This window comes from Mytilus edulis, chromosome 12, assembly GCF_963676685.1.
Source record: "Mytilus edulis chromosome 12, xbMytEdul2.2, whole genome shotgun sequence".
Classification (NCBI taxonomy): domain Eukaryota; kingdom Metazoa; phylum Mollusca; class Bivalvia; order Mytilida; family Mytilidae; genus Mytilus; species Mytilus edulis.
Window position 1 is genome coordinate 32,406,386 of NC_092355.1, and position 72,089 is coordinate 32,478,474.

Here is a 72,089-nt window from a genome sequence, read left to right on the forward strand (position 1 = left end):
TTTCTCAAGTTTTCAGCCAAATTTAAAAAAAGACATGATGATTTCAATTCCCATTTCGTGAGAAAGTAAAACTGTAAGCAATTCCCTTAAAATTTCAAAGCATTTTTGCAAATATCCGCCAAGATAAGTTTTCAAAACACATTAGTTTCAGGTTCCTGACGAAACAGGGCTGGATTATCTGTATTTTTTATATAATCTATATGTTCAATCTTAAACTAAGGGGAGTAAATAAATGAAAAAAATTCAACGTCATGATTAAATTTTGATCAATCGTTTGCTAAGAACAGATATTTAACCTTTGAGAAACCTTTTTTTGCGTTCAAGAAATGTTTTAAGATCCGACTAAATACCTATTTCTCGATATGGTCAGGTAAATTTACTACATCATGCATTAAAATAATGATAATGTTTCTTTCAATCTTAGTCACCAAGTGTAATTCTTGCTATTCTTTTGCGAACATACAGAATGTTAAGGATATCCGCATTATGTCAATTGAAACATTTTTGTAATAATTTAATCTCCCCCAGACGACTTATGGATTTTTCGTCTTCTGTTTTCAGTTATATATTATTTAAAACATTAAAGAACGAGTATTCAGTAGTTAATCATTTACTAATGATAACTTTTTTCAATATTAGTTAAACTAATAGTTTTTGCTCAGTCAGCTGTAAGTCACTATGCAGTTTTATACCTTAACATTTCTAGTAAAGTTTGTTAATTCGTAAGTTAGCTCGGGTGTCTTCATCCGTCTTGGATTTTGAAAAATCAACACGTGGTCTTCAATAATCAACATGTATACGTATTTTTTTCAAAACGTACCAAGTGTATTGATCTTAATAGATTTTTTGATGATACTGAATTTATATTAAGCAAAGATAAAACTATCATCTTTTCGTAACAGAAAATTTTCAAACAGGCGATATACATTTGAAATTATGGAAGAATTCGACCATTTTAACCTGCAAAGGTCTTGTTTATGTTTTAGAGAATCTGTTCTATAGCACTTTGAATACACAAAATGTTAAAAAGTTAAAATAAAGATATCGACTTCAAAATGACATAACCAAACTATTACTTTCGAATGATGTGATCAAATTAGCCTGAAAACGCATGTGCAATGCATATGACGTTTTTTAAAATTAATACAGATAGGCCTTTTCATAAAAATGCTGTAGTGGACCATGAATTCATATTAAAATACTTACTTTCGGTTGCAAATATTTTACGGCTTACCGAATTTGGGACCTACATTTATATCATATGTTCTACTCAAAATGATTTGAAAATGATAAAATTATTTTTAGTTTTTACAATTTAGTAAGGAAAATTACACAGTTTTCAGTTTAGCATTGTCGCTAATAAAGTCATAAGAAGAAACCTCAAATTAAAAAAAAAATGTATATGTCTTTGTATAATTCAATGGATAGTTTTCATTATAAGACTTATGTACACATACTTATTTTCTAAAAAAAAAATATTTATTTTGTTCATGTTTAGAAGACGTTTACTTTATTTTAATTGCTCCAAGGAAACAATTTCCCGACATATTTTCCGTATGCAAAGTGACCTCAGTGTGATCCATCTTTGTAAAAATCTGGTGATTGCAATGCGCAAGGATGTCCTTAAAAAACTTTTATCTCATTGTACATATTAAGCACGTCGTGCTCAATATTCATGCTTTTTGTTGATTGTTGACAAACAGCTGACAATCAGTAAACTTCGGCTTCAAAACATGAACTTTAATTACCTGTCATATTATTGGTTCAAGAATTGGAATAACATTATTTTTCACCGCTCACTCGTTTAGTATGACTTTAAATACCTCATTGAAAAAAACAGATCCTAGAAATATTTGCAACACATCTGCAGCGAACTTGCAGCACATATCAAATGTGAATTTGCAGCAAGCTTGCAGAAAGACCAACGAGTAGATTTTAAAGGGGTGATAGCTGTCAAACTCATGTTCACCGATTCTAATAAAATTCTCATATCTGATTTATAACAATATAAATCATTTATCCAAACTATTAATAGTCTAAATAAAACAATAAACAAGGCACATGCATGAAAATACGTAGCTTCGTTTCGTGTGTATTTGAGTCTAGACGCCATCTAATTATTTATTGAGTTGACCTCGAAAGTCATCAGATGACCATATAAGCGATGTAAGCATAAATATAGATATAAATAGATTACGCAAACACGTGCTGTTGAATTATTCTAGGTCTATTGAAATTCATATAACAAATGTAAAATAAATGTTTATTATCGTTCTTACCTGTATTAGAATGTTTATTTGTGGATCGAATCAGTCAATAAAATTATTTACATTTGTTTCACTTTCAATGTTGACATTCTCTTTCTTCAAATAAATTTATACATACAATTCATGTGTAATCTAACTAGAGCTAAGGGGTTAAATTAAAGTTCACACGAATACCGTTACGGATTCAATGAGGTCGAATTATTCAATTGCAAGTGAATAATTCATAATCAATTTTTGTTTGCCTATTTTGACAAAATTGAACCTTATTGACAACTAAACAGGAAGTATTATTTCACTATTTGTATTTCATTACTGATTGAGCCAAAAAAAAAAAGAAGAATAAATAACATATTAGGTTTTTTCATACATCTCGTAGATAGTGCCCCTTTAATCATACATATTGCCGATAAGTAGAATACGGTTTTTAAGTTAATAAACTACACGTGTTATTCAGTATGTGCCACATTTTTTATGTCATGCCTTCATACACAGAAAATAATATTATAGTCATTCCTTAAATAAACCCACCTTGAATATATTATAATAATTGGGATTGTTAACCTCAGCTGCTACATCTTAAAACGACATATATTTACAGCTGCGTTCTAGAATGTTTCCCTCCTTGATAACGATTTAATACAATAACCGTTGGTGGTAGGTAATATGTAATACTTGAATAATTAAATTTTTACTGGAGACAAAACGTCGTCTAGGAGGTATTATTACATGAAATTGATACATTTCATTCAAAAACATAAAGACATGAAACTATCACAAACAGATCATTTATTTTAAATAATAGACAAGAGCTAACACAAAACATAACACACTAAAACGGCTTTCCTACACGCGCTATCGACGAAGATGTCACGTTATTTTCTAAACGATGTGTCTTTGGAAAATAATTTGAACGCATACCTGCAAAAATAGTCACAATAACTCTGACACATTTTGATAGATCACTTGTCTAAATTTCACATGTTAAGATAGTCGGTAAGATAAATTCTTTGCATAGTGTGTTAGTGACCTAATACGGTATATATGGGGTCAGTAAATTCTTCGCTCCAACCCCATAGGGAATTTACTGACCCCGTATATACCGTATTAGTTCACTAACACTATGTAACTAATAGTATCGTAGAACCATAATCTTAATTAAACTGCACCGTCCTAAAATTCCGGAGAGATAACAAAGATCTAACAAGGCTGGTTCAAGATGATTACCATTTACGCTAGATATCATCAAATTGAATCTTGTTTCTTAATCATTTTAACACATCTGCGTGAAATTGTCAAAAAGATGTTAAAAGTGACGTGGACGATACCAGAGAGATAGAAAAAGAAAAAAACACACTGAAAATACACTTGCAAAAAAGAAAACGACCAACGAACAAACAAGTTTACAAAAAATCAAGAACTTTCGACTTTTTATCTCTGTTAATGATGTTCGTTCTTCTTATTTCTTACTTTTTAAAAGATATTCGGAATCCTTTAGTTTGATCCTTGTAATACCATTAAACAAAATTTCCTGGTACCCTTATTTTCTATTCATAATTTGATTACATATAGTTTAAAAGGCCATATTTGAAAATGCTAAATAAATCCTTGCTATATTTTCATAATTTTTTGGAAATAAAAAGGTTGTCAATGTTAAATGTATAAAAATTCTAGAGATAATTATTTCCTTCCACATTTGCATTAACTTATATCTTGGAAACAAGCACAGGGACACTTTTTTCTCTGCTTTTTTGGTTCCATTTTTTTTTACAAAGCTTATTTTGAAACAGAGCAGCGAACATCCTGAATCTAAGTCGTTGTAGTTTTGTGTTTAATTCTTTTGTAATGTTAAAAACGCTGCCCTGATACCAAATGTAAAGATATCACTACACTTGTGTAGTGAACTATGTGAAAATTGTGAAAAAACACAACAATTTAAATAAATAGACATTATAACTTAAAGATAAATGCTATGATGTAGGTACAATTTTTCCTTAAACGGCAGGCTTATAGAATAAAAAGTGTGTCAGTAACATAATGAAGAAATCACTATAATTACTGACATTCAAATTAAGACTTATATATATATATTGGTTGTCTTTCATTGCAAAAGTGTTCTCCAATAGATCATGATTAAACAAGGCAGAACAATTTCAGTATGATTCCTCCTTTTCAATGGAATATGTCTTTTTCTGCTTTCGGTTCTGTCGATCATAATTATAAGTATTAAACCTTATTTATCTACAATAATGCTGATGATTTTAAAATCTCTAGTAAGTATTAAATGTCGAATAAATGCACATAAACATAACAAATACTTACATGTACAAAATTTGAAGTCAGCTACAAGCATAAAACAAACCAATATGTAAGTTTTCATTTTGAAATTGGATTCTAGTTTAAGCAACGAAAACCACTTGTATTTTCTCTCAGAATGAAACATGTCTCGTGCAGGCTGTGAAATTGACATATTTTAGTATGCTTCGATAGCTAAATGTGCCGCAGATGTGTATGTTGTATTGATTACTAAATAATTATACAATAGTTTATTGAAGTAGTGAAATAATTTGAAAAGTAAAAGTGAGAATGGGAATGGGGACCATGTCAAAGAGCAGACAACAATTAAAGGTCATGAATGGGTCTTCCACTCAGCGAGGAAATCCTGCACCCGAAGTTGATCTTCAGCTGGTACCTAAATAAAAATATGTACTAGTTCAGTGAAAACGGACACCACACTCAACTTTTGTGCAAAAGTGTAAAGTTTGTTATCAAACTGCTACCTTATTTAGTTTACTTAACATTAGTCATGATGGAAATTCCATTTAAATTGGCATAATCACAAACTTAAGTAACATTCGGAGCAGAGCCTGTTTATCCTTACGAAGCTCCAGAGAATACCGAAGGTCATGTTGCTTAGTTAGCAGTTTTCTATGTTTATTGGTCTGTAGACTGTTTTGTGTCATTTCAGTTTTGTGTATGGTATTGCCATTTTTCTTAACTAAGGACATCTGGTGCAAGTCTGTAATTTCAATCCTGGTATCTATGATAAGTTTATTTGCAACCACTTGGTCGATGCCACTGCTGTCGGAGTTTTGATTCCCCGATGGTACATGTATCACCAGCCTAGTAGTCGGCACTTCTGTGTTGACATTAATTATCATCGATTATAAAATAACTGTTAACAAAACCCTAATATTTGGAAATACAAATGATTTTTTTTCTGTCCACAATGGTCTTCAACCTCGTACTTAATTTGGATTAAACATTTTGTCTCATTCGAGCGTCACTCGTGAGTCTTTTGTAGACAAAACGCGTGTCCGGTAAAAATACATGATTTGAATCATGTTATCTTTGATGAGTTTATGTGATACCCTTTTGGGGTCTTTAAAATGTCTTCTCATCTGGTACTTTTTATGGTAAAAGAACATTAATTGAGATATAATTGATTTCGTATCTGAACGGGAAATCAGAAATCAAATTAACGGTAAGTTTATTGATTCACATGAACAAATATAATCCGTTGATAACATTGTTTTGATGCAGCTCTTCTGTGTTTGTCTTTTTTTTATATTGTCGGTCTATGTGGTATGCTACTTCCGCTATTATTTTATTAATTTCAGCATGGTTTATCAACCGTGCCTTCGGAGTTATTTTATTGTGATCACATGTCAGTATGGGTGAAAATTCAATGATAAAGTTAATAAAGACAATAAATGACCTTCAAACAAAACTCGCTGTTCCAACAATAAAAGCAGAGAAAAAGCACTTGACGTATAGCCGTAGTATTATCGAATGGATGAGTAGTTTTAACATATATGATTGATACACAGTAATAAGACTGACATATACAATTGGAAAATTGGCAGTTACACATTTGCATCGAAAACGGACCGCTTAAATGACATTGAAATTATTTGATTTATCAAATACACATATATTTTTAAGTTTTAGATGAACTTATAAAGGTGGTTCAACAAAACCACAAGACACATTTAGGTTTATTTGTTTTATTTGTTTTATTTGTTGTTAATTTTCAAACAGTCTTAATGAATTGTTGACCTCTTCAAATATTTCAATTCTTTATGAATAGATTTAGAATACAAAAATAAGTAAGCAATGAACGTGGTTGTTAAATTCGATGTATACCTTTTTGTGCTTCTTCGTTAAATAATTGTTTGTTTTTGTTCTGATTGAGATTGTGACACGGTGATGACTGATGTACCCCTATTTTGACAATTTTACCTATTAAGTCTGCTTTGTTCACGCATCGTTGTAAATATAATGCTATTTGGCGTGACTGTCATGCAAGTGAGCGGTTTAGCGCTAAAAAACAGGTCAGGTTCAACTTTCTACATATTAAGTAAATACCTGTACCAAGTCAGGAATATGACAGTTGTTATCCATTCGTTTGGTGTGTTTGAACTTTTGATTTTGCCATTTGATTGGGACTTATATATCTTAAAACTGACTATGAGGTCGGTTGAAAACAACTTAACGACAAAAGAGATGGTCTCAGCTTCCCAAAGATGACTTTTTCATTTTTAAACCAAGAGTTTCAAATAGTGAGCTTGAGGTTAAAGTCATCAATTTGTAAATTTTACGGACTCCATCACGAGTAGGCTGACTGTTATGGAATATCCGTTATACAGATTATATCGGATACTTTCCTTATGTCATAACTACATTCCCGTTCTCTTTTCAAGAATGTGACCTACCAAATTAGACTATTTTACCGGCCATGTAGTAACATGAGCAACACGAAGGGTGCCACAGGTAAACAGTAAATGATTACCCTTGAGCTTCCGTAGCACCTGAAATCACTCCCCGTTTTGGGTGGGGTTTGTGTTATTGTTGTACCCCTAATTGTGACATTTAGTTCACGCTTAGTTGTCAATATAATGGAATTTAATGCTATTGTCGTACAAGTGAGAGGTTAAGCGCCATAAAACAAGGTTCAATCCACCATTTTCTACATTAGTAAATGTTTGTACCAAGTCTGGAATATGACAGTTGTTGTCCATCACGCCTCTGCTTTTGCATATTTACTTATGCCTTTCTACTTTCCTGTTCTGTTTTTTCCTTATGCAACTTTTTAAAGTTGAGATTTATGTTCGCAAGATATGGAGACAAAAAAATTATTCACAAAGGTTACAAATTCAATAAATGTCAATACTGTAATTAGATCTTTGAATTTTGTTTTTATTTGTAATACTATTGATCATGTTGATTTTATTATCATTAAATTCAAATCAAACTGAACATTATAGGTATATATTTTTGCATTCGTTCTCATTTGTTTTGGGGATGTATAGCAACCTGCAACAATTGGTTTGTGTTTTTGTTAGTCAGATGTATTTCTGTTTTGTATCGATGTTATGAGTCCCATTCAACTTATTTCTAAAGTTTGTTCTTGTGTTGTAATGTTACACCACTGTCCCAAAGGGGGTGGGGGGGGGGGGGCGGAGGTTGTGGCTATTTATTTAAACTCGGCCATTTCTTTATGTGCCTGTACCAAGTCAGGAGCCTGTAATTCATTGGTTGTTCATAAATCAGGCTGTTAGTTTTCTCGTTTGTATTGTTTACATTAATTTTATGATTTCGGAGCATTTTATAACTGACTAGGCAGTTTGGACTATGCTCATTGTTGGAGGCCGTATACATTTGAATTTCTGTGTTGTTTCGTCTCATGCGAAAATGTGCGAAGAGTTGTCTCTTTGGCTGTAGGATGAGATGTAGTCAGTGTCAATTTGTCTCTATGGGTACGTTGTCCTGTAGTCATCATACATTGTACAACATCTCTCGCAAAATTACTTTGAACACGGGTTATAGAATATTAAGAATAAAACTAAAAATAGTTGTTAATAACTGTATTTGTTCATATTTCTGTCATCCATTTGATTACATTGAATCTGTTTAAATTAAAGTTGCAATTAACGTGATCCATTAATCATTTATCCGGGCAGCAGATACCTTCATCTTTAGATTCAGAGAACGTGCAACTGTCACATGGTATTTGATGTTCTGGGTCCGTCACTGGACACACTTGGGGAATGTTGCAATCTAAGTCTTAAAAAAAAACCTAATGTGAATGTATATACAGTTGTTTTCAAGTTTGAATGGTTTTACACATGTCATATTTTTACCCTTTATAGCTTGTTGTTCTGTGGGAGCCAATGCACCGTGTTGGAGACCGTACTTTGACCTATAATGGTTTACTTTTACAAATTGTGACTTGAATGAGAGAGTTGTCTCATAGGCACTTATACCACATATTTGTGTATCTTATTATTGAAAGAAAGTTATTATTTGCGCACATTCTAGATTTTAAAATGAGAGTGAGAAACACATATACAGTTTTGGTTTTACATTTGTTGTTTTTATAGTGATATTAAGTTGATAACACAAAATTGACTGCTGTACCCCTATTTTTGACATTTTTTACTCTTTGAGTATGTTTGTTTTGTTCATGCATCGTTGACAATGTAATGAAATTTGATACGACTGTCATACAAGTGAGAGGTTTAGTTAGCTATAAAACCAGGTTCAATCCACCATTTTCTACATTAGAGAATGCCTGTACCAAATGAGGAATATAACAGTTGTTATCCATTCGTTTGATGTGTTTGGACTTTTGATTTTGCCTTTTGATTTTGGATTTTCCTTTTTGAAATTTCCTCGGAGTTCAGTATTTTTGTGTTTTTACTTTTTACTTTAAAAGAGGGGCGAAAGATATCAAAGGGACAGTCTACTTGGTTGTGCTCTGTTGGAAAGTCATAGGAAAGGTGTATTGTGTACGTTCTAATCATCATCTTTTTCTACCTTTCCAAACACAAAGGGTGACTGTGGAAGATAAAATTAGATACTTGTTATACGGATCTTTTTATGATAGGCATCAAAATCCTTGCCATAGTGACACGTCTGTTTGGCGGGCTGGATGTACATGCACGCAGTCATGTTTGGTTAGAATGGGGACGTTATAGTCGAAGCCTCATGAAGAGCGTTTGTCAAGTACTCTGCACTTTAAATAACCTTACACCCTTTGTTGAGTATGAAGGTGGACTGTAGTAAGACACAATTACTGTCCCTATCTAATTTACCCCTATTTTCCAGTGAAATTCTAAATTTCTCCGACCTCTATCCTGAACGACCTGTGTTACATGATATACCTATTGTGTTCATTGCTAATCTATTCTCGACCAACCATGCATATATTTTTTTGCAATTAGACATGCAGCAATCTATCCATGAACGAATAACGCTAGTCATGTACGTAACAATCAAATTAAAGTTATAGTCATGTTTGAAGTCGATGTGTACTATTTTGAAAAATAAAACATAAGCTCAGAAGAGCCGTCCAATAGACTACATCACACCAATACAGAACATTTATAATTCAGACAGCAGGCAGCAGCGGATCCACAAAAAAACTTATAAGAGGGGGCACACTGACTGCTTTAGTCATACTTTACTAATTTTCTATAAAATCATCCAAATTTGACCAGCAAAATTGGCACTCAGAGAGACCCCCTGCTTCCACCTCTGAATCTAAATACACTAAGCAAATAATCAGAGCAACCAACTTGCTAATGCATACACAAAGTTAGTTAGGTATCAATAGGATATCACAAGTCCACATAACTTTCTTTTAATATAAAGTAAAAAGCAAACAAATGAAATAAATAAAGATCGTAATTAAACTTGAAATACTTACCTGGAATTTTAACTGTAATAAACAATTGATTATTAACCTCGATTGATTTATAAATTCATTATGTTGGTATAAGTTCAAACAGAAACCCCAAACAGATGTAGGAGGACCAGATTTGAGACACACATTTTCTGTATTCTCTAATTTTTCTGACCATTTTTTCTTTCTTTATTTTGGTTTGCCGGAATTATTTTTTCGGTGGTTTTCTTTGCGTCTTATCTTTCGATTACTCTGTAGTGTATCTTGATAGATCACTACATATTTAAACCTTCTCATTGGTATTGTTTTTTTTTCTCTGCATTTAGTGTTGCACACACCCTCAAATGAATGTTACGGAGCAAATTTATTTCGTTTTTCAAAGCTATCGACCAAATTATTTTTTTTTATATATAACAGTATAAGGTAAAGGAAAAATCCAGATTCTGAATATAAACTTTCTTGATCAAATTGTTTTGTCATCAAATTGGGGATCAAAATATTATTTAAAAAAAAACAACATTCCCCCCCCCCTATCCACCACACAAAACAATTCAATGAGGTGAAATGGTCGTTCCCAAACATAAAAAAAAACAAACAATTGAATCATTTAGCTTTACAATTTCAATGCAGAATAAATGTTTCTTAAAATACAAGAACAAACTAACTATAAATAAGATTACGAGATACATATCTAATTGTTTGCATATATAAATTGTAAAATTTTTTGTCATCTTATTAAATTTTGTTTTCAAGTAGAAATCATGCACAATCTTGAAATCTGATACATGTATTGAACGTGTATATTTGGCACAAGAGAGATAACTATCAGACTTAAATTGTGTAGGAAACACCAGCAACTGACTTGCATAAGTATATACATATGTTAAACAATGTTTCTCAATTTGACATGTTTCGAAAGCCAAACTGTCAAATTTTTCAGTAACATTGATGAAATAGCAAAATATAAAATAAATTATTATACAGTCTGACAAACAGTTTCACATTAAACACCATGCGAGCCATGATGATCTAATAAGTTTTGAATACATTATACATTAGTTTGAACATTGGAGATGGGTTTTCTCATTGGCAATCATGTCACATCTTCTTTTTTTTTTTAAATATATGTTGTATGTATACACATTCAAATATTATTAAGATTTGTAAAACATTATATGCTTACCGATTCCACATTCTGCAAAATTAAAAATAAAGAGTAGACATGAAGTATAGACGTATCATGAAAAGTATTCAGACATACAATATATTTGATCTTCTAATTTTATACAAATATTAAAAAATATTTACACAACATATATTTAACAGTTTGGAGTTTTATTAATTTCTTTATATGTTTGGAGTGCATTTTTGTCTTGTTGATTCGAATTGACAAAAGGATGAAACGATATATGTTCTTTTACTATATGTGTTACCAGAGAGCCTGAATTTTCTAACAAAATTGCTTTTCTTCACCGTGACTCGAATCCGGGACCCGAGTGTTAGAAGGTACCAACTGAACTATAACATAACTACTTCCTCAAATCAACCGCTTACGCCAGTCTAAGCATCGACCACATTATTTAAGTGAATCCTTCCAGTCACATATGATTTGTGTGGAGTTCTTTAATAAGAAAGGGAACTGTTTTCAAAATACCGTTTGAATGAACTGCTTGCATGTCGAAGTTCAGACTTTTAGACGAATAATTATTGTCTGGTTTGATTTACAAGCATTTGTTTTGCTAAAGTAATTTAACTTAAAATGCTATTTTATATCGAAACACTTAAATAAGTTAGTAAGTGTACACAATAATTGGTATTTTAATTCAAATTAAAGCATTGACGCTTTTTGTTTAAGGGCATACGATACAGTTTTGATCCCATATTGAAATTTTGCTGACAATTTGCATATAGGCTATTTTTGGTCTAATTAAAATCAAATATGTAATAAAATATTTACCTTCATGTCCTACTTTTTGAGGAAAAGGAGGTCAAAATTTTATATATTTGATCAACATTCGGATTTGTGGACGTATTTTTCCTTTCGAAAGAAATACATAACTTTTTTGATTAAAAAGATTAACACAAGCTTGTAGAAAAAAAATCATTTTTTGCTGTATGTTTTTTTAAATAAAAAAAATGCACTATTTACGTTTTCATGAAAATTGGCACGCATAATCTTCTTACGTAATCAAACCAAGTGACATTTAAAAGAATAGGGGTCCATATTTTTTTGTTTTCAAGTTACATTTTGAATAAGTTTGAATGATAAAAACCAGTCGAAAATTGAATCGTTTCCCGATAAGTCATAGTTTGACGTCGCGAAAATAACAATTCACGTTAGCAACGTCATGACCTCCCCTGTTACTGTATCTTATGCCCATCTTTATTCAAATAAAATAAATAAATTAAATATTGTCAAGTTGCATACAATATGGGAATATATTGATAGAATTTTTGCATATTTACCAGCTGAGAGGTCTGAAAAAAAAATAATTTATAAATGTTTTATCAAATTAACACGTGTAATGTCATCTAGTACTTTGCATGCTTTTTCGTTCACTTTAGTACACAATTATTTCCTGCATGTTGAAATGGATGAAATTCATTTTCATCCTTGTTCGGGTAAAAATATTTTGCGCTTATCTGAATTTACCAACAACATACAAACTGAATACAAAAAACTTTTTTTTTTTAAATAAACGAAAGCTCCAGAAATACTCGAATGCTGAAGGCACACTTTCATCATCTTGGACATATAGATAACCATATAAGCTATAGAATATATAATTAAAAATATATTTACGTTTTGTTAATATTTCTGCCATTGACGGTCAAATTTTCGAAAATAATTTGAAATCTTTTTTTTTTTAATATTGTCTTATTTTAAAATCGAAATATTTTAAAATATTTGTTGAGGAGAGAGATTGGAAGTGATGGGGTCCCTCTATTAAATCTTGTGTATTTTGTTGGCATTGCTTTTTCTAGATCTATATTCATAGCATTGTAGCACATAATTATTGTGTTTTCGTAATCTCTGCGGGTTGATCTCGGGAACTCCGGAAAGGTAAGCAAATCCTGTTCCACATGGGGATATTTTATCGTATTCCAAATTGCGAATCTTTCAGTTAGTTCTTGATAATTTATAAAAAAAAGTATGTATCAACGAGTGTGCGGCAGAAATATTAACAAAACTCGAGTATTTTTAATTATATATTTTACAGTCTATATGGTTAAAAAATGTAATTAAAACCTCACCTTTCAACACTAATGCTGGCCAGAACCCTTCCCCATGGCATATATCACATATTGTAGGATTTCCAGGAAAATGAACTAGAAAAATAAGTTTCATCAGAATTAATCGGTAAAAATTGTTGCGACTTTGTGTTTATTGATTTCAATATTCGCAGATCGATTGTGATTTAGTCTTTACTCAATGTGAAAAATGATAAGATAATAATAAACACAATCATGACTGCTTTTTGAGCTTGACAATTTGTGTTTGCTTCAATTCAATTGTTGGCAACACAAAATATCATTTAGCATTTTGTTAATGTGTTCACACAAAACACACATGCGCAATGATCGACAAATAGCATTAAAAATCATCCATGAGCTCTGAAAAAAATTTGTCATTGTATTAACTAAACTGTTTTGGTATCTTTAACGAAAGTCTTCCAAATATTATAATTCTACATAAAATATCACAAAAGATTACAATCCAACTATAAAGTAAATAGTAGATGTATAATATGCACATGGCGTATCAGTAGTTAAAAAAAGAACTAACAAAATTCACAGAACAATGTTTCAAAAAAGATTTCAATCTAAAATACATATCTCTGATTTTACAAAATATCACAGGCTATGAATGCAACGTTAGATTAGGCATCGAGCTTCACTAGCCTGATAACACAGAGGTTGTTAGTTCCAGCACCGCACGTTATACTCTAACCAGAATTAACTAGTATTATCAGTTTTCCTGCCGAGGATTTGTGGAAATATCCGACTTTCTCCGGCTTCCACTACTTATCACCCCCCTTTTTGCCGTGCAATCTAAAAACTAATAGTTCTAAAAGTGGCGTTAAGCCACGTGACACACAATGAATATATCTCCAATGCCCACGATGAGAAACAAGCAAAATTCGTGAGATTATATCTTTCATACTGAATTACATCAAATGATTATTTAACATCTTACATCCGAATGGTGTTCCCTCAAATCAATGTTTAAAATTTTAAGTGTTGAGTTTTTACTTTGGAATATCTTACATTTTGTACTTACCCCATGCCATTCTATAATACACCACAAAATTGTGCTCTTTGTTGACCATGGAATCTTTTATGCACAGGTAAGTAGTTGTTCCATTTATTTGTCGACTGATGATCAGAAAGAACTTATAACATTAGTTCAATTGCTTGAGAAATTAAATAAAAAGCATAATCACGAAAATACTGAACCTCGAGGAAAATTTCTAAACGGAATTTACCTAATGGTAAGCAGATTGGCGAGAATTGCTTCTATGTGCAAATGGCGAGAAGGCGAGATCTTCTCTCTGACCCGTCAAGAGGGTAAATTGTCGTTTTGGTTAAAAGTATGTATAGATGTGTAATTAAACTGAAACAGTTTCATTGTTTTACGATCATGGTCATTGACAAATACTCAGAGGGGACACCATCAGACATAACACCGTTATACTCCAATTATAGGTCATGTGTAGGGATCCCATTGCTCCATTTATACTCCATTAATGATCTGATCCATTCGCTTCTACGGAATCCAATGTCTCGTCTATTGTGGCTGTTAGTCGCAGGATCAACAAAAATGGGAAAAATATTTTAAAACATTTCCTCTAGATACTATATTTTTATTGTAGGAAGCTTCTGTCCAAGTTGGGAAAAAAATCGTTAATTTTTTATTAATATGATAAACATTTTGAAAAAAATTATTTGCAGACTGTATGTTATCATAACTGGAAGAAAATCTTAGTCCAGGCATTTATAAGTAATTTACTGAAAAACTAGAAATATTTTTTTACAATTTCCTTCTAAATACTAGCTTTTGATCGTTTACAAGTTTTTGTCCAACTTTGGTACACATTCAGGATAGTTCAAGAAAGTAATTAAGAATTAAAAACGTTAAACAACAGAGTGAATATTAATGGCCGTCGCCGACGCTGCCAACGACGACGACGATGCCGAGTACGAATGAAAGATCCGTTTGTCTCGCATTTTCGACAAAAATCATTAAATAATTAAATTACTCTCCAAAATTTAAACATTGCGATTATAATATGAAGGAATAATGGGTGTCAACTATTTTTCCCCATCATGCATTAAATTCATGCATTAAATTTATGAAAATGAGCCCTTTCCAGTGACACATCTGTATATACCATGTTAAAGTGACACATCCCCTCCCAGGTGTGGTGACCAGTAAAGTAGACATACATTTTTATTCGAAATATTCTTTGTATTAATGCTATATAAAACAAACAATACATTTATCTAAGTGTTTCCTTTCTATATGTGCTGTACATAATTGATTCAAATTACTATATACGCTATATGGAGGTGCTTTAAAAGATGATACACACCGAAGATGAAATTGAGCGCCATCAGTCTTCAAAATGATCATTTAACGAATCGACATGTTTCAAGTTACAGAGCATCAATTTACAAATTTAAAATTAACGATTAAAGAATTTTGAAATAACACAGTAGCAAGTTAAAAATTAACAATTTGCAAATAAGAAAATTTGAAATTACACATGCATATACAAGTAAGCAGTTGACGATTTACTTATTGACAATTTACAAATTGACAACAATTATTTACAATTACGAATTTTGAAACTACAAAAATACAAGTTACCAATTGACAATTTACGAAACAAGAATTTTGAATTTCACAGTTACAAGTTACAAATTGACAATCAACGAATTAAGAATTTTGACCCCGTTTATTTTGTATTAAGCTATTTGTTTGTATTCCTATGCATTGTTGTTTTGTTGCATAGACACCACCTTCAGTCTTGGAAGATGAATGTTATCGGGAAAAGTCTCGTAATTGTAAGTTTTTTAATGCCGTGCGAACTGTGTGTAACACACATATGATTTATCTATACTACACACATCAGAATAACATACCGCAATGCAAAAAATGGCCCTGATCTGGCATAACAATACCCTGTGTATGTTTCTCCGAAAACATTTGCGGAATATGATGTCGGATCGTAACCTGAGTAATCTAATATATCGTCATCATTGTTCAAAGCAGGGAACTTGAAGACTCTTCCTTGGATTGAACACGGAAATGCACACAATCCATGTCCTTGGGCTGAAAAACAACATTGTTCTTCAAACACTTATTGAATCAGACACAACACATATGTTTTTAATTGATTTGGAACCAAGATCAAATGAAACAATAATACTACCAGAAAGATATGCCCAAAGGAAAGCGTGGTTTTAACTTAAATTATGTCAACATTGGGGTACTTTGCTCATTTGCAATTCGGCCCTTTTGCCTTATTATAACGGCAGATATGGTAAAAGGGTAACATATGCCCCTTATATTAAAATGCAAATTTACTAAGTCATTTGTAGAATCAACAATTTGTCCACATTTCGGTGCATTGTACATCTTTTTACGGTTCCGTCTGTGTACAAATTAACATTAACTATTGTGAAAACTTTTGGTCTTTTTAGTTTGAAAACTGGAATCGTAACTGTAGAATAAATGCTATTTAAAATAATGAAATATCTTAAATAAGCATGATTTAAAACAAAAATAAAGATACAAAAAGACATTGTTTGTCAACTTATAAGTTATAGTTAAACACCTTGTAGGTTGCATTTTAAAGTTAAATAACTTTAAACTTACCTGCTTTCTCAAGTTTTTAGCCAAATTCTTTAAAAACATGATGATTTCAACCCTCCCATTTCTTAAAAAAGTAAAATTGTAAGCATTTCCATTAGAATTTAACAAAATTTTTGTAAATATTCGCGAAAGAAGTTTTCAAAACACCTTAGTTTAAGGTTCCTGACCGAACAGGCTTGGAATATCTGCAACTTTAATATAATTTATATTTCAATCTTAAACTAAGGGGGGGGGGGGGTAATTTAATCAAATGAGCCAAAGTCCCGTGGTACACATCAAATAAATAAAAAAAAACTTTGATTTTGCCATATGAATAATCAACAAGTGTCTATACATGTATCTTGTAAAGCGTGTTAAATGTATTAATTTCAATCGATACTTTGATGTTAATAAACATGTATAAAACTGTCAAGGTAACTATCAACTTTTCATTAAAGATGACTGAAAAAAAGGCGATAAAATTTATAAGTTAGGAATTCAATCATTTATTAGTTGCTTTGTATGAGAAACATATTTTATATATATTGTAATACACAATAGTTATCAAGTTATATATATTGGCATCATAACAAATTCTAATTGTTAGATCGAGTCTTCCGTCAAAAAACAGATGACACAGACGAACCTAGGAAAACATATTGTCGGGAGTCTAAATTTATATATTTTGAAAAAAATAGTTAAACTTAAAAACTACAGGGAATATTTTAACATAATAATATCTTTTTCAAAACATGATGAGAAAAATAGAAGAAAGGGACAACACGGGGGCTTATCGTACATTGTCCTTACACAAAACATGCTTGCAAAGTTAAATTACAAATATATATTGTACCATCACGCAAATACATATCATTTCCAAAAACTGTCTTAATAGATGCAAATAAATTTTAAGATATAAATATAGTATGTTTGTAATTATTGAAATGCTCAATTAAAACTTGGGGCATCGAACGTCAATTTTATTGGAAAATGTAATTTTTTACCTTCTGTTTAGCAGTTTATTATTATTTACGGTGGTACACAACGCTACATTGAGATAACTCTGTAGAGGCAGCTGAACGTTTTAATCACATTCTTTTGCTAAGGAAATATTCAGCTTCTCAATATTCAAAATTGGTGTTTGCCAAATTGCTATATATCAAATGATTTTTTTTCTGATAAAGTGGGTTGTTCAAGATTCTTGATTTTCTTATATTTTTGTCAACAGGTCAAAGTATTTATTTTGTAAACAAATTATGAAAATTAAACGAGCCAAGTTATTTTTTGTCAAGGTGTTTGGTACCACCTTAAATCAGTAATCCTTATGTAACTTTAAAATGGTCGTTCATTCAAATTACGCTAGTACAGATTATAAATCGAATAAAAGCACCTAACTACTTACAATATTTGAAGAAAGCCACAATCATAAGGCAAGACAATATGCATGTTTTTATGTTGAAATTTTAGTTTAAGCAATCAATACCACTTCTAGTTTATCTTAAATCAAAACTTTTATCGTTCAGCCTGTCATTTGTATGCATAGGTACTGTAAAAGTACTTTTATTCGTCGGTATCAATTTTCGTGGTTTGAGCAACATTTACTAGTTCGTGGGTTTTTAAATTCGTGGATTAAAGTTTCCTATGAAATTTATTTTTAAAAAATTGAAGCCATTAGAAACGAAGGTTACATGTTGTCCGGATTGAAGGAAATACAAAGTAAACACTGACCTGTCTTAATCGTTGTGACCACACTAATTAACCCGAGATAGAGTGATCAACAGATTAAAGATCATGAAAGGTGTTGATTATGTCATAAACATGTCAGCTAAAAAAAAAAACAATTACATTAACAAATGCTATAAACGTATCTTGAATTGTAAAATATTTTTTGTCAAAAGCCAGCCCAGCATGAAATTATTATTTCCTGTATGTACAAGAGTTATGAGTATATAAAATGAACACTTTATCATAACATATCAATACTGGAAATATGTCTTTCATCGATCAAAATATTGTTTTATTTGATTTAAAAGATCAAAAATTGTACAGTCAAGGTTTTAAAGATTAAATGGGTCTAATCCTACCTGCAGTTGTAGTTCATAGTGCATTTGCCCTGTGACAACTATAATAGTATTCTCATATTTGGCGATGTTTAATATGTTCTCTAGATCATATCAGAAGTCAAACCTACATGGGGATATTTCCATGTCTTGATTTTGACAATGTTTTTTTTTTCGTTGGACACTTAAATTCGTGGATAAACTCATCCACGAAAACCACGATAATTGGTTCCCGCGAACAAAAGTACTTTCACAGTAGATACATTACAGCAGCTGAATGACAGATGGCACATCGATAAAGAAGGTGTACATATTAGTTTATCATCACATTATGATAACTTTTTTAAATAATTATTCAACTAATAAGTATTGCTGAGTCAGCAGTTAATCATAATGCAGTTTTATAACTTAACTGTTGTAGTAAGTTTCATCAAATTGACAACGTAGATGTACTTGAGAAACAAAAACTGCAAACCATAACGAGGCTCATGAGATTATTTAATATATGTTTTAAGGTGGTGTTTTTGTTGCTTAGCAAGCACTTTTTTATATTTATTGTTTTGTAGACTCTTGGTTTTCCTTCCGTTGTTTTACTGTTTTGACACTGTATTGGCAATAGTTCTTTGACTGATAATTTATGACTGCCTATTTGTTAATTTTTATGTTAATTTTACGACATTGGCGATATAGCCTAACACACACTTTCGCGACCTCGTCGACACCTTTGCGACCTTGTTGAGACGACACACTTGATTGCATGCGCTAATTCAAACTTACACAGACATCATTTATTACTAAACATAAGTAAATAGACATACAAATGCGAGTTAACAAAGATTCATAAGGGAATAAAAGGAATAAAAACAGGATATTACATATTATATGATAGTTTCGTCGTTACATTCCAGAACAAAAAAGCAAGAAAAATGCGACGTCATAATTAAATTTTGATAAGTCATTTGTTGAGAACAGATGATAATATTGGTAATGAGAAACCTTTTCATCACACCGTTCAAGAAGGGTGAAAAAAAGCACAAAACTTTTGAATAAACAAGTGAGGACGACTTATTGATATTTTTCAAAAGATTTGCCATAAGTTGTGTTCTTTATGTGTAACTTCATCAAACATGTTCTTCTTTTTGAAAACGTCACAATAGAAAATAAAAAAAAATAAAATAATAATAACGTTATGATTAGATTTTGATCAATCATTTGCTGAGAACAGATATTTCACTTTCAGGAGATACATTTTTCTTACACCGTTCACGAAATGTGAAAATAGCACAAACAATTGAAGACAAAAATTTGCTCTATTCGATACGCTTAAAAACTAACACTTATTCGTGTGAAGTGATTATATTAATATCGTTGTTTTTGCGTCTTGATGTATTTGTGGAGGAGAAAATTGACGGCGATTTTATAATAGATGTACTTAAAATTTACAATTCGAATATTCAACTGCGGTATTCTGTTGTTGCCCTTATTTATATTACTACTCAACCACCACCAATATAATAGACATGTTCCCATCTTGTGTTATTATTGCTATTTTTTTTTAAACATACAGAACGGTTGAAGATTTCCATATCAATTTAATTGAAACATTTCTTGAATAATTTCAACTCCTCCAAACGAAAAGTATATTGAATAGTTTAGTTTTTTTCGGTTAATAGGCGTTATGGTTAAATTCATTTTAATGTGTAGCTTCCCAACTATTGATCTATTTCCTGTGTATTAAGCTGGTTGTATAAAGGTTTTCGTATGAATTATAGTGTAGAAAGCTTGGGGTGCTCCAAATGTATGAAGTATTCATTTAAGCAATAACAGTACTGTAGTTGAATTGTAGATTTGACGGTCGCAAATGCAGTATTGGTTACGCGTAGCGGAGACAGTAAAACGGAAATTTGCGACCGTCAAATCAAAATTGACGGTGGCAACTATTCAACTACAGTACTGTTATTCCGATTCTAATGCATTACAAAAATAAAAAATACGATAAAACTTGAAAAAATGTCTAAATTTGTCAAATAAATAAAAAATCCGCCAAACTTTATGAATGATTTTGGCACAAAGAAGTCATGGCTTAACGTGACGTCATACAAACGAAAAATTACAAACTGGAGGTTATTACGTTACCTGTACGCTTCAAATTCGGATAAAATTACATTAAAACGGTGAATTCGAGGGAGGTGTTGTTTTATTTTCGATTATATAGTAGTAATCGAACATTTGTTGATTCATCAATTCAAAATGGCGGGTCCCTCCTTAGTTACGCCTGGTCAATTGTGGATTTGACGGCAACTTATAGCCAATGAAAAACATTGTTACATCCAAATTGCATTAGAATTTGTGTTCAAGGGTTGTTTGTTTGTTTAGTTTCTCTATCAACTGTACTTGAGATTAAAATTGACATTTATGACAGTATTCAGAACATTGAGTTATATAATTTTAATCTCTATTAAAACAAACTTATATGCAAAAAGTAACAAAACGCAACAACAAACTGTCTTTAATTTCAATTCAGTTTTTGTCAGATATTTTTTTTCTTTCCTTGACTTTTTTCAAACAGCATTAAAACACAAGAACTATGCCTTACTTATAAAAATAAACAAATGGACAGTTAACCTTATTTTGAAAGAAAAATTTAATTTGTACAATTTAAAATTGAGGTATTGTATGTTCGTTTTAGTGAAAAATATCATTTTTCATCTTTTGTTTGCAGTTCATTATTAATTAAATATTAAACCTTCTGTGACTTTAAAATGGCCGTTTTTTTAAATGCCACCAGTACGGATTAGATATCAAATACAGGTACTTACAATATTTGAAGAAAGCCACAATAATAAGGCAAGACAATATGCAAATTTTCATTTTTTAAGTTCCAGATTGAACAATTATTATCACTACTAGTTTATCTTAAACAAAAACTTATATTTTGCAGGCTTTTATTTTTATAAATAAATAAAACAAACTACAACAGCTGAATGACAGATGTCATATCGATCACGAAGGCGTATTTAGTAGTTAGTCATATTAAAGTTATATAACTCAACAATTTTAGTTGAGTACATTAAGTATGATGTGTACTATGTACTATTATTTGAGTTTATACTTTTAGGGATTTTGGTCCTCAATGCTCTTCAACTTCGTACTTTATTTGGCCTTTTCAACTTTTTTTGGATTCGAGCGTCACTGATGAGTCTGTTGTAGACAAAACGCGCGTCTGGCGTATATACTAAATTTAGTCCTGGTATCTATGATGAGTTTATTGAAGCAGAAACTGCAAACCATTATGAGACTCATGAGATTATCCAATGTTTAAGGTGGTGGTAGTGTTGCTTAGTCAGCAGTTGTCTATATTTATTGTTTTGTAAACTCTTGTTTGTCTTTTCGTTCTTTGACGATTTTGAAACGGTATGGCCAATGTTTCTTTGACTTCTAATTTGTGAATGCATATTTGTTAATATTCATCTTTTTTTACGCCATCGCTGATAGAGCCCAACATTACACGCCTAACAAACACATTTGCAAACTTGTTGAGACGGTACACTTGTTTTCGTAAGCTAATAAAAATAATACAGACATTAATTAAACTGAACTGTTTTGAATCTGTTGTCAAAGATATAGACTTTATTGAGGCAAATAGTCAGTTGACTCCAATTGCGAGTCGACACAAAATCATAAAAAAGATAGAGAGAATAAAAATAGTTATGACAAATTACAGAATAGTTTCGTCTTGACATCCGAGAACAGAAAAATCAAGAAAATATATAACGTCATGATTAAATTTTGATCAATCATTTACTGAGAACAGATATTTCATTGGTGAGAAGAAACATTTTCCTCACTTTAATGAAGAAAATCTGAAAAGAGCACCAACAGTTTAAAAAAAAACAAGTTAGCATGACTTATTGAAAAAAAAAAATCAAAGATTTACAGAAAGGTGTGTTCTTTATATGTGACATCATCAGGTATGGTCGTCTTGTGTTTGGACGTCACAATTTTTTTTCAGAAATAATCAGGAAATATTAACGTCATGATTACAATTTGATCAATCATTTGCTTTGAACAGATTTTTATCAGGTGTGGAAAACCTTTTTTTTTTTACACCGTTCAAGAAATGTGAAAATAGCACAAACAATTAAGCATGATTCGATACGTTTTAAAAAACCCACTAATTCGTGTGCACTGATTATTTTAATATCGTTGTTGTTAAGCCTTGATGTATTTGGAGGTGTAATTGACAGCGTTTTTATAAAGATTTGAACTTAAAATTTACACTTTGAATAATTCCGTACCAATCTAAAAAAATGCCTACTATAACTCTAAATCGATTTATGAGTTGTATACTACTGTTACCCTAAGGTTATTTATATAACAAAAAATATGTTCTACTCAACCACTATCAATATAATAATTATGTGTTCCCATCTTAGTCTCAAGTGTTATATATAATGGTTAAAGATTTCCACATTAAGTTAATTGAAACATTTCTAAAATAATTTCATCTCCCCGTGACTACTTGTGGATATTTTAGTCTTCTTTTTTCGGTTTATTGTTATTTAAAACATTACACCTTATGCAACTTAACAATTGCCTTTTATTCAAATACCACTAATACGGATTATATATATAGAATAAAGGTACTTACAATATTTGAAGAAAGCCACCATCATTAGGCAAAACAATATGCAATTTTTCATTTTTAAATTAAAGTTTGAGCGCTTAATACCACTCCTAGTGTTTTATCAATCATTAACAAAAATGTATGCTTCTTTGGGAGGCCGATTGTGAGCTAAATGAACAGTAACCCAATTTTCTTATTTCATTTTTCTATAAGATATAAGATAAAGTTCATTTATACAAAAATATAGCGAAATCCTATATTACCAAAAAAAAAAATTGATTTATACCCGCGAGCCCCCTTAACTGATAACACATAAGACTATTAAATGCATTTGGATTATCTTTCTTAGCGCAATAACCGTTTGTTTGTTATCGTTACACGTTTCGATGGAACTTGTGCGTAGCATCAACACATTGTATTGTTGTTGGTGTTAATTCTCTTAATCAAACATGTCTACCGGTGAGTTAAATAATGAAAAATCTAAAAAAAATCGTATTTGGTTTTCGGTAACTAACAGGTGAAGTACAATGACTCATTTTGGCTGTAACTCACTTTTAAAAATTTCACCTGAATTTCTGGAAATCGGAGATTTTTTTAATGAAACATATTGAAACAATTCTATGTGAGCTTGGTAGCTAACGGATACATTTGCTTATTTTTTTTTAGAAAGAACAGATTAATTTGCAATAAGGCTTATGTTTTGAACATTTAATAATGTCTGTTATTGGCTTTTGATCACGGAAATGAATTGCATCGTACGTTTTTTTTTATCGATCGGGCAATGCAGAAAGTACAGATTAAAAGCTTTCGATTGATGAATATTATAGCCATGTGCAAAGATTGCGTTATCCACTAAAATGTATGTTAATGTAACGCTACGAAAATAAAGCATTCGTACGCGTGTGTAAAAAAGGTAAAAAAAATATAAGATACGCTTATCGGACTGTGTTGATGTGACTTACTCATATGTATCTTAATAAAACATGTTCATCAATATACATGAATGTCTTGATAATATACACGAACATGAATAAATGGAGTAATATTTTAAATGAGATGACTATCAAACAGAGAATCAAACAAATGAATGCTATGAATAAATAAAAATGGGGTTACTGTACACATGGCGTTCAATAATGTGCAAAATTAAAGTCGATTGAAATCTATTTGACATAAATATGACACTATTTTAATAAACAAACGACACAAGCTATATGTATCATGTTTGTTAATACTGACAATGTTATTTCCTATAGGAACTCCTTTTACACATGGAAAAAAGTATTGCAACACCAAATTGAAATTCGAATTTAAAAAACACTCCTTATTTGTTTGTGATATAATTTGTTGAAATAGAACTTGTTAAACATTATTTAAATCTCACCTTAGTTTAATCAATAAATATCGACTCGATAAGTTCTTATCTGCACATGCAGCTCCTGTACTCGTAAACAATAAAACTGATGTTTTTATCCTCATTGTTTTCGACACTTTAAATAACTAAGTTTATAAAGATATGTGATTGATACCTTGTAATTGGACATCCACAACTGCAGCAAGATGGCAGAAAATCAGCATGTGAGGAGCAGATATGTCGCTGTGACAGTTGCACGTATTGTTTGTCATCACAATTCAACAATAAGTCGTTTTGAGAATAAAAATCAGGCAACAAACGATGTTAAAGAACTTCCGAGAGCAAGAAGACCACCAAATCATCTGCTAGGGAAAATCAAGCATAATTAAGGTTGGTCCGAAGGAAACCCATTACAAACAATACAATCCTAAAAAGAGAGTAATGACTATACAGAACTGTTCGGGATCGGCTCATCGCTACTGGTTATCGTGCGATAAGACCATTTTGGAAACATTTGCCTACGAACAGACACACAGTTGCCCGAATCCAATATAGCGCAGAGCTCACCAAAGTTGGAAATTATCATCATGGATGAAGATCTATTGTTCCAATGGAATTCGGTTTATCTTCCTTGGCCCAATCGTAGCCCCAATTTGAACCATATAGAGCTTATATGGGACAAAAATTGGGCGTAAAGTTCACGAAAGGACACCCGAGTTCAAACACGTCATTAAATAAACAATACCCTTTGTTAGGAATGGTCGCTGCTACCTTAGCAACAAATTAGTCGACTTATGGCAGGAATCAGAAGACGTTAAGATGCGGTTATCCGTTTGAATAAAGGCTGCGCACAAAGCACCAATTCTTTGGCGTATAACGATCAACCATGATGTGAACAATCATCTAAAGATTAATGTCTGACATTGGAAAGTTCGACTACAGTAAAAGTTGTAAAATGCATTTTTTGGTACTAAAACACTTCATTTTGTTATAAAAATTTTGGTTAGATAAAACATTTTTTTCCATACATTTTGTTTTGTTTAATGGCAATATTATCGTTAACTACGTTTCAATATTATTTTACAGATATTTAATCATATTCGATCAAAAATAAGAGGCTGATTTTTCAAGTTTAAAAAATCAAGGTGTTGCAATACTTTTTTCCATGTGTATATATGTTATCGTACGGCCTTAATCAATGAGCAAAACTTATTCCGTATAGGTAGCTATAAAAGGCCCGACATGAAAATGTAAAAAAAATCAAACGAGAAAACTAACGGCCTGAAGTTTTGATTTTTTTTTTATCTTAGAATTGAAAGTTCATATGCACCACTATTGTTTTCAAAGGTCAATATATATGACTATGGGGTATATTTTCAACGTCAATATGCCCCGAAATTACTATACGCTTCCCACATATTTCAATTTGACCGAAATCAATATGCATATTTAATGGTAACATTCAAAATGTATGTCTCTACGAGATGAAACAAAGAAATCATTTTTGAGAACCAGCAGTACTTAAACAAAATTATTATATATGAGTATTATATATCTTCCAAAATGGCTGTATTTACAAAGTGCAATCTATAACAAAAAAATAAACAACATAATCAATAGTAAAGACAACAGTTCAAATCAAACATATTAAGTAAAACATCGGCATCAATATTTTGGGTTAAGCATTTCCCTCTGCATACACTCTCATGATAATTTAATCTACCGATTTTATCCGTTAACGTTATGTATCTTTCTCATGTTTCTACCTTAATTGAATACGTAGCAAATCAGCTTTGTTGTTTTTTTTTGTCTGTATGCATACCATAAAGAATAATTAGTACGGTGTATATTCAGAAGGAACATAACTGACAAGAATGTAAGCTGGTATTGGTGTCTTTCGCCATCTTGAATTGTTAAGAACAGAGAACCTTTAACTAATCTGATTTTTCATTTAAATGAATAAATGAATTAGATTTAACTTATAATTATAAAATGTTTATAAATATACTACAGTTACGATATTGTTGTCAGGTCATTAAAGATTGCATATTTTGGCGTTAATATTGATTCACTTATAGGGTCTTTGCATCGGAACTAAACACATTTATTCAAAAAACAGTTGTTGGCATGACACGGGTTATGTTCTTCTCATATATGTTATGATGGTATGATACTAAACCCCTAACGGGAAGGATTTTGCCTGATATTCATATGATGAAATCATAATCTTTCAATCACTTTAATTGAAGTCGTGAGCTGGCATGTCAGTTAACTGCTAGTAGTCTGTTGTTATTTATGTATAATTGTCATTTTGTTTATTTTCTTTGGTTACATCTTCTGACATCAGATTCGGATTTCTCTTGAATTGAATTTTAAATGTACGTATTGTTATGCGTTTACTTTTCTACATTGACTAGAGGTATAGGGGAGGGTTGAGATTTCATAAACATGTTTAACCACGCCGCAATTTGGAAATTAGTATGACGTTCATTATCACTGAACTAGTATATATTTGTTTAGGGGCCAGCTGAAGGACGCCTCCGCCTGCGGGAATTTCTCGTTACATTGAAGACCTTTTGGTGACCGTATTCTGTTGTTTTTTCTATGGTCGGGTTGTTGTCTCTTTGATACATTCCCCATTTCCATTCTCAATTTTCTCATCATAGATACCAGGATAAAAAAAATATATTTACGTCGTCTACAAAAGATTCATCGGTCTTCATCATCTCATAAACATGTTAAACCCCGCCGCATTTTTGCGCCTGCCCCAAGTAGGGAGCCTCTGGCCTTTGTTAATCTTGTTTTATTTTAATATTAGTTTTTTGTGTACAATTTGGAAATTAGTATGGCGTTCATTATCACTGAACTAGTATATATTTGTTTAGGGGCCAGCTGAAGGACGCCTTCGGGTGCGGGAATTTTTCGCTACATTGAAGACCTGTTTGTGACCTTCTGCTGTTGTTTTTTCTATGGTCGGGTTGTTGTCACTTTGACACATTCACCATTTCCATACTCAATTTTATCAGTGACGCTCGAATTATAAAATGTTTGAAAGGCCAAATAAAGTACGAAGTTGTAGAACACTGAGGACCAAAAACTCCAAAAAGTTTTGCCAAATACAGCTAAGGTAATCTATTCCTGAGGTAGAAAAGCCTAAGTTTTTTTCAAAAATAAAAGCGTAATTTGTTTTTTGCTTGATTTTCAATGTCTTTTAAATTAGCATTTTCAGGGGAGATAACTTTTAAATAGTGCATTTCTGAAGAAATCTACATGAAATGTTGCTGTTTTATAGTTTTGCCGAGAAAAAACCCAGGGTAACACTTTCTTTTCCTTTGATATTCTCAAAGAATCTAATACAAAGCTATGTTCGCGATTTTTTTTTACAATCTATTATTTAGTTAAACTTCTAATCACATAATGATTTCTCTCAGTATAATCCATACAACATGTGTCATTTTGTCACAACCTGTACATGTAGCTTTAGAAAATGCCAGGTGACCTATAATTTTATAATAATTTTCACCATATCACAATACATATTAGTATCTTTTGGCAAAGAATGAACATACTTTTTTATTTAGACTTCCATACCACATTAAATGTCATCGTGCGCATTGTACAAAAAAAACTATTTGACTTAAATTTTATTCACATTTTCAGATGTTTTAATTTAGATAACTCATCAATGACAATGGATTAAACTTGTACACACTCACTTGTGACGCTAGAATTTAACTTCTAGATATACATGTATACAAAGAATAAATTTCGATTTTCACATTAAAAAAACATTCACCCGATCAACACTTTTTTTATTTTATCTTAATCCAATCCTTTGTCTATAGTTTTTTTTGTAGTTGGATAATTTCATTCATCTTCCAAACTGATGAACAAATATGGTACAACATACATTTTATATAACATTTAAGGATTCGACAATGAAATAAAATTCAGTCATCTACCAAATTGGTGGATAAATATGGTACATTATTATACCTTACATATATTTCAAACCATTTTATTGGGTGAAACGTTATCACGTGACATGGAATAATTCAGTTTATTTTCATTCAATTGCAAGGAAGGACGAATAACCCTTGAAATTTACACCAGTGCCAGCAGCCGATAATATCTCTTATAAACGGTCCTTTTCAGGGCCATCAATATTTTACAAAAAGATTCTACTTTTGTTGTAAATTCGAGAAATTCGAACACAAATGTATTTTCAAACGTCAGTGTGTGTGTTATGTTAAAAATAGTATAGTAAACACTAAAATAAGTGTTTTAAATGCCCTTCCACTGTTAGTTTGGTATAATAAAACAATTGTGGCCCCTTAGAATCGATGAATATCCAAAATTGTCAACCCTTAAAAGTTATTTCACTTCGGGCTGCGCCCTCTTCTCGTGTTGACAATTTTGGATATTCACCTTTTCAACGGGCCATAATTGTATAATATACATGATATATAACATTTAAGGATTAGAAAAAATGAAATGAAATGTACTGAGTAACTCGTCTGAACAAAGCACTTGACAATTCAAAAAACAAAAGTACAATACAGTACACTTCAGTTCAATGATCTCATTGCTAGAAATCGATTAAAATGTTTCTGCATACATAATTGTCTACATAATAATTTGTTAATACAACTGCCGTATATTTTATTGTCGTCATTAGCTCTGCATGATCGACCGAACATTGACTGTTGAGCAACACATGGCTTACTGAGGGCGTAATGCGCAATTATAGTACAAACAGTATCGAACAATCAGCTATTTTATACATGTACATTTATATATTTGTTTCTAAAGTACAACTACAGTACAAACAGTATTCAGCAATCAGTCTTTTTATAACATTTATACATGTATATTTACATATTTTGTTTTCTAAAGTACAAATAAAGTTCAAACATTATAAAATAATCAGCTGTTTTAAAACATTTATATATGTATTTTTTTCCTAGAGACATTTCGAACAACTGTATACTTCAATTTTCTATATTAACTTACATATTTCGTATGGAGAAATTAAATGAAGATATTTCAATTGTGCATTTAAAATATATTTTATATATTGTAAAAAAACAAAATAACCAGTTTAAATATGATAATCGCAATCGAGAAAAATAACCATATTAAAACACGTCCATGTACTACGATGGAATACCAGCCAAAACATGAGGAAAACATGAACCCCGACGTGAAAGATTTTATATTACATGGGTTTATAATTGAGGGGGTTGGTGAATAATTTCTAAACTCCATACAGATGACAAGGATGTCCTATAAAATATTTAAGTCATATGAAACGAGCTTCTTAAAATTAGAAACGTTATCGCAATTATTGAACCAATGTATGCATATACGAATGTACTTGTATACTAAACTTAGGCTTGCAAGCTCATTTTTATTATTAATTATTAAACATCTGAAACGTATTATTTACAGGTAATATCTCATTCAGTGCTAGTTGACTACAAACTAGTAAACTATCGAGTTGTTGCCAAAAACTAACGGAATGTGACGCGGATACACAATACAAACAGAGCACGTGTGAAGAGGGACGTAAAGGGGGTATCTTCACGGAATCGTGAAAGAATTAAAAGACCTACAATATGTGTCTTCAATACAGTTGTTAAATGATTTGTTGTATCATATATGATCTTTAAGAATCTGTTATTTCTTTTATCCGTCAGGGACAGGGGGTTTACATATTTTTGTCCAGTTTTTCTGCTTGGCCGAAGATTTAACGAGAGGTTTCGTAGTTAAGGTCACTGTATACGAGACAATATCGACGAATTTGTTTCTAAGAAGTAAATAAATCAATATCTGCATATTTGTGAAATTTTGATAATATAAATGATTTTCTTTTTCACAACAATAAACGTTCACCCCTTTCACGTTGAAATTCATCAATGCAATTATTATATAAAATATGTTAATTTTTTTTATATAAATCCAAAGCTCCATATGACTTTAATCATGTGGAATAGCAAATGTGAGGGATTTGCATTGCTTTGTCATCGCTATATTTAAACATTTATCTTCAATATTTGTGTAGGATAATTTCACCGCTTAGTAGAATAAAATTGCGACAAAATCCTTAGCCTGACGTCAATAACTTTGCCAGGAAAATAGAGATTAACAAATCATTGATTTTCTTTGGAATCTTGTAAATATCCCTTGCTGAGATTGAACCCAAAAAAATCCCTGTCGTCTGACACATATATAACCGGGACTTTAAACTAAAACACATTGTTTGATTAGTTGTTTTTTCACGATATTTACTCAAATATCAAAGACTTTCTTCAGTGAAGTCGAAACATTTCAAATTTCAGATTATTTTCAAATTTATTCGAATCTTGTTACAAATAAAACAATACAACTCAAGTTAACATGCTGAACATGTTGTATGCATATCATTATCATTATCGAACAAGGAATTTCATAATCAATTATTATGTTTTAAAAATGTTTATTAATCATTTTCTTATGTTACAAAAGGACATTTTATATAATAGGGATCAGTATATATTCCTTGTGCAATCATTAATCTATACACTTTCTAACTGACTGTACGTATAAACACTTGCACAATGACGAGCTATATACTTGCCTTTTTACTGCTTTTATCGTATGGTAAGTTAAATTAAATATACAACAAATAATTTTGAAATCACAATAGTTGGGTTTCTAAAAGAGCTTTGGAAAGAAGATACAAAAAACACCATTGCCAATCTGTTCTAAGAAATGTCATGTGCTATTACAGTTGTATTATTGTTTCGACATTTTCAAGTGTCGATACTCAAATATAGAGAGAACAAGTACAAATATATATTTAAAATTTAGGTTTTAAACAGAATGACATTGATAATCAAGTAAACACTTTGGTTACATCTTCTGACATCAGACTCAGACTTCTCTTGAACTGAATTTTAATGTGCGTATTGTTATGCGTTTACTTTACTACATTGGTTAGAGGTATAGGGGGAGGGTTGAGATCTCACAAACATGTTTAACCCCGCCGCATTTTTGCGCCTGTCCCAAGTCAGGAGCCTCTGGCCTTTGTTAGTCTTGTATTATTTTAATTTTAGTTTCTTGTGTACAATTTGGAAATTAGTATGGCGTTCATTATCACTGGACTAGTATATATTTGTTTAGGGGCCAGCTGAAGGACGCCTCCGGGTGCGGGAATTTCTCGCTACATTGAAGACCTGTTGGTGACCCTCTGCTGTTGTTTTTTATTTGGGCGGGTTGTTGTCTCTTTGACACATTCCCCATTTCCATTCTCAATTTTACTTTATCAAAATTATACATTTGTTGTAGATTATGCTACAGGTCAATGCAATTTCCCGTGCAAAGCGCAAAAAAGGCTCTTTGATCGGCTTGCAGATAATGGTGACGCTACTGGTTCTCAGGTAAAAATCGACGCGTCAACTTACACACTTTCTATAAACGGTACAGAGTATAAAACGGACTGTGTTCACCGATCTGGACCTTTCTATGTACTAAGGTAAGCAATTCCTTTTTTTTACTTTTTATTTTTCTTGAATTTTATTTTCTGAAATATTTGTAAGACGATTATTTTAATCCATTGTTGTTACTTATGGCTGTGACTATAATGATATTTTTGTCTGAAATTTGTTATCACTAATACTTATAGTATGAATTATATGTTTTGATTATAGTTCTTGAAATGTACTGGAAATGGGAAAAACACAAGAAAAATTAGCCTTTTTGAGAAAGGAGTAGGTTCAGTAAGACCCCTTTTTAGCACCAAAACTAAAAGTTTACAAAATTGTTATAATGTAAACTTTTAGTTATTTATTTTAAAGAACAATTTTTCTGCTACATAACTATGGGCTGTTTTAGACAATATAATGCATATATATCGGTGCCAACATCATTTAGTCATGCTAAATTATTGAAATCTTCACAATTTAGTATTTTAGATAAATTTTAGACGGTTTCTGTCTTAAATGAAAGCGGCCGCATTTGTGTTCATCCTAATATTGAAATGTAAGTTGTATTTGATAATAATACATAACATATATAAAAATTGAGGATGAACACGGATGCGGCCACTTATATTTCTGACAAAAAAAACCCTGAAAAGTTACCTATTTTGGCATATTTGATAGACATTCATATTTAAGCTTGAATCGGAGCGTTTTTAATGACTAAATCAGTTTAAATATTTCACATAAACTAATTGAAACAACTGAAATAGACACTAAAGTGTTTAAAAAGTGTCCGCAATCTTTCGACAGATGAACCTGAAATTTGAGGCAAAACCGGACCTGCCCCTTTGTTTAGTTCTAGCCCATACATGTGATAACACCAAAACATTCATGTATTACACATACCAATGAGACATGACTTTTTTATGGGCATATGTTGACAAAAGAGCCAGTACCTCTTGATATCATCTATGTTGCATTGTGATTTCTAATCCTTTTTTTATTTTACAGACGTAAAATTGAAGGAGTAATGTCTTATATTTGCCTGAAGAACGTAATGTTAAAAAATGAGGAATCCTTAAAATAATCATTAAATGACATTTCTTATTCTGTTTTTTTTTTTGTTCAGACGTAAAATTTAAGGAGTAGTGTCTTATGTTTGCCTGAAGAACACAATGTTAAAAAATGCAATATCCTTTAAATAACCATTTCATGAAATTTCTTATTCTGTTTTTATTTTTCAGACGTACTATTGATGGAGTAGTGTCTTATATTTGCCTGAAGAACTCGAGGTTTATAATATCTGCTGACTTCTTGGTCTTATTTAGAACAGAATGGAGTAAGTCACGTTTGTAGATATAACGCAATAAGATTTCTACTCATACATAGTTAATGTTTTCAAGACTAATACAATACATGTTTTTCAATTATTTAGGGATGTAGTTTAGTGAAATTAAAATATAACGAAAAATACAATCACAGTTATAACATGAGCATGAATGAAGTAACCATATTTGTTTTACCACCTCATCATACTTTATAAAGAATGTTACATTGTTAATTTGATACAAGTATATATCGGTACTTATAAAGGTAACGTTAAACATACAATTTTGATATCAATATTATAAATTTTTTTTTAATCGCAAGAAAAAAACAAGCTAGACATTTACCTTCCAAAGGAGTCTATGAGAAGATCTATAAGAGTAGGTGTAATTGCTCAAAATAGTATACCAATTATCGTAAAAAAACCTACAAGAAGGACGCGAAAGCTCGACCAAATTTCAGAAACCTGGTACACGAACATCATTTACAACTTTAATAATATCAAATGTATATTTATGTAATGCTTTGGGATTTCATAGTTGTATATTTATTTTCAGAGCCATTTCCTGGAAATCCAACTGTGTGTGACGTGTGCACCGGAAAGGATTATGTTGATCCGGAACTTTTAAACGGTAGGTATTAATTGCATCTATTTCTAATCAGTCAAATAACTATTATTGAATAGACAAAGATATCCAAAGTTTGCAGTTGCTACACAAACGTATTCAAATTTTAAGTGTCTTCTACATGCATTATACAAGATGGATTGAATTATAGATTTTAGATGCACACACACACACACACACACACACACACATAATGTCCCTAATTGCTTTGGTAACGATGATTATCAAATTATCAAGGGGAATATCAATCTAGATATATATTTCTTAAATTCATACATTTAGTCGTATCCTGACCTGATTTCAGTTCTTCATTAGTAAACATTCGATTATTGAATGTATGCCTTTTTGTGCTACTTTGTTACATTTGTTGTTTATGTAGTGATATTAAGATGATAACACAATATTGACTGTTGTACCCCTATTGTTGACATTTTTACTCTTTGAGTATGTTTGTTTTGTTCATGCATCGTTGACAATGTAATGGAATTTGATGCGACTGTCATACAAGTGAGAGGTTTAGCTAGCTATAAAACCAGGTTCAATCCACCATTTTCTACATTAGAAAATGCCTGTACCAAGTCAGGAATATGACAGTTGTTATCCATTCGTTTGATGTGCTTGGACTTTTGATTTTGCCTTTTGATTTTTGATTTTCCTTTTTGAATTTTCCTCGGAGTTCAGTATTTTTGTGTTTTTACTTTTTATTACTATTTTATCTATCACTATTTTCTATTCGGGTTAGGAGGTTTACGACATTTTCATTCAACTTCTTTGAATCTGTATTATTCTGTTTGTCTATTTGGTATTGGTTGTCGTTTAACTTTTTTCTGCTGTTTGGTCGGGTTGCTATCCCTTAATATATGCCTTAGTTAGTTATTGTTTTATTGTATCGAAATGTATATAAGTTTTATTTTTTTTTTATTAACTTTGTAGATGTGAATACCACTGGTAAGTAATTACATTCGTAATATACCTCTGTCATAGTTGAAGCCGTGAATCAAAATCAAATATTTTTAACTTGAATCTGATCATGTTTTAAAGCTCAATTACTTTGGTCACTATTTTCACTAACTTTTTGTTCAAATTGGATAAATTTGAAAAACATCAAATTCAAAGTGTAAAACAATGTTTCATCATAATGCGAACACAATCTGCTTATGAATTAAGTGATGTTTTAAGAACAGTTCATTTTATATAAATGTCTTAATAAAAATAGCAGCACATTAGTAGAAGATAAAATTTATCTTGTCCGTTACTTCACCTTCAAATTCCTATTTAACTGTTAATAATTTAATTTTGGATGTAACGCGTCTTCTGATTGGCTGACGTTATTTTGTTATGAGCCCATAGACAGAAAGTAGTCATGTGACCGTGACGTCATCAATGTTTTTTAATGGTTTTCTACGGTTTAAAATGGAATTAAGAATTAAATTATACGAAATGACTGTAATATTTTTTCTGGCTATTCGAAATAACATAAAAAATGTGGTGCACACTGTTAAATAACCGGCTACGCGCGTTATTCAGTGTGCACCAAGTTTTTAATGTTATTTTTTCATAGACAGAAAAAATATTACAGTCATTCCTTAAATACACACTAGTACTTATTTGGATACATTTTTTGATACAGATATCCATCATTTATAAGTATTTGAATAGAGAAAATACAATAAGGCCACTCGAAAACGATCACGAGTAGAAAGCGTTAGCCAAAGCAGAATGTTTATTTAGATGTTTCTTTTTTTTACCCATATTCCATGCTCATTTCGAATGTCTCCGACTTGATATTAAGAATATATTTACTTGAATATAATTAGCACTTAATGATAAAATTAATGTATGTATATGTTTGTAGACTGCAAAGTGGGTATGTATGCTTTTTATGTTTACATTTAACGTATTGTTTTGCCTGTTAAAAACATTTGTTTTTTTATATAATGCATGTTTTTTTCTTAAAAATTTACTTTTAGATATCTATATTCTTATACTCTTAAACGTCATTGAATCTAAAAATCATGTAACTCCTACAAGACTGATTAATGCAATCGAGCAGGAGTTCAACTCTACTTAATTTGTTAAAGTAAACAAGTCTTATGTTAAACGATTCAATATTTAAAATGAAATTTAAAATAAAGAAGGGTAGTAAATATTTTTTCTATGTAGTTTTCTCATATGGGAGATGCCAAACTATCAGTATTCTTGCTTTTTATTTTCATATACACAAATGACAAATAAAATTCATGTTAAAAACCATCGTTAGACTTATTTGCACTCTTCTTGTATCCAAAATTTCCCCCTTTTCACTGTGTGAAATACAGACATGATGCCTGTATTTGTTTATATTACGATAATACAATTGAGAATGGATGTTTGTTTTTTAGATGTTAAGCAAGTTGTTTGATGTTAATCACTTAATCTGAAAAAAAATTATTGTATGAGCCAAAAGTATTAGGCTGTTCGTTTTCTCGTTTGAACTGCTTTACATTGTCGTTTCGGGGCCTTTTATAGCTGACTATGCGGTATGGGCATTGCTCATTGTTGAAGACCGTATAGTGACCTATAGTTGTTAATATCTGTGTTATTTTGGTCTCTTGTGGAGAGTTGTCGCATTGGCAATCATACTGCATCTTCTTTTTCTTTATATTATTATGACAGTTTCACACATTTCAATTGTAATTGTTTACTTTTATTAATTGTTACTTGGATGGAGAGTTGTCTCATTGACACTCATACCACATCTTCCTATATAAATATAAGCAAAATCAGTTAAAAAGTGTGCAAATAATAAATAATCAAATGAACTTTTGAGAAGTATAGACAGATAATACGTAGACTGTATATTTATAATATCATAAACTGATTTCATTATAATAAGTGTTTTTGTTCTGTTATATAGTTCATGTACCTGGTGAGTAATTTTCATTTATGTTTCAAATGTAATTTAACAAGAAATTAAAATTTTAAGAAGTTCAAATCAAAACAACAACACCACATGCAGACGAAAATGATGACATAGGCTTTTCATTCAACAAACAGTTTCAACATCAGTTTTCATTATATGTGATGAAGTTATTGATATAAGTATGTAAAATGAGCACATAGCCAACATAAGCACCACAAAGTCAAATTGAGAAATACAATGTCAATAAAATAAGCCAAACATGTTGTCGTGTTACATGCATTGTCAATTTATTATATCCTTGCAATTTCGAATCGGGTTTCTCTATAAGGACGATGTCTTTGGTGAAGTTAACTTAATTACAATTTATTGTATTTTTCAGGATTGGGTTGTAATCTTCCTTTTGTGTGTCCTATAACTGATCCGAAGGTAGATAAACGATGTACTCCATGCGAACCGTCTGAGGCTAGCGATGACGGTCTATGCTGTGCATAGTAGTGTGATTTCAATTGACACATACTTTAATAAAGGAAATATGTGCAATCATTCGCATTAAAAAAAAAAATTATTGGCCTTTTTTTTTATGTATGCCTAATTTATTACAAATTTTTAATGGAGCATTGGGACAATAACCAATATTTTGAAAGATGAGATACTCATATAATTACTCTGATATGCACTAAATCTACATTGCAGTGCAGACATTTAGTTATGTTAAAATATTCAGAAAAGGGGTGGGCATACATATACTATGGTATGTTTCTTTAATATAGTTGTAAAATGATTTGTTGTATCAAAATTGTTCTTTAAAAATCTGTTATTAATATTACCCGTAAGAAACAGGTGTGTTGACATTTTTTGTCATGTTTTTCAGCTTGGCCGAAGATTTACCGATGGGTCTCGTAGTTAAGGTAAACGCCTCCGAGAAAATATCGACACATCTGTGTCTAAGAAGTCTATAATTAAATATGAGCGTAATGGAGATTCGATGATATGAATAACTTTTATTTATACAACAGTTTGCGTTCACCTCTTTTACATTAAAACTCAGCCATGCAAGGATATAAATTATGTTCACTTATTTAATTAATCCGAAGCTTCATATGGCTTTAAATTTGTTAAATAGCAAATGGTATTTTTTCCTTTGATTGATTTTCAGTGATGTCAATGCTGTATTTAAATATTCATCTTTGATATTTGTGTGGTATAAATTCCCGGATTAGTAGATTGAACATGAGACACTCTTAGCCCGACGTCAATAACGTTGCTAGGATTTACAACTTATTGATGGTTTTTGTAAATGTGTAAGATAGTTGAATCTTGTAGTAATATATCGCTGAGATTTAACTCTTAAACTCCATTTCGTCTGCAGACACAAACATAACTCTGACTCTAAACCAAATAAAATCGAAGTTGTTTTTTCACGACTTTGATGACAATTATGAATAACTAGAATGTGAAGACTTTTTCAGGTGCAGGCCAAATATTTCCATATTATTTTCAAATTCAGTCGAATCTGTCGACAAATATAACCAAACAATCTGAAGTTAACATGTTGTACATGTATTTAATCATCAAACGAAATATTGCATAATCTATATGTTTTGATTTCATTTTCTTTTGTCACATAGGGACATTTATATAATATTTATCAATTATGGACTTTTGACGAGGCCAATACATGTACGTTATATATGGACCTGTTCAGATTATATTGACCGACAATGAAGTCCGAGAGTCAATATAATCTGACAAGTCCATATATAACGTATTTACTAAATGTGAGTCCTTTATAGTAATCAAAGGTACAAGAGATTTCAGAGATTTCAACCCTCCCCCTATACCTCTAGCCAATGTAGAAAAGTAAACGCACAACAATACGTTATGATGACTGTTTATAAAACTATTAACTCTGGTATCATATGGTATTTTGAACCCCCATGACAAGTGAATTCGAAAAATTGCCTCGGTATCATTTTACAGTAAGTTATTTTACCTCTGGGGTAATTTTGAACCCCACAATGGAAACTTAAAGCCACCTGTTTTAGATAAATAGTATTGCAAATTATCTGAGTAGAAATTTAAGGTCTAAAGTATTATAGGGGTCATAGCTAAGTAAAACTGTAAAAGCATCTTTCCCAGTATGTTAAATACCAACCAACTACTTATTGAAGTATATTTACTACGTAATGCAGCTTAAAAGGCTAGGATTTTTGAAACTATAGGACTATAGTAAAGAGTTCAAATTACCATCATGGCTAAATAAAATATTCAAACATTTTTTCAAGCAAGTAAAGTACTTACAAACTATTGATTGGTGTATTATTTATCAATTATGGACTTGTGACGGGTTTAATACGTTGTATATGGACCCTTTCTGATTATATTGACCAATGACGAAGTACAAGAGTCAATATAATCTAACAAGTCTATATATAACGTTTTGACTGAGTGAACATTCTTAATTCATTTATTACTAAACCCCTTACGATAGGGATTGTACTTGATAGGCATTTAATGAAGACATAATCTTTCAATCAGTTATCTTAAGGTCTGGAGATGGCATGTCAGTAAATTAAATAGAAATCATTCAACGATACATTTAATGTTTGATATATTTAAAAACAAAAGGTATTAAAAATTAAAAGGTCAATTGTTCATGAACAATTGAAAGGTCTTTCCTTTTTTTCTATTATTGAGAGCCTTCTTAGTTTATAAATATATGGTTGCTATTTTTTTTTTTTATCTCAAACCATTTTTGAGTTATAGGCGAAAAATAATCATTTCGGACCCGAAAAACAGTTTTCGTGCCCTAGGTCAATAATGGTTGGTCCAATAATTTTGAACCCAAATAACAAATGTAGATCTGGAAAAGACACACATTTCTCCGTTATATTTTATCAGCCATCTTTTTCGGTTATAGAGTAAATCCGATAACAAGCTAAGGTCAAAATCTAGGTCATGACCTTAGGCCAGTTTTCTTAATCACATAAATTGATGATCATTGGTGAAGATTCTAGGTGGCTACAACTTCCGATTTCTGAGTTTAAGTGGCCTACCGAAATCGGTTAATTTTCGAAGGGGCATAACCCTACCAATGAGTCGTTGAATCTTTTCAATCCATATGTAACGAAGAACCAGGGTCTGTTCCTGAACAAATTCCTTCTTTTGTTTTTTTTTTCTACCTATTATGATTACGGAGTTAGAATGATAACAAGTTTTTTTGTGTTAGGGGAGATAACCCATATAAAGCTAATGTTAATGGGTCGTGCCTTCGCCACAAGATATCTTTTGGTCAACCGATACTAGATACCTAATGTCATTTTAACATGTCGAGTACTTTTTTGGGGAAATGTCGTTAAAGTTTGCCGGAAATAATGATAATAATCAGAACAAATACAGTAACGTCTTTCCTTATAGAAAAAGGAAAGACCTTAATTATGTACAATAATCGCAATCGAAAAAAAAACTCATCAAAAGAAGGACAAAAGAAACCAGAGTAATAGTCAAACTCATAGATTGAAAATAAATTGACAACGTCACGGCAACAAAAGAGTAAACCAAAACAGACGATTGATAAACCAGTTGTTAATATGTTCTTCTCATATATTTTATGATGGTATGATACTTAACCCCTAACGGTATGGATTACAATTGATATTCATATGATAAAGACATAATATTTCAATCAGTTCAAGGTTTTGGAGCTGGCATGTCAGTAACTGCTCGTAGTACTTTGTTAATGTATTTGTCATTGTCATTTTGTTTAGTTTCTTTTACATCGGACTCGGGACTTCTTTTAAACTAAGTTTTACTCTACGTATTGTTGTGTGGTTTTTTTTTTCTACATTGGCTAGAGGTATAAGGGGAGGGTTGAGTTCTAAAAAAACTTATTTAACCCCGCTACATTTTTGCACCTTTCCTAATTCAGGAACCTCTGGCCTTTGTAAGTCCTGTGTGATTTTAATTTTTGTGTATATTTCGGAGTATAGTATGACGTTCATCATCACTGAGCTAGTATACATTTTCATTTTGAAATCAACTGAAGCACGCCTCTTGGTGCGGGATTTTGCCGCTGCATTGAAGACCCATTGGCGGCCTTAAGCTGTTGTCTATTCTTTGGTCATGCTGTTGTCTCTTTGACATACTCCCCATTTCCATTCTACATTCTATTTAATAAAAAAATGATACACAATTACAAGAAACAACATACATAATTAAAGACATAACAACACGAACTCCACCAAAAAATTGGGCTGATCTCAAGTGCTCCAGAAGGGTAAGCAGATCCGGCTCAACATGTGGCACCCGTCGTGTTGGTCATGTTATAACAAATTCGGTAAAAGTCTAATTCAGTAGGCCACATTCGTGCAAATGAGAGGGTTTTGTAGTTACGACATAAGGATAATATATCCAACATATCTGTAAAGCGGTTATTCCATAACGGTCAACCAACTCGTGATGTTGTCCATAAAATTTACAAAGGGATGATTTCAACTTCACAATTTAGAACTCTTGGTTTAATAGCTTCATTGTGAGCGGCAATCCTCTATCAAATAAATCATGATCGAAAATACAAGCCCTGGAAAATCATATCAATTGGGAGATTAAAACACATGCATGTACTACGATGGGATACCAGCCAAACATGAACACAGACGGTACAGAATTCAGAATACTTCGGTATTTCAAATGAGAGGATTGGTGAAAAATTACTAAGATCCATACAGATGACATCGATGTTCTTAAGTAATAGTAAACGAGCTTTCTTCAATTTTAAATGTTATCGCAATTATTAAACCAATGTTCGTGGATATATAATTTCGTGGTTTTGCCGACATCTGCATACGCGCTTATAGAAAATTTGATATTCGGTGAACTTTTAATTTCGTGGTTCATCTATACCCACGAAATCCACACAGATATGTATCCAACGAATAATAATGAATCCACAGAACACTAAACAAAATTCTTGCAAGCACGTTTTTATAATTATTAATATACATCTCACACGTATTATATACAAATAAATTTCAATCAGTGGTTATTGATCACAAACTTATTAACTTTCGAGTTGTTGCCGAAGTTTAAAGGACCGTGATGTGGATACACAATAAAAACAGAGCACTTGTGAAGCGTGAAAGATAAGTGAATTGAAAGATCTATGATATTTGTCTTTAATGTTTTCCTTATGTAATCATTTGTTAAACAAACTATTTTTTAAAAGTTGTTGAATGAATTGTTCTATCAAGAATCTGTTATTTCTATTACCCGTCATGAACAGGTGTGTTACATTCTTTCGTCAAAATGTAGCGCTTGCGCTGTACGTTGGTCGAAGTTTTAACGATAGGTCTCGTAGTTAAGGTCACTGCATGCAAAAAATTATCGACGAATTTGTTTCTAGGAAGTCAATAAATCATAAATTCGCACATTTATAAAGGTTTTTGATAAATATGAATGACTTTCGTTTCCACAACATTTAACATTCACATATTTCACACTATAATTCAGCGTTGCAAGTTTTATATAAAATATGTTCAATTTTTTTTAATAATACAAAGCTACATAATACTTTAATCATGTGAAATACATTGTAGTAAATGGAGTTTTTTTTTCTCTTTGAGGGGTTTTACATGCTTTGTCCACGCTATATTTACTTATTTATCTTTTATATTTGTGTAGGATAATTTCTCCGCATATTAGAATACAATTCCGACAAAATCCTTAGCCTGACTTCAATAACTTTGCAAGAAATAAAAAAAGAGATTAACAAATCATTGATTTTCTTTGGAATCTTGTAAATATCCCTTGCTGCGATTGAACCCAAAAAAAATCCTTGTCGTCGGACACATATATAACCGGGACTTTAAACCAAAACACATTGTTTGATTAGTTGTTTTTTCACGATATTTACTCAAATATCGAAGACTTTCTTCAGTGTAGTCGAAACATGTCAAATTTCAGATTATTTTCAAATTTATTCGAATCTTGTGACAAATAAAACAATACAACTCAAGTTAACATGCTGTACATGTTGTATGCATATCATTATCGAACAAGAAATTTCATAATCAATAATTATGTTTTAAAAATGTTTTTTTTAATAATTTCCTTATGTTACAAAAGGACATTTTATATAATAGTGATCAGTATAATTATATTCCCTGTGCAATCATTTAACTATACACTTTCTAACTGATTGCACGTATAAGCACTAACACAATGACGAGCTATATATTTGCCTTTGTATTGCTTTTATCGTATGGTAAGTTTAATTAAATATACAACAAATAATTTTGAAATCACAATAGTTTGGTTTCTAAAAGATCTTTGGAAAGAAGATACAAAAAACACCATTGCCAAACTGTTCTAAGAAATGTCATGTGCTATTACAGTTGTATTATTGTTTCTATTGTTTCGACATTTTCAAGGGTCGATACTCAAATATAGAGAGAACAAGTACAAATATATATTTAAAATTTAGGTTTTAATTAGCTTCAATATTATGATTTCAGATAAGAAAAAGAAAAAATGGGGTTACCGGACTCGTTTTCTTGCTACATGTAAAAATGGGTAAATTCCTATCACATTCTATTGTAAAAGTAACACTATCTGGATTATCTGCCCTTGCATTTGATTTGCCTCCCCTTATTTGACAAAGTTGGAACAGAATGACATTGACAATCATGTAAACACTTTATCAAAATTATACATTTGTTGTAGATTATGCTACAGGTCAATGCAATTTCCCGTGCAAAGCGCAAAAAAGGCTCTATGATGTGCTTGCAGATAATGGTGATGCTAATGGTTATCAGGTAAAATTCGACGCGTCAACTTACACACTTTCTGTGAACGGTACAGAGTATAAAATTGACTGTGTTCACCGATCTGGACCTTTCTATGTATTAAGGTAAGCATTTCCTTTTTTTATTTTATTTTTTTCTTTAATTTATTTTTCTGAAATATTTGTAAAACGATTATTTCAAACCATTGTTGTTACTTATCGTTGTGACTATAATGATATTTTTGTCTGAAATTTGTTATCACTAATACTTATTGTATGAATTCTATGTTTTGAGTATCGTTCTTGAAAAATACTGAAATTTGGAAAAACACAAGAAAAATTAGTCATTTTGAGAAAGGAGTAGGTTCAGTAAGACCCCTTTTTGGCCCCAAAATATAGCGGTTTTCAAAATGGTTAAAATGTCTACTTTTAGTCATTTATTTGAAAGAAGAATGCTTCTGCTACATAACTATGGGCTCTTTTTGACAATACAATGCATGCATATCGGTGCTAGCATCATTCAGTCATGCTAAATTACTGAAATCTTTACAATTTAGCATTTTAGTTAAATTCTAGACGGTTTCCGTCTGAAATGAAAGTGGCCGCATTTGTGTTCATTTCTTATATTGAAATGTAAGTTGTATTTGATGATAATACATAACATATATAAAAATTGAGGATGAACACGGATGCGGCCACTTATATCTTTGTAAAAAAAAAAAATCTGAAAAAATACATTTTTGGGCATATTTGATATATTTTCATATTTAAAATCAGTTCAAATCTTTCACATAAACTAATTGAATGAACTGAAATAGACACTTAAGTCTTTAAAAAGTGTCCGAAATCTTTCTTCAGATAAACCTGAAATTTGAGGCAAAATCTGCCCTTAACGGACCTACCCCTTGGTTCAAGTATAGATGTGATCACACCAAACAATTCATGTATTATGCAAAACAATAAGACATGACTTTTGTATAGACATATGTTGGCTATAGAGCCAGTACCTCTAGATATCATCCAATTTGCATTGTGGTTCTGTGTTTTTTTCTTACTGTCGAACAGTTCAAACCCTATGATTCTTGCATTAATGATGTTATAGCGATGGCATTTTAACATCAGCTATCCATATCCAAGAAGAACGCAATGTTAAAAAATGTAAAATTCTTTAAATAATCATTTAATTAAATTTCTTATTCTGTTTTTCTTTTTCAGACGTACAATTGCTGGAGTAGTGTCTTATAGTTGCCTGAAGAACGCAAGGTTTATAATATCTGCTGACTTCTTGGTCTTATTTCAAACTGAATGGAGTAAGTCACGTTTGTAGATATAACGCAATAAGATTTCTACTCATACATAGTTAATGTTTTAAAGACTAATACAATACATGTGTTCAATAATTTAGGGATGTAGTCTAGTGAAATTAAAAAATAACCAAACATAAAATTACAGTTATAACATGAGCATTAATGAAGTAACCATATTTGTTTTACCACTTCATCTTACTTTATAAAGAATGTTGCATTGTTAATTTGATAATGTATGCATCGGTACCTATAAAGGTACCGTTAAACATACAAATTTGATATCAATAATATATGTTTTTTTTAAGTCGCAAGAAAAATCAAACTAGACATTTAGCTTCCGAAGTATTCCATGAGAAGATTTAGAAGAGTAGGTGATATTGCTCAAAATAGTATACCAATTATCGTATAAAAACCTACTAGAAGGACGAAAGCCCGACCGAATTTCAGAAACCTGGTACACGAACATCATTTACAACTTTAGTAATATCAAATGTATATTTATGTAATGCTTTATGATTTCATAGTTGTATATTTATTTTCAGAGCCATTTCCTGGATATCCAACTTTGTGTGACGTGTGCAACGGAAAGAATTTTATTGCTCCGGAACTTTTAAACGGTAGGTTTTAATTGCATCTATTTCTAATCAGTCAAATAACTATTATTGAATAGACAAAAATATCCAAAAGTTTGCAGTTGCTACACAAACGTATACACATTTTAAGTGTCTTCTACATACATTACACAAGATGGTATTGAATTATAGATTTTAGATGCACACACACACACATAATGTCCCTAATTGCTTTAATAATGATGATTATCAAATTATCAAGGGGAATATCAATCTAGATATATATTTCTTAAATTCATACATTTATTCGTATCCTGATCTGATTTCAGTTCTTCATTGGTAAACATTCGATTATTACTATTTTATCTATCACTATTTTCTATTCGGGGTAGGAGGTTTACGACATTTTCATTCAACTTCTTTGAATCTGTATTATTCTGTTTGTCTATTTGGTATTGGTTGTCGTTCAACTATTTTCTGCTGTTTGGTCGGTTTGCTATCCCTTAATATATGCCCTAGTTAGTTATTGTTTTATTGTATCGAAAAGTTTAATTTTTTTTATTAACTTTGTAGATGTGAATACCACTGGTAAGTTATTACATTCGTAACATACCTCTGTCATAGTTTAAGCCGTGAATCAACATCAAATATTTTTAACTTGAATCTGATCATGTTTTAAAGCTCAATTACTTTGGTCACTATTTTCACTAACTTTTTGTTCAAATTGGATAAATTTGAAAACATCAAATTCAAAGTGTAAAACAATGTTTCATCATAATGCGAACACAATCTGCTTATGAATTAAGTGATGTTTTAAGAACAGTTCATTTTATATAGATGTCTTAATAAAAATAGCAGCACATTAGTAGAGAATAAAATTTATCTTGTCAGTTACTTCACCTTCAAATTCCTATTTAACTGTTAATAATTTAATTTTGGATGTAACGCGTCTTCTGATTGGCTGACGTTATTTTGTTATGAGCCCATAGACAGAAAGTAGTCATGTGACCGTGACGTCATCAATGTTTTTTAATGGTTTTCTACGGTTTAAAATGGAATTAAGAATTAAATTATACGAAATGACTGTAATATTTTTTCTGGCTATTCGAAATAACATAAAAAATGTGGTGCACACTGTTAAATAACCCGCTACGCGCGTTATTCAGTGTGCACCAAATTTTTAATGTTATTTTAATAGACAGAAAAAATATTACAGTCATTCCTTAAATACACACTAGTACTTTTTTGGATACATTTTTTGATACAGATATCCATCATTTATAAGTATTTGAATAGAGAAAATACAATAAGGCCACTCGAAAACGATCACGAGTAGAAAGCGTTAGCCAAAGCAGAATGTTTATTTAGATGTTTCTTTTTTTTTACCCATATTCCAGGCTCATTTCAAATGTCTCCGACTTAATATTAAGAATATATTTACTTGAATATAATTAGCACTTAATGATAAAATTAATGTATGTATATGTTTGTAGACTGCAAAGTGGGTATGTATGCTTTTTATGTTTACATTTAACGTATTGTTTTGCCTGTTAAAAACATTTGTTTTTTTATATAATGCATGTTTTTTCTTAAAAATTTACTTTTAGATATCTATATTCTTATACTCGTAAACGTCATTGAATCTAAAAATCATGTAACTCCTACAAGACTGATTAATGCAATCGAGCAGGAGTTCAACTCTACTTAATTTGTTAAAGTAAACAAGTCTTATGTTAAACGATTCAATATTTAAAATGAAATTTAAAATAAAGAAGGGTAGTAAATATTGTTTCTATGTCATTTTCTCATATGGGAGATGCCAAACTATCAGTATTCTTGCTTTTTATTTTCATATACACAAATGACAAATAAAATTCATGTTAAAAACCATCGTTAGACTTATTTGCACTCTTCTTGTATCTTAAATTTCCCACTTCTCACTGTGTAAAATACAGACATGATGCCTGTATTTGTTTATATTACGATAATACAATTGAGAATGGATGTTTGTTTTTTAGATGTTTAGCAAGTTGTTTGATGTTAATCACTTAATCTGAAAAAAAATTATTGTATGAGCCAAAAGTATTAGGCTGTTCGTTTTCTCGTTTGAACTGCTTTACATTGTCGTTTCGGGTTCTTTTATAGCTGACTATGCGGTATGGGCATTGCTCATTGTTGAAGGCCGTATAGTGACCTATAGTTGTTAATTTTTGTGTAATTTTGGTCTCTTGTGGAGAGTTGTCGCAGTGACAATCATACTACATCTTCTTTTTTCTTTATATTATTATGATAGTTTCACACATTTCAATTGTAATTGTTTACTTTTATTAATTGTTACTTGGATGGAGAGTTGTCTCATTGGCACTCATACCACATCTTCCTATATAAATATAAGCAATATCAGTTAAAAAGTGTGCAAATAATAAATAATCAAATGAACTTTTGAGAAGTCAAGACAGATAATACGTAAACTGTATATTTATAATATCACAAACTGATTTCATTATAATAAGTGTTTTTGTTCTGTTTTATAGTTCATGTACCTGGTGAGTAATTTTCATTTATGTTTCAAATGTAATTTAACAAGAAATTAAAATTTTTAAAAGTTCAAATCAAAACAACAACACCACATGCAGACGAAAATGATGACATAGGCTTTTCATTCAACAAACTGTTTCAACATCAGTTTTCATTATATGTGATGAAGTTATTGATATAAGTATGTAAAATGAGCACATAGCCAACATAAGCACCACAAGGTCAAATTGAGAAATACAATGTCAAAAAAATAAGCCAAACATGTTGCCGTGTTACATGCATTGTCAATTTATTATATCCTTGCAATTTCGAACCGGGTTTCTCTATAAAGACGATGTCTTTGGTGAAGTTAACTTAATCACAATTTATTGTATTTTTCAGGATTGAGTTGTAATCTTCCTTTTGTGTGTCCTATAACTGACCCGAAGGTACAGGAACGATGTACTGCATGCGAACCGTCTGAGGCTAGCGATGACGGTCTATGCTGTGCATAGTAGTGTGATTTCAATTGACACATACTTCAATAAAGGAAATATGTGCAATCATTCGCATTAAAAAACAAAATTATTGACTTTTTTTTATGTGTGCCTAATTTATTACAAATTTATAATGGAGAATGGGGACAATAACCAATATTTGGAAAGATTAGATATTCATATTATTACTACGATATGCACTAAATCTACATTTCAAACACCCAGGTGTGTAAACAGGTTGATAATAGTAGACATAATAAAATAATAAAGAAAAAGTTTGAGCAATAAAAAAAACCAAGTGCAAATTCATGTGCTTAATTAAAAAAAATAAAAATTGATATCAATACACATAGTTCACAAATTAAAACGGAAAACCCATTGGACGAATGTCCGTTTGCATGGTCCGTTTTTTAAATTGGCGGATTTCATTTTGGCTATTTTGTTGTTAATGCGAAATTTGGCACCCCGCGAAAAAAACCGTTATACTGTATATCGCACCAATGAGGAATGTTGCTAAAATATTGTTTTAATGGATGACATTAATCAAGTAAAGTTTAATATAGTCAGCTTAGCACAAGCCTGAAATGGTATATGTTTAAATCAGAGTGAATTGACAGAAGGAAATAAGTCAATTATCTTTTTAAATGTGGTGTGTATGGTCAAGAGAAGTCAATTTTCTTTTTAAATTTGGTGTGTGTGGTCAAGAGAAGTCAACTTTCTTTTTAAATTTGGTGTGTGTGGTCGAGAGAAGTCAACTTTCTTTTCAAATGTGGTGTGTGTTGTCAAGAAAAGTCAATTTTTTTTTCAACTGTGGTGTGTGTGGTCGAGGGACGTCAATTGTCTTTTCAAATGTGGTGTGTGTGGTCAAGAAAAGTCAATTTTCTTTTTAAATGTGGTTTGTGTGGTCAAGAGAAGTCAATTTTCTTTTAACTGTGGTATGTGTGGTCGCGAGAAGTCAATTTTCTTTTCAAATGTGGTGTGTGTGGTCAAGAGAAGTCAATTTACTTTTCAAATGTGGTGTGTATGATCGAGAGATGTCAATTTTCTTTTCAATTGTGGTGTGTGTGGCCGAGAGAAGTCAATTTTCTTTTCAACTGTGGTGTACGGGTCTAGATAAAACAATTTTGTTTTCAAATGTGGTGTGAAAGGTCGAGAGAAGTGAATTTTCTTTTCAAACGGGGGTTGTGTGGTCGAGAAAAGTGAATTTTCTTTTCAAACGGGGGTTGTGTGGTCGAAAGAAGTCAATTTTCTTTTCAAATGTGGTGTACGGGTCGAGATAAGTCAATTATCTTTTTAAATGTGGTGTCTGTGGTCGAAATAAGTCAATTAACTGTTCAACTGTGGTATTTGTGGTCAAGAGAAGTCAATTCTCTTTTCAAATGTGGTGTGTATGGTCGGGAGAAGTCAATTTTCTTTTCAAATGTGGTGTGTGTGGTCGAGAGAAGTCAATTTTCTTTTCAAATGTGGTGTGTGTGGTCTAGAGAAGTCAATTCTCTTTTCAAATGTGGTTTGTATGGTCGAGAGACGTCTTTTCAAATGTGGTGTTTGTGGTCAAGATAAGTCAATTTTCTTTTCAAATGTTGTGTGTGTGGTCGGGAGAAGTCAATTCTTTTTTTCAAGGTGGTGTGTATGGTCGAGAGAAGTAAATTTTCTTCCAACTCTGGTGTTTGCGGTCGTGAGAAGTCAATATTCTTTTCAAATGTGGTGTGTGTGGTCAAGAAAAGTAAATTTTCTTTTCAACTGTGGTGTGTGTGGTCGGGAGAAGTCAATGCTCTTTTCAAATGTAATGTGTGTGGTCAAGAGAAGTAATTTTTCTATTCAACTGTGGTGTGTGTGGTCGAGGGAAGTCAATTGTCTTTTCAAATGTGGTGTCTGTGGTCAAGAAAAGTCAATTTTCTTTTTAAATGTGGTGTGTGTGGTCAAGAGAAGTCAATTCTCTTTCTAACTGTGGTATGTGTGGTCGCAAGAAGTCAGTTTTCTTTTCAAATGTGGTGTGTGTGGTCAAGAGAAGTCAATTTACTTTTCAAATGTGGTGTGTATGGTCGAGAGATGTAAATTTTCTTTTCAAATGTGTGGTGAAAGGTCGAGAGAAATAAATTTTCTTTTCATTTGTGGTGTGTGTGGCCGAGAGAAGTCAACTTTCTTTTCAAATGTGGTGTGAGTGGTCGGGAGAAGTCAATTCTCTTTTCAATTGTGGTGTGTGTGGTCGGGAGAAGTCAATTTACTTTTAAAATGTGGTGTGAGTGGTCGGGAGAAGTCAATTCTCTTTTCAATTGTGGTGTGTGTGGTCGAGAGAAGTCAATTTACTTTTCAAATGTGGTGTGTGTGGTCGAGAGAAGTCAATTTACTTTTCAAATGTGGTGTGTGTGGTCGAGATAAGTCAATTTTCTTTTCAAATCTGGTGTGAGTGGTCGGGAGAAGTCAATTTTCTTTTCAATTGTGGTGTGTGTGGTCGAGAGAAGTCAATTTTCTTTTCAAATGTGGTGTGTGTGGTCGAGAGAAGTCAATTTACTTTTCAAATGTGGTGTGTGAGGTCGAGATAAGTCAATTTTCTTTTCAAATGTGGTGTGAGTGGTCGGAAGAAGTCAATTCTCTTTTCAATTGTGGTGTGTGTGGTCGAGAGAAGTCAATTTACTTTTCAAATGTGGTGGGTGTGGTCGGGAGAAGTCAATTCTCTTTTCAACTGTGGTGTGTGTGGTCGAGAGAAGTCAATTTTCTCTTCAAATGTGGTGTGAGTGGTCGGGAGAAGTCAATTCTCTTTTCAATTGTGGTGTGTATGGTCAAGAGAAGTCAATTTACTTTTCAAATGTGGTGTGTGAGGTCGAGATAAGTCAATTTTCTTTTCAAATGTGGTGTGAGTGGTCGGGAGAAGTCAATTCTCTTTTCAATTGTGGTGTGTGTGGTCGAGAGAAGTCAATTTACTTTTCAAATGTGGTGGGTGTGGTCGGGAGAAGTCAATTCTCTTTTCAACTGTGGTGTGTGTGGTCGAGAGAAGTCAATTTTCTCTTCAAATGTGGTGTGAGTGGTCGGGAGAAGTCAATTCTCTTTTCAATTGTGGTGTGTATGGTCAAGAGAAGTCAATTTACTTTTCAAATGTGGTATGTGTGGTCGGGAGAAGTCAATTCTCTTTTCAATTGTGGTGTGTATGGTCAAGAGAAGTCAATTTACTTTTCAAATGTGGTGTGTGTGGTCTGGAGAAGTCAATTCTCTTTTCAATTGTGGTGTGTGGTCGAGAGAAGTTAATTTTCTTTTCAACTGTGGTGTTTGTGGTCGGGAGAAGTCAATTTTTTTTTCAAATGTGGTCTGTATGGTCGAGTGAAGTCAATTTACTTTTCAAATGTGGTGTGTGTGGTCGAGGAAAGTCAATTCTCTTTTCAAATGTGTTGTACGGGTCGAGATAAAACAATTTTCTTTTCAAATGTGGTGTGAAAGGTCGAGAGAAGTTAATTTTCTTTTCAATTGTTGTGTGTGTGGCCGAGGGAAGTCAACTTTCTTTTCAAATGTGGTGTACGGGTCGAGATAAAACAATTTTCTTTTTAAATGTGGTGTGTGTGATCGAGATAAGTCAATTTTCTTTTCAAATGTGGTGGGTGTGATCGAGATAAGTCAATTTTCTTTTCAAATGTGGTTTTTGTGGTCAGGAGAAGTCAATTCTCTTTTCAATTGTGGTGTGTGTGGTCGGGAGAAGTCAATTCTCTTTTCAATTGTGGTGTGTATGGTCAAGAGAAGTCAGTTTACTTTTCAAATGTGGTGTGTGTGGTCGGGAGAAGTCAATACTCTTTTCAAATGTGGTGTGTGTGGTCGGGAGAAGTCAGTTCTCTTTTCAAATGTGGTGTGTATGGTTAAGAGAAGTCAATTTACTTTTCAAATGTGGTGTGTGTGGTCGGGAGAAGTCAATTCTCTTTTCAATTGTGGTGTGTGTGGTCGAGAGAAGTCAATTTTCTTTTCAAATGTGGTCTGTATGGTCGAGAAAAGACATTTTTTTCCAAATATGGAGTGTGTGGTAAAAAACAATCTATTTTCTTTTCAAATCTGGTGTGTGTGGTCAATGTCAGACTTACAAAGGTGTTTGTTTTTGCAAAGACCTTGTATATATTGTTTTAAATCAGTTTGTCTTACACTAACATGATAAATTTTTAAATAGCAATTAAGAAATCTCCTCTTTTTGCAACTTATATTATCCGAAATGAGGGATTTGAGTGATTACTGTAAGTGAGGTTAAATGTTGAAAGTGTACATTCAAAATACAAAAACCAAAGAAACAAATGACAATGCGTTGCAGCTAAACGATGCAAAAACGAACCCAAAAATTGATAAAAATCAAAATCGGGGCCTTTTATAGCTGACTATGCGGCATGGGATTTGCTCATTGTTGAAGGCCGTACGGTGACCTATAGTTGTTAATGTCGGTGTCATTTTGGTCTCTTGTGAACAGTTGTCTCAATGGCAATCATACCATATCTTCTTTTTTATATATAAGATGAAAAATTCCCTTTGTATATATAATAGCCATTAAGAGTCAATTTTACATTGACATGCAATGTCCTGGTACTAGCAAAGTGGTTTGTTTTCACACCGACTGACAAGACAGCCTATCATGAAGCGATTGTTTGACGCATATACTACACGATAGTTTTCCGAAACGAAATTATTAATTCTTCTGCATTCAGGTCCATACCCTATTTAGATAGTCAAATTACGAAAAAGCATATCGTTGCCACAACCTAGATCAAAGCCTCTGCCGAATATTTGAAAGTCCCTACTATGAAGCGGTTATCTAAATTGCAAAAAAAAAAACAATATTTAAAGTCCGGTTCATCTCCGCATCTAGTAAGAGTTCTACTACTAATTCATCAGTGTTTCTATTTCCATCCCTTACTGCTATCAAATAACTTGTTTTGTAATAAAGCTTTGTAATACATGATTGCCATGGTCCTTTTAATTCTGTTGACGGTTATGATTGTTCTACTCTCTACAGTACAGTTCCACACATTAATATCAAGTAAACGTTTTCATATTTGATTAAATGGTCTTCTGCAAAAATCCGATTGCAAATTTATTAGATGTAACTCGATTAAATAGATATAGTAAGATGCGAAATCAGTGCCAATGAGACAGCTCACAGTTCACAATTTATAAAACCAAGTAAATGCCTCCAGAAAATACTAGTGTAAAACCCTTTTTCTGAAACGAGCAGGGAAAGTATGCTAGATACACTTACTGTGAAGTTATGATTGAAGCTTTACATTTTCTTCTAGGCAACCTATAGCTATATGTCAGTTTCGGAGATGACGTGTATCGACAGTAAGTGCGAATTCCTATGGGCACTTACAGTGCCCCTAATAGATTGATTCCTGTATTGCTATGAATCTCAATTTAAGACACATACACTTGCTTTTCTAAAAATAATTTAACTTCTTACTATTCAACTATTCGGCTGCCTGTGAAATGATCTAACATATTAAAATTTTCTAAATTATTTTACGAAAATAATTTATTGCCTGATAATTGATGTTGAAAACAATAAACGGAAGTTTGGTATACCACTATCAAACATAACACTTTTGGGAGTAGGCACTTACAGAACATGACGGGTTAAAAATTTGCGGAAGTAAACCCCCTTTATCAATTGAGACATATAAGTTGGAAAACTCATCAGATCGATGTTATTATATATATTCGGGATGGTAAGAGTGCCAATAAGACAACTCTCCATCAAAGTCAAAATGTATTAACTTTAGGTAAACCAAAATAGGGCAAAGTACAAATACTTTTCACCACTGTTTCAATTGGTTCGTTTATCGAAGGTTTCAGTGTTCGCTTTTATAATAGTATGTTATGTACTGTTAAGTGTCTTTTAGTAGTCATTTTTGTAATGCATATACATAGTGTATTACAAAACGAACGCAATTGGATTATCTCATGTCATATAATCAAAGTTAACCAGGCATTAAATCAATCCTGAAAAATGTGTCGTATCGAACTTTGATATTACAAAAAAGGGACGAAATACAGTGACATTCAAATACATGTATATAAATAGAAAGGAGCTCTGTATCCAACGAACACTCATGTTGTATCTGTTTAAATTGAAATCATAACATTCAAAAATTTGTATCGAAAGGTGTATCCCTGTGTATTTTATAAATTGTTTATTTATCATTTCTTCGACATTTTGTAACCTTTTTATTTTGCGTACGTTCAGTCTCAATTGTTACTTTAAAGACAATAATTGTGGAAACCAGCATCGCTCGCAGTAAGCAATGGTAAGATGATGTAGTATTAATGTTATTACAGAAACTACGAGCACTTTAGCTCACAATGTTGTGTCTAAACTAATTTCTTGTTTGTTTGGATTTAGGTTTTGTGTGTTATCGATTCATTATCGTGAATTTACAGAAAATATAAACCCATCTTTTAAATAGGTGAATGACACAGAAATATTATAAACACTTAGCTATTTTTGTTTGGTTTGTTTTATTTACTTCCTTAAATATGTTTTTTATCAGACGTTTAAAGTGTGGAGAACTCATTGTTCAACCGAAGGCAATAAAAGCATGATATACCTTTATCATCTAAATAAAAAAGTTTGTACATCATTTCCTTAAAAAAACTGTTGGCTTGATGTAAACTTTCGAACACAATGCGAATAAAGCATGTTTTTTTTCTGGTACGCAAGCGTTAACTTTCTTCTTTTGAAGGTCAAAATGATTTTCGAAAATAAGGGTTGGTGTTAAATACAACTTCAGTCATTGTTTCCCTATCATATTACGTATTTTTGTTCACTATTAAGAAATGTTTCTTTGGTTAAATGTTGTACTTTTAATGATTCCTATATTGTTTTTGTTTGATTTTTTTCCTTTCTAAAACTATTTAAATACTACAGCTAACCATTGTAATAGTCGGATCTTATTTATTGTAATATTTGGATCGTATGGTATTCATTGTAATAGTCGGATCGTATGGTATTCATTGTAATAGTCGTATTGTATGCTATTTATTTGTAATAACTCTTTCATTACTAATATGTTCTGCACGAATATTGCTAAACACACACTTATTAATCAAATGTACTACGAACTTATTGTATTCCTCGAACGGTATGTTTGAACCTACATGTAATAGTCTAACATCATCATTTAAATACAAATTATACGTTTCTGTAAAAAAAAAACCAAACAAGAAATATGCAGTGAAGATGATGCATATTGTTTTCTTTAAAAACCTTGTTTCTATTGTTTAACTTTGAACAATTGTAAAACAAATGGAAACGGTGTGATTTTCAAAACATCCGAGGCCAAACGCTTCTTTTGTGTTTAATTTGAATTGATAATACACTATCTGACAAAGGAGATTACACAATAGGCTTCACGTATAGTAACTATTGGTGTAAACTTCTTGGGCGACGTAAGATGGGGAAATTAAAAAAAATCCTGTCAAAAGGTGATAAAAATCGTTTTTTTTTTATTCTTGTCTTTTTTAAGAATTGATTTGTATGTCCTTATATACAGTACATCAAAGGCCAACTCTGTTTCATAAGAATATTAGCAAACGTAGATTTGATATAAATACCTTATTATAATGAAAGGATTTATTATAATGTGTACAAAAACAGTACTGATTAAAACAAATCTGACATTTACAACATGCCTTATATTGTTGATTGTATTACATTTTTAGAAATTATCTTAGGCGTTATGAATCTAGGTGAACTAAATAAAACAGTATAAATGCATAGCTGGTTTTTTATATCTTCGTCCTTAAAATTTCAGATAGTCGACCTGTCAATTGCTTAAAGTCTTGAAAATTGCAAGAAATATGTAGCTAATAATTTAAGACAATGTAAGTAATTTTGCATTTATGTAAAATTGTAAATTCAGTAATTATGCTAAGTCGGTCTTAGTCATTTATACATGATCATATCCTACCATTGGTATGTTAATAAGGCTCTCAAAAGAAAAGGCACTGATGGATTGTCCTAGATGCATATTTAATTAGACTAATAATGGTCTATATAGCAGTTACATTTATTTCATGTTTGAAACGGTGCACATTTTTAATTTGATTTGACTTTTACCAAAAGAAGCACTGTAGCAAAGGAGAAGCATAAGTGTGGTCTAAAGCCAGAAACACGAAAATAATTGAATTTAACAGAAAGGAAACAAATATCGGACTTTGGAAAAAGGGAGAGGGCGTTTGATACTTTTTATGAAATTCTCCATACATAATATCTTTTACAAAAAATCATCCTACAACAGTTCACAAGCTGTATATGCCCGCAATTTCGCGGGTGTGTTCTAGTAATTTCTAATTCATAGACAATATGTATGCTCTATAGGCAGAGACAATTCACCGGTCATCCAAGTTTAACGAGTTGTTTATGCAAAGTTACTATTAAAGATTCCAAAATATACAAAAAAACAATAACATCATCAAATTGGTTACTTGAAGTATACTATATTTACAGGGGAAAGTATGTGTATATGTTTTTTTTTTTACTGCAGTGCTTAATGTTCGATGCAAATATATTTTTTGTTTGCTGCCATCAATAAATTTGTAAAACATTGTTTCGTAAATCGTTTTATTGCACGCGGTATATTAAATAGACAAAGTTGCATAACGAATACATTCTTGCGTAACAACCAACAATAATAAATGAATCGAACACATAAATTTATAATTAAGTATGTTCTAGTTGAAGAATTTTTTTTTGAAATGACAAAAAGAAAGAAAAAAAACAAAGTATGGTAGATTATATTATATGCAGTTGCATTTTGTCTACATATAATTATTACGAATCATAGTATATATGATTTTATAAATGTTATTCCATGTATACCTTAATTTTGGGAACTGTCTCAAAGCCATCTGATTTACGCAACACTTAATTTCTTTTCCGTTTTGAATTTGTGTATTTATTTTTCGAAATGGTACTTTAAAGTAACATTTTGTCATTTCAAAATGTCATAATTGTGAATTTTATTATATGATTTTTTTATTAGTTGTTAGTGGCTTTGAACTAGCTGTCAGATAACTGCGAGTACTCTCAGATTTGTTCATTGTGTTTTTTTGTGTCGGGATGTACCCGGTCACGTTCACTTGTATTTTTGTCCATCTGATGAGTTAAGCCTTTTTCAACTGATTTTTATAGTGCGTTCTTATGTTGTACTATTATACCACTATCCCAGATTAGGGGGAGGATATGAATCCCGCTAACATGTTTAACCCCGCCACATTATTTATGTATGTGCCTGTCCCGAGTCAGGAGCCTGCAATTCAGTGGTTGTCGTTTGTTTACGTGTTACATATTTGTTTTTTGTTCAATTTTCTTATATAAATAAGGCCGTAAGTTTTCTCGTTTGAATTGTTTTACATTGTCACATCGGGGCCTTTTATAGCTGACTATGCGGTATTTGTTTTACTCATTGTTGAAGGCCGTACGGTGACCTATAGTTGTTAATGTCTGTGTCATTTTGGTCTCTTGTGGACAGTTGTCTCATTAGCAATCATACCACATCTTCTTTTTTATAATACTAAGATATATGATAAAAGAGATGATTTTTCTTTTCCTATCGTAAAATATCCATTTCCCTAGTTTCTATCTTACGGTGTTTATAATCACAACTTGTACGATTCTCTAGTGTATGCATGTAACAATGTTTTAGATATTAAGGAGATAAATTTATGTATAACTGAAAAAAGTATTACACAAAGGTTTTCGATATTACAAACTAGTCAAAACATTTACTAAATTGTATCATCGGTATAAGGACATCATTCGTAACATAGATATAGCTCAACATGCATTCCGACTTCTTATACGTTCAGGTATTTCACATCCAATTTTTATGGAAATATTATTTTTAAAGCACAAAAAAAGTCAGCATTCAACTCAGAAGCTTACAAAACCATTTAAACAGACTAATTATGAAGGGATATAGTTACTATTTGATATCTATATATTTTGTATGAAAGGATTTTTTCATAATTTGTACAAAAACAGTACTGATTAGAACACACTTGACATCCACAACATGCCTGATATTGTTGATTATATTACATTTTTAGAAATTATCTTAGGTGTTTTGAATCTATTTTAACTAGATAAAACAGTATAAACGCGTAGCTGGTTTTTTATATCTTCTTCCTTAAATTTCAGATAGCCGACCTATCAACTGTTGACAATTATGTTGTTATCGTAAATTAAGAAATTGTTTCGAAGGTTAGATATATGCGAACACGTATGAGTATCGCAATAATAAGAACTTGTGTTATGGAAACTGAAACATTGATCTGTAAGCAGATTCTTTCAATTTGTGTTTCTATTCTTGACAAAATCGCAATGTAAATTGCACGCAACAATTTCTGAATTGACGGTATATAAGTTAAAGTTTTTTCTTCTTTCTGAAATACAAAGATTACCAATATCAGTTTATTTTGCGTTATAAAATTTTGTGATTGCCAAGTAAACATTTAAAGCAGATACAGAACATGCTAAATCGATGCAGAATATCAAATTACCAGTGTGGATCGTTATTGTCAGTTAATGAAGCAAGTTGTGGTTGAATGATTGTTTTACCTTGATTATGTATAATTCATTGGCAAAATGTATGCCCTATAAGCAGAAACAGAAGACAATTCGTCCAAGTTTAACGAGTTGTTTATGCACAGTTACTTATAATGAAAATATTCTAACATTTACAAAATATCAATAACATCATCAAGTCGTTTACTGGAAGTTAATATATTTACAGGGATAAGTATATGTACATGCTTAATGTTCGATGCAAATATAATTTTTATTTGCTGCAATCAATAAATTCGTAAAAACATCGTTTCGTAAATCGTTTTAGTGCTCGACGGGATATTAGATAGACGACGTTGCATAACGAAAACATGCTAACGTGAATAAGAGCACCAACAATAAAAATGTTTTGAAAATGAATCGCAAACATAGTTATGTAATTAAGAATGTTCTACTTCAAGAATGTCATTTTGAAATGGCAAAAAGAAAGAAACACATATTATGGTAGATTATTTTATATACATTTGCCTCAGCCAACATTTTGTCTAAAATAATTATAACGAATCAATGTATGATTTCATAAATCTCATCCCTTAATTTTAGGAAATGTGTCAAACGAATTTCAATTAGGCAACAATTAAAAAGATTTGTGTTTGAAATTTCTGTATTTTTTTTCGAAATGTTGTCGTTTCGAAAATATCATAATGCTGATTTTTTCTTGAACATTGATTGTGTCAAAATCTTAAAAAATCAAAAAATACATCGATCTTTTATGTATCGTTTACCGCTAACATCCAAATAATGGACCGAAACGTTTATCTTTGAGTTTGGTATGTTTGGTTTACTTTTTTCTACAAGTCTATATTTTTTTATCAACACAAGCACAAAAGAATTCAAACACTTTATTGAAAACACTTTCCCTCAAATTTATGGTCAAATGAATAAATAAACAGTTTACAAAACTCGGATGTGTCTCGTAAACTAAGGAGGGTACACCCCAGTAATAGATTTCCTTTGCTGCAGTTTGCGAAAGTCTGACAGAATTTTGGATGCTCAATACTCTTTAACTCTATGTGCCATTTGTTTTTATTCGAGTATCGATCACTAATGAGTTTTTTGTAGATAAAACACGTGACCGGCATTAACCATGTGTAGCCTGGTATCTACGATGAGGGTTAGGTTTCCATGATTGAACTTGTTAGTAAACGCATTTCGTATTATATCAAAATAGTCACACATGAAGCTATAAAATCTAGACTGAAAAATAATCAATTCGCTTTGATATAATTCTTCATTATGACCGCATCATTTATATTTGACAGCAATACACCAAACTACATAATGACCAGGGATTCAGTAAGCTTAATATATATCTAAAATAGCTGCACAGTTAGATGAAAATCTAAGTTGATTTGAAAAAAGTTATTAAAAAAAATTAAAGTGTTCTATCTCTATTTTGTCAGAAATTGCAAATCCTAGCTTTTTTTGTACCTAGATTAATTTAATTCTTAAATTTGACAGCAATACACCAAACTACACAATGACCGGGGATTCAGTAAGCTTAATATATATCTAAGATAGCAGCATAGTTTGATTAAAATCCTAGTTGATTTGAAAAGATTTAAAAACATATTAAAGATGCCTATCTGAATTTAATCATTTTTAATTTTACCTATTGTAAAATTTAATTCTTTCATTTCACAGCAATAAATCAAACTACCAAATAAGCTTTAATTTTGTTAGATCAATATTTAATTTAGTTAGAAGGGCTGATTTACACCAGTCAAGACTAAATTTGAAGTTCAAGACTAGTCGAGACAGGTCAAGACTGGTTTCGACTGAGTCAAGACAGGTCGAGACAGGTCGAGCCTTGGTCGAGACCATTTCTGACTACACCAAGATCATCAAGTACTGAATCAGACTAATTAAGTAAAGTCGAGGTCTAGTCGAGTACACTTAAGTACAGTTAAGTACAGTCGAGACAATGTCGAGACTAGTCGAGTAAAATGTGTGCTCCATTTTACTGATCGAGCACAAAAACTGGTCAATTCAGACTCTGAGCAGTTTGTAGTGGTAACTGTTGCAATACCAGCAATCGTGGAAAAGCTCTGCTCTCCAGTAAACTTTGACGAAATATAAAAGTTACACGATGATGAAATCAAATCCGACTTCCTTGAAAGTTAAAGTAATACTATACCACAAACAATTATACTAAATATAATACCAACTAGTTAACATGTCAAGATGATTGTTGTGGTGATACATGCTGGATTTGTAAAGTTTTTGCTCATATTTCTTTCCTTTAGATTATATATAGTGGCAACAGTTTTTGACTTGATGCAATTTTTACTTCCTGTTTGCTGTTTTCGTATAACATGGTATGACGTGAATTTGACTTATTCTTAAAACGATGTTCAATGTACCTGATATATCACTTCATTTATGGCGGCCTTTTATCCGTTCGTAATATATATAACAATATCGTATTTGCATTTTTCTTTTTGGATATGAATTATCTAAACTATTTAGCGAAACCCATGGTTTGTTTTCGATCTATGAGTTTTGATTTTCCTCTGGAATCGTTCGTCCCTCTTCTATTACATTTTAACTTCATGAATCACAGTAAAATCTTCAGAATTATTAAACTTATTTTGAAAGTATGTATCATTTTGAAGATATCACATGCATGCACAAAAGTGAAACACAATGCAGCCTTTTTTTAAAACTTTTTCTGTTCATAGTTTAACACATTTTGTTTATACACAAACGAGCTGATAGTTTTCATGTAATGTTTTACTGTTACGATGGTTAGCATTTTGAAAAAAAAAATGTTACATTTTAGCTTTCAACTATATTTTAGTCTAGTGTTGTACATATATTTCAAAAACCTTGCCCCATAAATAAACTAAAAGGCTATCGTTTCAACGCTGTTATCAAGTCTATGAATATGGTTTTCATTGATACATATATTGATTTTGTTAAATTAGTAGTAAATTAAAGCAAACTAGATATTATCATATTCCCATTCTACAATCTGTCGATTTATGTAAATTGTCATTGCTAAAATTAAAAGATCGTTACTCTTTGATAGCCATGCAGTCACTAAATCGAAACTGTTTCTCGGCGGCTGTTTGTATAAGAACCTCAATTACACGGTAAAACCATTCCAATGTATTGTAGTAAATATTTGAGATAACTTTGTCTTACATTCTAGTTAAAAAGACAATTTTGAAGTTTGCTGATCAAAATTATATTTTACCTCTAATGGTTTGCTTGTTGTAAGGTTGAACGAAAAGACAGTCTATTTATTTTTCAAAAGGCATACGTTTAAATCTATCAGAGTGAATTGAGAGAAGTGAAAATTTCCATGTTCTATGTACATGTAGTGAATGAATGTAAGAGCACCAGGCCAGTCTTACGAAGATCCTTTTCAGAGACCTTGATCAAACTTTAAGATCATTTTACTTTATACATGTTATACTAACATGATGATTTTCTTAAATAGAAATAAGAAATCTCCTCTGTATGCCAATTGTGTTGTCCAAAATGAGTGAAATGAATCATTCTGAAATGGAGGTTTAACATACAAAGTAGCCTATTCATAATTCACAATTCGATGCAAATAGTTATCAAATGTACCAGGCTAATATATTGCGTTTCGTCTACAGAAGATTCAGCAGTGACGCTTAGATCATAATAGTTAGAAAGCCAAACAAGTATTAAGTTGAAGAGCATTGAGGACACACAATTCCCCAAAAGTTGTGCAAAATTCGGCTACGGTAATCTATGCATGTGATAAGAAAATTCTTAGTATTTTGAATAGTTCATACTTTTGCAAACATTAGATCTATATAATAACCATATAATTGATATTAATTTCAACACCGAAGTGCTGATAAAAACGAACAAAAACATCGAAAGAAACCTCAAAATCAAGAACATGAATTTGAACATAAATTGAAATGAAATCGGGTGCTCTGGAAGGATAATCATGTATTGCTCAATGTGTGGGCCACATCGTAATACTCAAAAGTATTTTTTAAATCTAAGTCAAGCAATTCGAAGTCGGACGGGCAGATAAAGATAGTCATATATCATATGAGGTCACGTATAACTTTAAAAAGAATAGCCATATTCATAAACAATCAACTTGGCATTGACATATGCCAGGTACAAGATTTGTGATCCGAAAAAGAATTCTATTGGACTAAAAGGCAATTAAATGCAGAGTTCCTCGAATGAAATAAAAAAAAAATCACATCAAATAACACAATATATGAACAGTTCATTTTATGGAAATATACATAATTTGCCAATTGTAGGTAATAATCTTATTATATCATACAGGCAGATGAGTATGAAATTTTTTATTAGGATCGACTGATTTAAAAAAAAGTTGTATTGCATTAAATTGAAATCATAATTTTAAGTGATTGGCTACACAGAAACTTCATTTTTTATTATTCATAAATTATTTAAATGAGGGTCATTCAGAATAGAAAAGTAAATACTCCATATACTGTTTTTAATTAAAAATTAATACAAAACTCAATTTTTTACTTATAAAAACGAGTAAGCATTAATAAAAAATAGACACAGATTAGTACACACTTGAACCTTTGTTTATTGTAATATACGAGCTCTTTTTTGTCTTATTGATTCTTCTTTTAAAAATATTTTCGATAGATAAAACTAATACCGATTAATCTAATAGTGAACAAAACTGCAGTGACATTGTCATTGATAAAATTATATGTTTAGATGATTTCATACTGTCAAGTAGATTGTGAATTTTGATGATTTGAGCAAACAGTAATTTATCGTCTTGTTGTTTTATTATGTGTAATCACTGTTACTATTGTACTAGCGTTTGTATTTGATTGATCGTTGTATTTTTATTGTAGAAAAATAAAGAATATGGGATACCCGTTCATGACACAAAATTATTGCCTGCACGTAAACAAAAACAAAACACTTAGAAACAATGTTATTTCCTGTCTACATTAATTTGACGTAATGGCTGATGGAATACTTCAGGCACTTAAAAAAAAGGAAAGCCGTAATGCACACTTCAAGAAATGGATGACATATAATTTACGAACGACATCCGAAGGTTATTCAACGAAGGACACCCGTTACTGTGCATCGCTATTTGTTCTTACGTGTTAACAGTAAAAATAAATTGATACATTTGGAGCCTAATACTAGTATTTAAGATGTATAAAATTAAACGTTGTGATACTGCGACAGTCCTCTGACAACATGTCTGACCATATTTGGAGTAAAAAAAATATATGTGAAACATGTGAAAACCAAGAAAAGAAAAAAAAACAAATTTGGTATACATAAAAAAATGACAAGCACGACCAATCACATGAAGTTTGGAGAAAAAACTTACAGAATGATGGGGGGGGGGGTAAAAATATTTGCTATCTCAATTTGGACATGTGTAACAGCGTCACATTAAAACATACTATAAAATATGTTGAAAAAGGCTTAACTAATCAAATCGATACAAAGCACACAACACAAGTCACATTTTTTCTTCCTGCAAACCCTTTTGAACACTGTTTGTTTTTGGTTAGTTTTTTTATTCTAAATTTCAGTGTTCGTTGTTATAACCAGTGGCGCATCCAGGGGGAGGGTTCTGGGGGGTTGGACTCCCTTTTTATGAACGATCAATGCATTTGAATGGGGACATGTAGTTGGAACCCCACCTACCCCTTTGTCCTGGGTAAGGACCTCCTCTTTTTAAAATGTCTGGATCCGCCCCTGATAACTGTATGTTGTATACTGTTATTTGGCTCGTAAATGTTACTTTGCAAATAAATAATGCCTCCCCAAACGAACATAATGCTTCCAGTTGGATTTTACCATGCCGTATATTCAAAGTGATGCGGTCATTTCATCATTCCAGTTACACATACCTGCGTCATTTAGAACTTTAATTTTAGAAAAGGGGAAGAAATAAAGAGAAAAGTGAAATCCAGATAATAATACTAGAGAAGATCTCTATAATAAACGAACACTCATGTTGTTTCAGTATTAGTTGAAATTATAATATGAACATACTTCGTACTTCGTACTGAAAGTTGAATCGTATAATTTGTAACGAATAAAAAGAGCAAAGAAATCTCTTAAATAACACACAAAACATATTGTTTCTGTATTAATTAAAAAAAAAAACATGGAATTGATTTTTCGTTGTCAAAACGCGTCTTAAATATAAGACAGTACATCACGATAACAAAAGTCGTTTTTTTCAACCTGAATTTACAGAAAATATGAAACTGTCATATACATGAAATAATCGGTCACCTACATGAAAATATTACAAACACGTGGCAGGAATTTTGTTTATCTTCTTCCGTGAAAATTAGATATATAATCAACCAACCGTCTACACTGCTAACAACTTACATAGTTGCAGTCATAACTATTTAGAGCATGTAAGCAATTTTCTTATTTTTTTAAAGTTTTATGCAAGTGTTTCTCCGTTTTCATTTAATGTACAAAAAAGGTATATATCAATAAAACTACAAATATATGCACAAAATATGTTTTATTTCTGGTAAACTATCTTTTTTTCTGGATCGGAGTTATAATGAAAACAGACTTTTAAATCGGAGAACACATTTATCATACGGGCAATGTTACTTTATGTAATTATGTAAATTATGAAATCAGTTCTATTGATAACATTATGATATTTAGCGCATAGTGCATAGTACTTTATATGACAATTTTTAATACTATATTTATACTACAGAAAAGCGCAATCATGAGGCAAATAACACAAATTAGTTAATTGTTAAATTTCAAATTATATCTGAGGTCAAAAGCTATTGTGATAATTGTAATTACATTCATATCTATATTAAAAACTTTCATATTTATTAAGATGTTTTGACCTTAATCTGTATTGTCTGATCCGACGAAATGTTTGCCGCTGTGAATGTCACTGCAGAAATCAGAAAATGTTCCATTCGCAAAACATATGCAAATACGCATTCATCGACTAACAAATAATAAAATCTATATGTTGGCATCACCAGGATAGGGTTTTACCCTGAGTGATTATGGCGTATTGACACCAAATCCATTGGATATACGTTGATGTATACACACATGTATATACATATAAGACTTAGACACATGAGTGTCATACAAGTTGTTATATAGCTTGAACTATCCACAAGGATCAGTATATTAGTTCTGACATAAAACAAACGCTTTATTTCTATTTGATGATATCAATCAGTTTTCCCTAATGCAGAGCTCTGATTTTTTGGATTGATTTTGAGATTTTGTTCAGTACATTACATCTATCACCTCTTCAATGTTTTGTAAGGATTTTTTTACTCTCCATACCATGCATACGTCAAGCATCAACTGTAACAAAAAGACATTTAGTGTCGTTATCAGCATCGTGTGTAGTACAAATGTGTACCATTAACCATGAGCACTCTAAGATGCATATGTTGTGTCCTTACCCAATTTTTGTGTTGTTTGGTTTTCATTAAATATCGTTTTCATTATCGTGAATTTACAGAAAATGTCAAACCAACTTTTTAATTATTCACTGATAACGAAACACTATGCACACGTAGCTGTTGTTTTTGTTTTATCTCCTTCTTTAGATATTAGATATTTGATTAATCAGCAATTAAAAGTGTTGAAAACTGCTATATTTTAGTATTTTTTCTTGGATAAATGTTGTACTTTTTATGATTTATATTGCTTTCATTTGAAAAAAAAATTCTGCATGGATATTGCTCAACACCAAATTATTAACTAGATATACTTTCAAAACATCTCATTCTTCGGACGAAATGTCGAGAATTATTAGTAATAGAAAATAACTATACAATTTCGCAAATTAAAGGAATAAAATATGCATTTAAGAGATTGCAGTTTACAATCATTGACAATCTTCTTCCTAATTTAGAATGAACAACGATAAACCAAATTTAACGTACGGAAATTCTCAATTTAAATTGATATCCGAGGTCAAGCGTTTCTTCCGTGTATAATTTGATAAAACAGATAACCCATTTTGCAATACAGATAAAATTAAATATCATTCAGCCTGATCTAAAAATAACTGTCATGAATTTACCTTTTCTATACTTGAAAAAAATATATTGTTCGACTCCTCAAACCATTTCGTTGATATACGGTAGTATTAAAAAAACCGCAGTTTAACTAAGAGGTAAGAGTCGTCAAGGTGAGATCATGTCTTGTTAATGTTATCAATTTAGTTGTTCTCAGTTGGACCATTGTTGCATACTGTTTAAAAAGTTACCACGAATATAATCCCGAATGTCGAAGCCATAATCAAGTCCATCTTTCTAACAAGGAGACTTATAACCAACAACAACATGAAAGGAGACAAATTCAAGCAAAACCATATTAACTTGTGTAACGTAACCGCTGTTTAGAGATCTTTAATTTTATTATCTATGAAACGTTCCGTTTTTTGTCTCTTTTTTTCCAATGGTGTTGTCAGTTTTTTTCGACTTCCGAGTTTTAAATTTTCCTTTAACTTTTTATCTTCAGCCTCTTATTTGCATGTATACCTTTATAGACAATTTGATATTGATTAGTCTGTCAAATGGTTTTTCACATTTACACGGGCTTCACATATAGTGACTATTGATATGTTTCGCAAGAGCGGTGTGAATAGGATGTGGTGGGTAACAAATTATTTCAAAAGATGATAAAAAGTACATTTTTATATTCTTGTCTATGAATAGAATTAATCATTATGTCCTCAAAAATACATCAACAGAATAAGTCCAACAGTGTTTCATAAGGAGAATGGCAACCGTGTACAAGTATCTTATTTTATGAAGGAATTTATCACACAAAAAAGCACTGTTTCAAACATATCCTCCCTGAGTCTGACATCATTAATAATCTTTATCTATTGATTGTTTTAGATTTTCAGAAAATATCGCTTTGTGATACAAGTTGAACTATATAAAACATCTTTAACGCGTAGCTGGTTTTTATATCTTCTTCCTTAAATTTCAGATAGTAGACCAATCAAGCGTTTACAGTGTTGAGAACTTGCAATAAACTGGTCTTAATTTAAAAATTCCACACATGCAAGTAACATTCGTTTTTTCCTCCTGTAAAACAAAGCTTGGAAAAGCGATAAAATTATATCAATATATATTCTAACAAACTGTACAGGTTTTTTTAAGAAAAGTATAGTTACCTCCTATTTCTGCTGTGATGCTTAATGTTCGATGCAGATTGTTATTTTTCTGTCATTAAGGATCATCATAACAAATGGACAAATCTGATCCTTAATGACAGAATAATAAACATTTGCATCGAACATTAATCAACACAGTTGAACTAGGAGTTAACTGTACTTTTTTCTACTTAATCATGTTAATATATTTGTATAGGTCTCGTGGCAGATTTCATGATATTTTTGTTTTTCAATATTTCGCTGAAAATGTTTGTTTTTTTTGGCATTTGTTCATCATAACAAATGGACAAATATGTTCGTATTTTCACCACAAAAACTACTCTATGTACACAAGGAAGGAAAAAAATGCCCATAAGAAAAAAAACGATTTCATCTTTCTGATATGCTAAAAATATTTCACTGTAGTTATATATCTAGTGGATGCCAAGCCTTAAAACTTTCCAAACTGCACAGGTAAGTCTGTACTCAGAGTAGTTTTAGGTGAAAATGCGGCCATATTCGTCCAATTGTTATGAAGAACCTTAATGACATTATTTCGTATATCAAATTCGGTTTGATTTATGGTAGAGTAGTAAAATGAAGACATTGCATTTATAACACAATAAGACGCCAACTAGTGCATTAAGATAGAAATTAGATCACGATCATTTGCAATTAAATATAACTTACTCCAAGAATGTTATTTGAAATAACAACAAGGACGAAATATAAGACAGATTATGTTTTTAGAGGCATTATCATTGGCCAACATTTTCATTTATAGATATTTATAACAAATTTGCATTTGCTACATATAAGTGAAATCTTTATTTTGTTTCAGTTTAAAAAATGAACTACCAACACAGCTTTAAGATACTTATCCTGTTGGTACTGATCACAAATGTGTATGGTTTATATATAGAAGAAGAAGAACATTCGGGTGATAACAGTCAATGTAAATTTGATATTGTGAATCAAGATAAAGTTAAGCGGACATTTCAAGAATTGTCCAATATGGGCGATGCTTGGCTTATTTTCTTCAAAATTACTTTATTGTCTAGAACATTTACAATGAAAACCAACTTCGATGACAGCCTTATGAATGAATTAACAAGATGGATTTGGGTTCCAAAGAAACATTCGTATCTGTTAACGTATCCAGTAGATCTAGCAGTCATAACATTTCGGATGTCTAAAAAGATTGAAAAAAATATAGCTCTATCTGCATACGCTTCGTTTAGCTTTAATCATTCTAATTTACAAAATTATTCGATTTGTATAGAATCAATTTATAATTCTATCTTAGAAAATGTATTAGACGAAAATACCACTGACTGGTTGTTTTGTCATAGATATTTTGAAAGACAAGACTATAAACATGTGCTGTATTCGTTAACTGGAGCATGGCTTGGTTATGATTTTTCTTGCTTTGATTCTGTTCATAACACGGTGCCCAGTTCACGGTACATTCAGAAAGGAACTGTCAATTTTATCATCAACATTTTCATTATTGTACTCTGCTTGTACTTTCCACTTCTTTACTTGTTATTGCCCGACCGTTACAATATAGATCAGGATGCAGTTCGATTTTATAGAAAGGGAGAGTATCCGTATAGCTTTGCGAGGCTGATTTTACGGTTGCATGATACAAGAAAACAAGAAATAACAGACATAAATTCAGTCGAGGAATGGTGTGACAAATTTGACATTACTCAATTTAAACCAGAAATTCATTTGTTTTCCTGTATGTACATTGTAACTTTAGTTATGTACATATTTGAAAATCAGTACATCAAGCGGATAATTCCAGATTACAATTATCCTCCAGACATTTTTCCCTCATTGTCAACAGACACGAATGTTTATGTGAGACTTGTTTTTTTCACAATTTCATATTTTGTAGCCATTCCATTTTTTATCATAGCAATGTCATATTTTTCACAGTCTAATAGCAAATATTTTTCCCTTAAACCATTTGGACTGGTTAAGATTAAAGATACATGGAAGACAGTTGAACAAAGGGAGGACAAATATATTGGCTATACAAAATTTGCAAAGAAATTTTTACATCGGATAAGTTTATTTTTTTCCTTAGATTTATGGGCAACAACATTTACATGTCCATGTGCCGATGTAAAGCTCTTATTAGGTATTTGTAACGACAACGTGTACTCAAAATGTTATAACATAGCCAAAGGTATTCTTATTTTTTTGGCTAACTTTCTTCTTTACTCTTTCCTTCTATTGGTTCCAATCATTTATTTTTTTTTGGACTGTTTCATAGTGTTTCCTATAAAAATGACCATATCATGGTGCAACAAAAGACCAAACAAACCAATGGCTATGACACTGTTTTTATCTGTTTTGTATTTGGGTTTGTTTTTGATGTATATGGTTTGTTTCATTCGGCCATATTTTCTCTTTGTGATACAATTTATGTTTAGATCAATGATATACGTCATTTTTGTAGCTGGTCCTCTTTTCGCTAATGTTTCCGACACCATGTATTCATTTTGGGTTGTTAGTGTATCTGTTGTTATTTATTTAATGCAATATACAACTTCCTTCCACACGAATTATAAGAAACTCTTAGATTTATTGTTACAGATTAACAGAGATCGTGATAATAATAGATGCACAAATTCAGAGGTACGCCCGGAGAAAATAAATGTGCATGATTTTGATAAAATTGCTGAAAAGTATCTTCAATTGCGACATCAACTATTTTATTTATTTTTGAAAATCATACTGACTACTCTAATTCTCTATATTACATTCGATAGTATAAATCAACAGGAAAATAATCAATTTACCACTTCACTACTCCCTGTTATACTAACCGTTGCATTACCATCACTTGCAGAGAAACTGTTCTATAGTTCTAACATTGACGAAATGCTAAAGCTACATGAAGATGAAATCAGATCCGACTTTCCTGAAGGTGTAAGCAATACTTTTCAAGAAACAATATTAATTAATGTACCAGATACACAATTTATGAAGCGAGTTATGCTTGGATTACCTGTTTTTTATTCTTTATATGTATTCATATGTTTTATACGTAATTCACTATGCTTACGATCGTCAATAGTCAACGCCCGATCACGGCCTAGTAATTATACAGTTTGTTGCATCCAAGAAAATGAAAACCACGAAGAAGATGAACTAGATGGTTCTTCTGAGAGTAGTCCGTTAACACCATCAAAATTAAAAATGAAATAGAAGGCATTGCTTAAGGCAATTTTGATTGTTTGTTTGTTGTTTCTGAATCATCTGCTGTAAAGGAATGTTAAACGTTAATATAATCAATCAACAAAACTGGAGAAATATAAAAAACAATAACTCAAACAATCTTCAAAAATAAATGCAGAGAATGGAGTGTTAAACATTAATTTGTCTATTTTCTTAAACCCATGACATATAACACTAACATTTGGAGAAAGTAATCGTTTAACCTCTGATTGAACTTTGATCAGAGATTGTACATAAATCTAATTATAAGCTAATGGATATATAATTG

General features: G+C 31.4%; 3 protein-coding genes and 1 long non-coding RNA gene across 5 annotated transcripts in view; 2 read left to right on the forward strand and 2 right to left on the reverse strand.

The window, feature by feature from the left end:
- The window catches only part of LOC139499644 (uncharacterized), a 9,386-nt gene extending 4,660 nt beyond the window's left edge, over positions 1-4,726 (reverse strand). Inside the window, exon 1 of the long non-coding RNA XR_011658238.1 lies at positions 4,587-4,726. This is a non-coding gene — a long non-coding RNA (uncharacterized lncRNA). The remainder of the gene's footprint in view (positions 1-4,586) is intronic.
- A 7,425-nt stretch (positions 4,727-12,151) lies between these two features.
- On the reverse strand, positions 12,152-21,836 carry LOC139498278 (uncharacterized). 2 transcript variants are annotated; one of them, XM_071286644.1, is made up of 5 exons: positions 18,213-18,295; positions 16,099-16,288; positions 14,234-14,328; positions 13,207-13,281; positions 12,152-12,429 (listed from the first exon to the last, which is right to left on the reverse strand). In XM_071286644.1, exons 1-5 carry the CDS (start codon positions 18,235-18,237, stop codon positions 12,335-12,337), a joined length of 480 nt encoding a protein of 159 aa, XP_071142745.1. In that variant the 5' UTR covers positions 18,238-18,295; the 3' UTR covers positions 12,152-12,334. The 2 variants fall into 2 exon arrangements, with proteins under 2 accessions (XP_071142745.1, XP_071142744.1); XM_071286643.1 differs by lacking the exon at positions 18,213-18,295 and adding an exon at positions 21,690-21,836 and having other exon boundaries at positions 12,155-12,429.
- Positions 21,837-31,345: 9,509 nt separating this feature from the next.
- LOC139498279 (uncharacterized) lies at positions 31,346-37,676 on the forward strand. The gene is made up of 8 exons (XM_071286645.1): positions 31,346-31,493; positions 32,181-32,367; positions 33,559-33,653; positions 34,198-34,272; positions 35,200-35,214; positions 36,122-36,133; positions 37,163-37,174; positions 37,548-37,676. Exons 1-8 carry the CDS (start codon positions 31,451-31,453, stop codon positions 37,658-37,660), a joined length of 552 nt encoding a protein of 183 aa, XP_071142746.1. The 5' UTR covers positions 31,346-31,450; the 3' UTR covers positions 37,661-37,676.
- A 5,609-nt stretch (positions 37,677-43,285) lies between these two features.
- LOC139498280 (uncharacterized) lies at positions 43,286-46,451 on the forward strand. Its single transcript, XM_071286646.1, has 5 exons — positions 43,286-43,430; positions 43,889-44,075; positions 45,165-45,259; positions 45,799-45,873; positions 46,402-46,451. Exons 1-5 carry the CDS (start codon positions 43,388-43,390, stop codon positions 46,434-46,436), a joined length of 435 nt encoding a protein of 144 aa, XP_071142747.1. The 5' UTR covers positions 43,286-43,387; the 3' UTR covers positions 46,437-46,451.
- Positions 46,452-72,089: the final 25,638 nt, after the last annotated feature.

Excerpts from the sequence above, each read along its gene's own strand:
- LOC139498278 (XM_071286643.1), bottom strand. The coding sequence starts at position 21,741 with ATGAAAATTTGCATATTGTCTTGCCTTATTATTGTGGCTTTCTTCAAA. Across the intron at positions 16,289-21,689 it reads TGTGGCTTTCTTCAAATATT|CCCAAGGACATGGATTGTGT; the intron begins GTAAGTACCTGT and ends GTTGTTTTTCAG. Across the intron at positions 12,430-13,206 it reads GCCAGCATTAGTGTTGAAAG|ACCTCTCAGCTGGTAAATAT; the intron begins GTGAGGTTTTAA and ends TTTTTTTTTCAG.
- LOC139498279 (XM_071286645.1), top strand. The coding sequence starts at position 31,451 with ATGACGAGCTATATACTTGCCTTTTTACTGCTTTTATCGTATG. Across the intron at positions 31,494-32,180 it reads TTTACTGCTTTTATCGTATG|ATTATGCTACAGGTCAATGC; the intron begins GTAAGTTAAATT and ends CATTTGTTGTAG. Across the intron at positions 33,654-34,197 it reads CTTATTTAGAACAGAATGGA|AGCCATTTCCTGGAAATCCA; the intron begins GTAAGTCACGTT and ends ATTTATTTTCAG.
- LOC139498280 (XM_071286646.1), top strand. The coding sequence starts at position 43,388 with ATGACGAGCTATATATTTGCCTTTGTATTGCTTTTATCGTATG. Across the intron at positions 43,431-43,888 it reads TGTATTGCTTTTATCGTATG|ATTATGCTACAGGTCAATGC; the intron begins GTAAGTTTAATT and ends CATTTGTTGTAG. Across the intron at positions 44,076-45,164 it reads GGACCTTTCTATGTATTAAG|ACGTACAATTGCTGGAGTAG; the intron begins GTAAGCATTTCC and ends TTTCTTTTTCAG.